Here is a 65,850-nt window from a genome sequence, read left to right as displayed (position 1 = left end):
AGTCCTCTGTAGTGTTGCTATGTGAGTATATGTGAGCATATACTGTATGTGTCTGTGATTTCAGATGCGTATATATCTATATTCCATTTTGAATCTGGTCTGTTTTTTACTCTGGACAGTGTTGTCGAGGGTTATATGAGATGGGTGTACCTTTTGTCATTTCAAGTGAGTCATCATAACAGAGAGAGTGTTAAACTGAGTTTGTGATATAAAAGACAACAAAGAATTGCTCCGGGGGTCAGGGGAAATCTCTGTGCTTTTATATTTATGTGTGTGTACTCATATGTGTGTGTGGGGTGTTGTTATATGTGCATAACATTAATGTGTGTGTGTGTGCGTGTGTGTGTGAGAGAGTGTGTGTGAAAGGAAATACATATGTTGTGCATGCATGCTTGCGTTCCTCCAAGTGTGTCATCTTGTGTCTTCAGATGTGCCCTCGGTGTCTGATCGCACGGTCTACAAGCAGGAGTCACTTCACACGAGGACGAAAGAAAGAATGCACGGCAGACAAAAGGAAAGAGGAAAAAAAGAAAATTAAAGAAATAATTCAGACATTCTCCTCGATGAATCAGTCAGGTGCAGCAATGATTCATTTAAAAGCAGAGAGTCACAAAAAAACACATTTAAAAATTCACTCCCATTACTTTTCTCCCTGTGCACTATGTTGTGATTTCCTCCCAGTTGTATCCAAGGCTGTGACAGATCTGGCCCTGATGTGGCGCAGGTCCGGTGGACTTCAGAGGGCTCGCTCCTCCAGTATTGATTTCCCCTCCCTAAAAAGCCTTAAGGAGATAACCACATGCGCCAAGTGCCACTGAATTACTGACACCTGAATGGGAAATGGAATAAAAGCCCTTTGTGGGATCCTCACTGAACTGGAACCTTCACCTGCATACAAAATACCCTTCCATGCGACATCTTACAGATTGTAATCAGGACAAAAAATATGCCGTATCACAGTACGCTTGTGTACCTTGTGTCTGCATACATGTCAGTGATGTGAGTCCATCTCTCATTCTGTTTTTTAAGAGGGTTTTTTTTAAACATTCTTTATACCTTCCTTGTGTTGCACTCTTCCATTAAATAGAAATGTGTCTCTGAGCAGACAAGAGCATTGCGGTTGTTTGATCCTCACTCATTGCTTGTTCATATTCCACACACAAAGCGCACCGGCACAGACAAATAGACCATCGGGCACCCACATGCACATCCCCGGCATTGCCGGCGTGAAAGGAAATGGCCGAGCTGAAAGCTATTGAGAATTTTGCAGCACATTGTTTGGGTTTAAAGTGTCGGTGCGCTGGAGACCTGACCGGGGTCATTGACAGGCTGGTCCAGTCAGGTCCAGAGGGAGACAGCGCTGGTCTACTGATAAGAGCTGCTCCCTGCCACAGAGGCGATCCTGCCTTTGTGTTAGCACAGCCATATTCACCATGCAGGGATAAACTAATACAACATGATAAACACTCTCTGCTCACATCAGTTACTTAGTAGGCTGGAAAGAGAACATCTTTATTTGCATATCGGCATTGATATCAACCACTACGTATTACATGACGTATGAGATAACCAGCCAGGCTACAATTGGAGTGCTAGTGAAGCAATCTGTTTGCGGAGCGTAAAACAATGTTTTAGAAGACATGGCTAATTTGTTCGAATGTGCGCGCCGCTATCATGTCGGATGTAACCAGTTTCATTGATGATATCCTGTATAGTGGAAGTTAATTGTTTCAGCATACGTTCCGCTAATGGAAAGCTTCAGTTACTGTACATACCTGTCTGTCTAGTGTAGCCAGCCCATACCGTACCTGTAAGATATACATTATACACAGATTCAGATTCAGATTTTATTTGTCACATTTATACAATGCAGTGAAATGTTACAGTCGGCTCCATGCCAAGCAAAAACACACAAACTGACACAGAACAACCTACAAAAAACAGTAACAGACAAGAAACAATACATTCAAGATGTCAGGGGGTTATTGCAGATAGGGAAGAAGTGGTATTCTCTACAGGGGAACAGTGGTATACACAATAAAAAGTGCTTAAACAGTGTCAAACTCTTTGTCTCTCAGTCCTTGCAGCCAGTGTACAATATCTGCTTCCTGAGCGAAGCAGAGAGAACAGACCATAGTCTGGGTGGCTGGGGTCTTTAAGGATTTTGGTGGTCTTGTCCTTACACCCCTTGGTATATACGTCCCCTAGGTTAGGGAGTTGCCCCCCTATGGTACGTTCAGCTGAACGCACCACTCTCTGCAGAGCCTTACGGTCCTGCATGGTGGTGTTTCCATACCAAGCGGTGATGCACCCAGTCAGGATGCTCTTAGTAAAACACTGTTTATAGCATCTTCAATTAGTAGCCTACCACATGATGATTCTTGTTCTGAATGGTTTCTTGTAAGTGACCCTGACTCAATATTCTTTTTGTTTTGAAGTTTTCATAAATGTAAATGTAGTAGACACAAAAGTAAAAGTGATACATTCTTGTCTTTATTGGTCTGAAAAACTGCAGAACACATGAATAAAAATAGGATATACCAGGTAAAGAGTGCAATAAACCCTCTGATTTCAGACCAATAAGTCTAATAAATTGTGATAATAAAACAATTACAAAAGTTATAAATAACAGATTAATCGAAATACTTCCATCAATCATTAATTTTAATCAAACAGGGTTTATTAAAGATAGGCAGTTAAAAACCAATGTTAGAACTTGTATATCTCTAACGCAGTTTGCTAAAAAGAAAAACTAGAGGTGACCCTGATGGCAGTTGATGCTGAAAAAGCATTTGACCGTTTAGAATGGAGTTACCTGTATGAAGTTTTAGCTGCATATAACTTCCCAAATGAAATTATAAAAATGATTAAAACTGTTTACAAATCTCCTGTGGCATATGTTTATTCAAATGGTACTCTATCAGAGGCAATTAAAACTAGATGTACCGCAGAGTGGTACAATTTTTTTTTTTTTGTAAGGCCCCCCATGAACGAAAGTTCACGAAACTTGGAATGCTTTCGGAGGATGTCATAATGATCCTACACTTTCAATTTTGTGCCGTTTTGACCATGTCAGCCAGAGATATTGTGATGAAAACACCTAATTTTTTGCTTTTTAATTTTTAACTAGGCGGCGCTATACATGAAAAAAGTGGTAATGGGATGGGTTGACATGGCCCCTTAAGACCAACATACAAAAAAAAGGTGGTCCTCCTAGGCCCTATGGTTCTTGAGATATTCACAGAAAACTGTCTCCGGCCACCTACAGGCCAGTTGGTGTATAGTGACATAAATTAATTTATTGTGTGGCCCCCCCATGAACGGAATTCCACGAAACTTGGCGTGCATTCAGAGGGTGTCATAATAATCCTACACTTCCAATTTCGTGCAGTTTGGACTTTGTTAGGTCACAGATACCTGCGATTACAACACCTCATTTTTACTTTTTTGTGTTTAACTAGGTGGCGCTATACATGAAATGAGTGGTTATGGAATGGGTTGACATGGCCCCTTGAGATCAACATACAAAAAAAGGTGGTCCTCCTAAACCATACGGTTCTCGAGATATTCACAGAAAACTGTGTCTGCCCTACCCTCCTTTCGGGGGGTCCAGTCCAGTGGGGGGGGGGGCTACAGATCAAAACGAAAAATGATGGTTCCATGCTATCCACGTGGGGTTACATGCCCACCAAGTTTCGTGTACCCCGGTCTTTCAGTGTCCCGAGAATCCTCGACGGAAATTTGGCCATGTGAAAAAGAAAAAAAAAAAGAAAAAAAATCTGACTAAACCTATATGACCGCCACTTCGCTGCGCTGCGGTCATAATAACTAGGGGCACAAGGCAGGGATGCCCACTATCCCCATCACTCTTTACCTTGGCTATTTGCCAAACAGACAAGATAAGTGGTATTAATATTGGAAGAGAATGTTATAAACTTAGTTTGTATGCAGACGATCTGATGCTGTATTTGACTAACACAGAAAAATGTATCCCATATCTAATGAGAATTATTGAGCAGTACTCAAAAATATCTGGTTACAAAATTAACATAGAAAAGACAGAACTTCTATCAACAACAGGACTTTTACCTAAAAAAAATCATAACTTATTAAAATGCAACTTTAAATGGCATAAGGAAAGGATTAAATATCTAGGGTGTTATATACGTTTAGATAAAGCAAAATTATATAAAGATAATTATTTACCATTAATTAATTATATGGCTTCCTAAATTCCTGTTCATCTTCCAGACAATACCAGTGATCCCTCCTAAGGTTTTTTGTAAAACCATGAATAAGTTATTTAGCTCTTTCATCTGGTTAAATAAGGCTCATCGATTTAGTAGGAAATTACTTCAGAATAAGAGAAAAGAAGGGGGGCTAAATTTTCCAAATTTTGAGTTATACTATTATTCTGCTCAGTCTTTTTATATTAACAAGATCATTAACGGATCAGAAGGAGATATGTGGGTAAACATAGGACCATCAGCTTGGGGAAAAAACATGTTTTTAGCCTTATTTACAAAGCAGAAAATTAAAAATGTCAGTTTTGTCACAAATAGCACACTAAGAACATGGGAGAGATTAAAACATGTTTTAGATATAGAAATCACTGTCCCAAAGAACACAACCTTGTGGAATAACCCATCCATCACCATACAGAAGGAGGAGCTGAAGTGGAGATCATGGTGCGACAAAGGAATAACAACTGTTGGAGATATTATTTCTCATAACAATATAAAGTCATTTGAACAATTGGTAATAAAATTCAACTTAACTAATAAGGAAGTTTTTAGATATCTTCAATTAAAGAGCTGGTTAACAGATAACTTTGATTTGAACTATAATAGGCCTACAGAACCCTCAGCTACAGTACTCAGAGGTGTGTGGGTGTGTGGGAATGAATGTGAAATATGGATGAGTGGGAATAAATGTTACATGTGGATGAGTGGAATATGGATAAATGGTATATGTGGGTGAGTGGTAGTATGGAGAGCACAGTATGTGTATGGCTGGGAAGGTGTGTATGTGAATGTATGAGTACTGTATGAGCATGCATGAGTGTGGGTTAAGATCCTGTGGAGTAAAGGAGTACTGTTACTAGTACGATTTGTATTTTGATGGTAATATGAAGTTACACAGTATATGCTGGTATATGTATTACTTCTTGATGAAAATAAGAAAAATAATTATAAAAAAAATAGGATATACTGTACAACCTCAGTTTATGTCACCATGACATAGGATAAAGCTATGCCACACAGAATTCTCTTCAAAAAAATTACATGATCAATGGCATACCATGTCTTTCTACAGAATGCCTCTTTCAGAGCTCCTAGCTCTCAATTACCGTTTCATGTAACAGTGACACATGATGAAGCCATAATGTTCATGCTGTACATCCATTATTATTATATAATATAATATACCTTTAATGTCATTTGAGGTCTCTCTGTAAGTTGTTAGCCTTGTGGCTCCGGGCTCTGGGACATGTCTTTGACCTGCCCTCTCTCCCCACCAGTCACCTTAGCTATGCTAATGAGCTAACGCTAACACTAATGACTCACAGCACCTCTCTTCCACCCCCCCCCCCCCCCCCCCCCCCCCTTGTACACTGCCTGCCTCCTCCAACCCTCCCTTTGGGCAGGCAGCTGAAACGCGAGCTGTTTACACTAAACTGGGTCTGGATTTTTCTGTGTGACGCAGACCAAACCAAATTCATCTTCTGCCCCTGAAAAATGCATTTGTGCACACAAAGAGGCTTAAACCATCTAAATTGGGATCCACTGTTGGCAGAAAAGACTTCTGGATTGAATGTAATAAACTGATCTGAAATAGGACCTTTTAATTATGTTACATAAATTCGGTTGCATAATCAACATTGCAAACAGTGAGTAGGTGTTCTTCATATGAAAAAAATGACTACCAAATGACACAAAATAGACGGTAATTAACAGACTGGATATACATAGAAAAACTGAGGAATATGTGGAGAGAGAGAGAGAAAGAGAGAGAGAGAGAGAGAGAGAGAGAGAGAGAGAGAGAGAGAGCACAATGCTGACACAGAGAGGGAGGAGGAGCGAAACAGCCCGGATTACTGATTTCCGCCTTTAATCGCGTAAGCACTGTCGCCTTACACCTCCATTCAGATGTGTCATATCAGCCCCAACCCCCAAACCCTCCACAGACCCTACCCCTCATCACAACTGACGTTAGGTGACATGAGATGGTGCAGGCAAAGCCGGTACTATTTTGCAGCACAGCACACACACCCTCTTCCAATTCTATTCTCACACTTATTTTCACAGCAGGCAAATCAGAGGCAATACTGCTCTCTCTCTCTCTCTTTCTCTCTTTCTCTCTGAGTATGTGTGTGTATGTCTCAACCTAATCAAAAGGTTTTCACGTAGGGACAGAATATTCCTGTCAAATTTTGGAACTCAGCAACTGTGTTAATGTGTGTGTGGCTGAAAGACTTAAATAAGCTGAACACACACACACACACACACACACACACACACACTCACATGCACCCATACACAATCACCCACCCACCCACACACACACACACACACACACACACACACACACACACACACACACACACACGCTGAGATGTCCTAACGGGACAAAGGAGAGTCACTAATCTCGGTCACAGAGGATGGACACCCCACTGTGAATCCACTTGATGTTCTGTTTTCTCAGGCATTTAGACGACCCCACCCAACAGACACACACACACACACACACACACACACACACACACACACACACACACACACACACACACACACACCACCCCCCGCCCCATCTCCAAAAGGAAACTCTAAAAAATCAATCAAAGTCGATGGCACATCCAAACAGGAGATCAATGTAGCCATGGCCCCCCAGTGACCACTTCAAAAACAAAGCTATTGGCACGGACACATACCTCCACGCACCCCGCACCACCCCACCGCTAATGAGAAGCAGAAAAGACAACAATCTGCTGATGATATCATGAAAGGCCTCAAGGCCTAATCCTACGCTTCGAGTCCTGACAAATCTTGCTGCCGGCACAATATCTGGCTCATTAGTCGATCAGGATGCGCACAGGAAAAAACGTTTGAGTGAAGTAAGGGAGGGTCCGCGCGTTTAGAAGAGCCTGGCACTGTGGATATCGACGCCGTGTTTGGCTGCTGTGTGACTAACAGCCGTTCTCACACACACAAACATACACACACACACACACACACACACACACACACACACACACATACACACACACGCATGCCACAACTCTATTGAGTATGCGTTGTTGAGTTTGGGCCTCTGTTCCGCTCAGACCCATCCAATCTCTGTAGAGCGTTTCGCTCGTTTTGTTCTCGTGTTGTGCACAACAGCACCGCTGCCACAGATGATTATCTTTTACATCCTTTTTATGAGTTGTTATCAAAGTGAATTTTAAATGCGGCGCCCGAGCATGGTCAACAGTTTTTCATGTTTTTGCTTGCTCCCTTTTTTTTCTCTTCGCATCTTCCCCTTCCTAGCTCATTGCGTTTGTGATGACCATTTGTTCCTCCAGGGCAGCGTTCTTTGGTGCGATGTTCCAGTGGACACCCTGGGGGGATGTGGTGTCCGAGGTCATTTGTGTCCGGTGTTTTTTCAGTCGGAAGAGAGGCGAAGGGGAGCAGAACAAAAGGAAGAAGAAAGCCCTAAAGTTCGCATCTTAGCGGAGCCTTGGTCCAGTCCTCCCCAGCTGCAGTCCTGTTCTCTCTGATCATAACAAGCCACAGAACCCACTTCAATGTTCTGATATCTGAAATCAATGCGAATGAAGCTGGCCCTGGTGCTATACCTAACCAGGACTATACATCTTAATCACTTCTGGTCATTCGAGGGGTCACACAGAGGTCTTTCAAGAGGGGTCTAAAGGCTGTATCTGTTCAACATGCACTTAGTTTATTAAGCGTTTCTTATGCGTCATGGTTTGTATATTATAGTATTTATTTATTTTCATTAGGCTATTGATTGAATTGATATTGTTGTTTATTATTGCTATTCTCCTTAATGTAGTCTTGCCAACTGTTGTTTACTGTAAATTGTTTACTGTTAAATGTAACTTTGTATTGTTGTTATTTGTATGTCGCTTTGGACAAAAGCGTCTGCTAAATACCATAACCATAACCATAACCATTCTGCTCCTCATCTTCATTTGCTCCTTCCAAGTCCGATTCTTTACAGTGATTCATTACTGTAAGAGCACTGTACATTTTCATATAAAAAACTACGGAGATAAAGACATAACAGTAATATACTGTAATATCAGACTGGCCTTTCAAATCAATGATTTAAAAATTCTGATTCATTACCATTACATCACCCTTTCTGCCTGAAAACACTTAACCTTGGAATCTTATTTGTTAATTTTTTTTTTGCAGATAATTATCAGTAGATATATTTTTGAAAGAATAATGTTCATCTTTTGGCTGGCCTCCAACAAAACATGCTGATGTATTGAAGGTGCTCTTTCAGTAATGTTCACTGTTAGGGTTGAATCTATCCATCCTTAAGCTCTTTTTGTCAGACAATACATCAATGCCCAATTAACTCAATTAAAAGTTAACAGCTGTGATCTTCACATATTATCCTTTAATTAGATATATTAATAGATGTTGGTTGGATTGGGCTTAATAAATCTGCCTTCACCTACCTTGTCTGTGGACATCGTTATTTGCCAAGTCGTTGCTGGATAAACAAATAGTGTGCATGTGACAAAGAAAAAGTGCTTTGGTGTTGCTTTAAGTGTATTTCAGTAAGATAAAAAAAAGAGTCCTGGGTCCTGATGTCAGTCAACTGACAACAAGCAAGGTAATGAGCAGTGAGCAAAGTCTGTCATGCATGAACTAAACCTAATTAAATAACCTGGCAAACATGTTCTGTGCTTTAAATGCACTTGATTTATAAACTCATAGGCTATAGATGTCTATTGTCTAGGTCTTTAATGTTCTATTCCAAGACCTGGTGTCACTCTCTCTGCATTTGCTTTCCATACCAACCTATGCTATACCAAAGCTATATGGTTTGAAGCAAACAATGCTTCTCATCTGGTTAATTGCTTTGATCACTAATATAATTTGGATTCATCATTGATTAACAGGTAAGAAATGCTGTCTTTGTGTCTGTGTAATGCATAAAATTGGACTTCTATTGAAAGATCCAAAACTATCACAGGAACGCAGAACTAGGAAACTCATTCCATCAACTGGGAACCATTGTGGAAAAAAGTCATGCATTTTACCTCCTATCGTTTATGGCTGGTCGATTAACTGCTTAATGATATCAAAAGCTGCATGGCAAGGAACTTCCTACAACTAAATGAAAATAAAACTGAAATAACCATATATGGGCCTCCTAGCTCTGTTTCAGACATACTGTAAGCAATGCACTTGTACCCCTGTCTCCACATTTTTAGTGTAGTTAAAAATTGTGGTGTTTTCTTGGATTTTCTTCGAATTTTAATAAACAAGTTAGGCGGTAGCTTTTTTCAGTTTAGAACTACAGCTAATTTAAAAATGTTTCTTATATGGAAACACTTCTTCATGGCTTTATTACGCCTAGGCTGGATTACTGTAACTCCCTAGATTTTGGATTGACACTCTCTACTGAAGCAAGACGCAGCTGTCTTAAAGCCCTAAACTGATTAGCATCACAATTAGGGATGTAAATATTACCGGTATAATGGTAAACCGCGATAAAAATGTTGATGATAACAATTACCGGTTTCTTTTGAAATATCATAATTATCACGGTTAATTACCGCGGTGTTGAAACCATGTGTTTAATCCTTCCCAGCTTCATCCGAGCCTGCTTTTGACATACAGTAGGCCTGGTACAATGAAACAAAACTGGTACCCTACTGATTCTGTTGTCTAATTGATGGTTTTAACTGCGATTCGGATTAGGCTACACCTGATTTTAAAAGGCGGAACATTTTCACCGCAAAATGTGCACTGTATCATTTAGCCACTCTGCGTCTTTTTATGTTCGCGTCCACATTAAATCCATTCCACTCACGTTATCAGGAGAACACAGTAGCCTAAAGTTTTATTTTGAACACTTACTTTGGTCTCACTCATTGGATCCAAATAACAGAAATAGCAAACTCCAAGTCATGGTAGGGTAGGTTAAGCTATGAGCACATAACCAATTAAACATGAAAAAGTGAATGGGACACTTTTTGAAACTATTTCAGCTTGTGTAGGCCTATCAGTGCTTTCTTAACATATTGAACACACTTTTAAAAATACCGTGATAATACCGAAAACCGTGATAATTTTGGTCACTATAACCGTGAGGTTAAATTTTCATACCGTTACATCCCTAATCACAATGTATCTGAAATCTGAAGTCCTAACTGTACTCCTAGATCACTTAGGTCATCTTCTCAACAGCTCCTTTCTGTTAAGCACTCTCTCCTTAAAACCAAAGGAGACCGCTGTTGCTGCTCCCAGCTCTGGAATAGTCTCCCTTCCAGCCAGATAATTTTAAATCTAATGTATAGACCATCATCAAATCCATAGACTGTATACATATATACAGTCTATGATCAAATCATTACAGCTTTCTAGAACTCTGCCGACATCACCATTTGGAATCTTTGGAGCAAAGTAACGCAAAGTAGAACATTGAGGTAGAACATTGTATCAGTTTGAACTGGCTGCACCACAGATCACATTGAGAGAGAGCTTTCTACTGGCAATTCTGCACTTGTTAATCAATCATTTATCAATCATCACGTTTCATCTGTTACTACAAAAGGACTAAAGAGGAGTCTATTTTAAACATCTTTAGACCAATTTTACTAGCTGAAGATTGAGGTAAGAGGAGAGTTAAAAGGAGAAGGTGGCTGCTTCATGGAAGCTATGAGAGCCATCTTCAACACCATCTGTGACCGGCTTAGACCAAAGAGAACATGTCAAAGGACCAAGAATTATAGGATCTGTCACAACTCCGCCATGGCCAAGATCATGCTGCTAATTCACACCCACAGCAAACCTTTTTCAAACCTTTTGTAACACGCTGGGTTGTAGCTATGATCAGATGTGGTGGGAAATGACCAAACAAGATGGTCCTGTGCTATACTGTAAGTAAATGTGTTTAGTTTTTCTGTTATTAGTTATATTTTCAATGGAGATCTTCATTGAAATTGTCTTGTAGTGTAGGACTAGGATCAATCAGTATACAGTAACCGGCACTTTTGTGATTTGCCAATGTTAGTAAATTTTGTTGTTGTTATTATGACCGCCATATAGGTTTAGTCCAATTTTTTTTCTTTTTTCTTTTTCGCATGTCCAAATTTCCATCAAGGATTCCCAGGACACTGTAAGACCGGGGTACACGAAACTTGGTGGGCATGTAACCCCACATGGATAGCATGGAACCATCGTTTTTCGTGTTGATCTGTAGCCCCCCCGCTGGACTGGACCCCCCGAAAGGAGGGTAGGGCAGACACAGTTTTCTGTGAATATCTCGAGAACCGTAGGGTTTAGGAGGACCATTTTTTTTGTATGTTGATCTCAAGGGGCTATGTCAACCCATTCCATAACCACTCATTTCATGTATAGCGCCACCTAGTTAAACACAAAAAAGTAAAAATGTGGTGTTGTAATCGCAGGTATCTGTGACCTAACATAGTCAAAACTGCACGAAATTAGAAGTGTAGGATCATTATTACACCCTCTGAATGCATGCCAAGTTTCGTGGAATTCCGCTCATGGGGGGCCACACAATAAATTAATTTATGTTACTATACACTAACTGGCCTGTAGGTGGCCGGAGACAGTTTTCTGTGAATATCTCGAGAACCGTAGGGCCTAGGAGGTCCACCATTTTTGTGTATGTTGGTCTTAAGCGCCACCTAGTTAAAAATTAAAAAGCAAAAAATTAGGTGTTTTCATCACAATATCTCTGGCTGACATGGTCAAAACTGCACGAAATTTAAAGTGTAGGATCATTATGACACCCTCCGAATGCATGCCAAGTTTTGTGAACTTTCGTTCATGGGGGGCCTTACAATAAAATAATTTATGTGTACATTTAGTGACCGTACACCAACAAGGATTCCTGGGACACTGAAAGACCGGGGTACACGAAACTTGGTGGGCATGTAACCCCACATGGATAGCATGCACCATCATTTTTCGTTTTGATCTGTAGCCCCCCCACTGGACTGGACTGGACACAGTTTTCTTGAGAACCGTAGTAATCATACGTATGACACATACTCACACAGTAGACATATGTACGCATGCATGCACATGCACAAACACAGGCACATACACAAGCACACGCACACACACACACACACACACACACACACACACACACACATGCACACAAGAATTTCTCAGAATTATGAACAGGCAAGATGGGGGTGGGGTTGTATAAAATTAATTTGACATGTGAAATCTATGAACTGATCATGTTTTGGTGTTGTCTAGCAGATACCAGTGAGAATTGAGTGTGGATAATGCAATTTAGTGAGACAGTTAGAATCATATAGGCCTTTCAGCGTGATTTATTTTTGTGGAAAAAATGTGCTGGACTGGGCGGCGGTCATATTTTGTACCGCTCTGTGGTACATCTAGTTGTTGTTGTTGTTGTTGTAGTCACAGCGGGTTCTGGTTCCAGCTGCTATTTACCGGCTAAATGGACCCTTGGCCACCTGATGGAGAAGCAGAGGTCATCAGAGAACAATGAGGGACCAGTCAGTGAGAAGGCAAACATGGCAGAGACTCAGGTCAGATCTGCAGCCTGGTGAACCAGCAAGTAAGAATGCAAATAGCATAGACCTCAAACTGCCAACTTATGTCCACAGTTTACATTTTTGGGAATACTGTACACTCTAAACCCGAACTAGTTGTCATTACTAGAAAATTGCGTGGAAACCGATTGCCTTAAACCATTCTAGTTTTTACAAAACATAAAACTAAACATGTTTAGTTGTGTCAGCTAACAACCTTATGTTGATGCTGTAGACAAATTAAGCTTACATTAGTAGTCCTTTCTAAAAATCTTTAGTTCACTTAACTTATTGTTTCAGAAGTTGCAGTTGCATAAAATAACTAGGTTAAAATGCATGTTAACAAATTCATTAAAATATGAACTAAGTTCTGTAGATAGGCCTATTGTTTTTTTATTTTAAGATTAGGGTACTGTATTAATTTAATTGTTTTATTAAAAATTGAAAAGAAATTCATCACAATGTATAGGAATGCCTTTTATTATTGATAAAACATGAACAAACAACATTTAAACTCATAAATATTCCACATCCACTGTAGATGAAGAACCTATAAAAAAGACGAAGAACCTATAAAAAAGAACATAAGAAAACAATTTTTTAGTCCATGTTCATTTACACAGTTGAAATAAAAGTTTGTTATATCACCTATGAATGCAACAAATAAGTGAATGGACATCGGCTAACATTAGCCAAAAGCTAACCAACATGTGCTGCTATGGTTAGCTAAAACTGTCTACAGACAGAAACACCTATTTCAATGATAAAGTCTGAATTAAACTTAGTAGCACCAAGACAAGTATATTTACACGAAAACATATGTGATATTGTTATAATCTGGCATACACACCCATTGGAAGGTAGCTACCATGAGCTAACTGTCCGAAAGACTACTAGCATGCTAACAACGGAGCTAATGTTACCTTACTTTTCTCAGGTTAAGTTAATCACGTAAACAAACATTTAGCTAACTATTGGTCAAACTGAACATAATTTTCGGTTATTTCATCAGAATTTTAATTTTTCAACAAGTTCATCAGAAAGTTCACCCACCATTTGATGTAGTAGCCTATTTGTCACAGCAGCACGAGGCATGGAGTCATTCATCTGGACTGAGAAGCAGGAGGAACGGTTGATGGGCAGAATTTTTATTAGACCCCTCCTCTGCCTTGCAAAAACATAACATTTATCGTTGTCTCTGCTTACTGTAACATGATCAGTGCACTGTATATTTCACTTAAATAGTACAATCAACTAATTTATTTTAGTTATGACATAGAGTTTTCACAAAACACACAAACATTAGTAGTGACCACCTAACATATTTATTACAACTAAATCTGGGTTTAGAGTGTAGCATAGATAGACCATAAACTGCTTATTCGTGTCCACAGTTAACCTTTTTCAACAAAAAAAAACAGTGTGGCGGGAAATGACCGAGCAAGATGATCCTGTGCTTTGCAGCAACATGCCCATAATACTGTAAGTTAACGTTTTTCGTTTTATCAAATACAACTACATTTTTAGTGGAGATCTTCACTGATATTATCTTGTTGTGTAGAACTAGGCTCAACCCATGTAGCCTAAGGAAACCAGCACTAGGAAACCAGCACTTTGGTCATCTGCCATTGTTATTAAATGTCCTTTAATTTCGTAAACTGATGTTGATATTGTGAAAACTAGATGTACCGCATAGCGGTACAAAATATGACCGTCGCTCAGTCCTGTACCGCGAACATAAATCCCACTAATCAAATCTTGAAACTTTTGTGTATGCTTTTTTGGCATGCCTGTGTGTGTGTGTGTGCGGGCAGCACAGCAAGAAGCCTGCTGGCGCTGCAAAGGTGAATAGATTTGTAGCACTAGCCAAAAAATTTGAAACATTGTTATAAAACATTTAAAATCTCTAAACAATCGCAAGTAGGGCAGTTAATCACAGTTCATCCATTGCAACTGGACTGATGAAAGGTCATGTACACCTGTAGGCTACATTGTATTTGGGGAAAGCAGAAGGTATCAGTTTTATATGTATTTATTTATTTATTTATTTATTTATTTATTTATTTATTAACAAACAAAACAATCCCTGTCATTTCCATGCAGTTTTCAACAGCTATCAAGAAGAGAGGTCATGCCATGGATTTTTGTGAATGTTTCTTCTTCTACATGCACGATTTTAGTCATCTTTAGTTCATATGATATTCAACTTTATTGTCAATGCACAAATTAAATACCAATAGTCTAAAACGAAATGCAGTTTTACATCTAACCAGTGGTACAAATAACATGTCTAAAAGGGCCTTCATGAAATGCGTCGCTAGACTGTTCACATTTTAACGGGCCAAGTTGAGAGCTGCGTCCGTTATTGTTCGTGGGAAAAATACTGATGGCCGCGGACCACTGGTTGGAAACACCTGGCTTACAATATCAAGCGGACTTTAGCTGCCACCTCTTGGCGAAAAGTACATTTCACCCAGCTGCATGAATCACAGAAAGCGCGAATGAAGTGGCCACTTCTAAATTGGACCCACTGTACAGTAGCTGAAGGTCTGTGGCTAAAGCAGCCATAATGAAAGTGTTATCATTGTTTGGATACTTCCCACACACACATGCTTTTTAATCGCATAGACTACAACTACCAAGCTGGAATCAAAGCACATCGACTCCCCTCTCACAGTCACACCCTACAAGCACTTCAAACAAACAAACAAGCATCTCAGTCTCACGCATTTATAGCCATAGGCAAAACTGTATCAGACATAACGTTAGTAAATCATCCACCGCACAGAATGATTTTTGTAGCACGTGCAATAGGTACAGCCCTGCCCTGGTACATCTCTCAAAGTGCGCTCTAAAACATTTGGTTTAAATGGAGATGTAGCCTAGATCATCACTGGTGCGTTAATAAATCTACATTGTGACGAGTTGACACAAATGATTCACTTTGACGAATTTGTAGTCTAGTCAATTACGTCGTCTCAGCCCTAGTTACTTTACTTTGAGCCATGCTCTTCCTTAACGTTACTTGAAACACCTTTGAAAATAGAGGATTGTTTGGGAATGAACGTTAGCTCAGATGCTTTTTTAAAACTTTTTATGGTCTTACTGTAGGCCTAATGCAACATTTTACAAAGCACTGACAGGGCCACCAAGGACTGTGAGCGAATCAACAGGAGAAAAACCTATTTAGCAAGCAAAAAATGTCCCAGCCTGTTCACAGGATGCTTCATAGACAGGTTATCTTTCTGGTAGGCTAGTTCTATATTTTCCATTAGAAAACCATCACATTAGCGAACGCGTTGTGACTAACTCACTTAGCTCCTGTAGGCTATATGGTCAGACAAGAAGATGACAGTCGAACGATACAATTACAGCGCTGATATCAATTTGCTTGGTAACCGCATTTATGGTTTTCTACAAATACACTGGTCAATAATCAAATTGGCCTCCATCACTCAACCAATGCTAACGGTAGGCCTAACATTATTTTACCTACAGTAGGTCGTAGGTATACAACTTGTATAAGATTAACGTACCTGCAGTTAAAACCAAGCATGTCCGATAAACATTATCAGATTTATTTCGGCTTCAAGAAGAAAACAGAACCAACAAAATTACGTCTCACAGCAACGATGCGCCATCTGGTGGACAAACGAATACATAACGCCAATACTGGAAATGCTGCCAAATGATGATGAACAGGGCCTGAAGTTAACTTTTTTGGCCACCAGCCACTGTGGCAGGTGAATTTTGAAATCCACCTGCCACAGTGGTTTTTTACCAGCCAAAATTATTTTGTGCCCAAAATAAAGGTGAACGGCTCAGAAAATGCATAAGAATGGTTCTTGAACTTGTACAGAATACACATTACAGTATTCAAGTAAAAGTAAAAAAGTACTTTGTTAATAAATTACTCAAGTAACTTTTTTGTAGGCCTACATTTTTATATTTTTGATGGACCTTTAAAGGGATACAAAAGTATCCTTTATGCCTATTTGCTTTTCTCCTCCTCTGTAGGCTAATCATATAGTCAAACATATTTTAAAAGCCCAATTCAAATATATTTTATTTAATATACTTTGTCATAGCCAGAATAAACATTACGTGGCTATGGATTGAAAAGCAGTCTTCCAATACATTGCAGCTGATTCTTCTGCTTTGCATTGCTAGAAGTCTGGTTATAACTTCACCATACAGACAATGTAACCTAAAAACAATGGCTATATTATGGGTAGACCTTTATTTAGGCTAATAGCCTAGGCATATCCACTCGGGTAGAGCGACAGAGCAGGCTATCTGTTTTCTCAGCCGACCGTCTCATGTCATGTCCTGCAACATTGAGGCTACATAAATGAATGCTAGGCTTTTTCTAACTTGTATGCTCGATTTCCAGTGCATTTGCTTTGCTTGTAAATTAAGTTGTAGGCCTACTTTCCTTGTCCAATGTGACTGTTGAACGATGTTGGCCAGAAATGAATATATGTGGAAGTTTCCGTGTCATGCCATACCTCTAGTCTCGTTGGCACTCTGGCAGCCTCACCAGAAGATGCAGCAACTCAGGACGTCATTGCGTTAACTGAGTTGTTAGCTATATAGAACATCTACTTCTGTGTAGTAGCCTAGGCTACATAGGCCAGCCATCACTTTTATAATTGCGGGGAAACGTAGCAATGCTTTCTGAAGCCCTGTTTCTTTTCTCCCACAACGTTGTGTACCGGGGGAGAGGTGCTCTTTTCTCCCTTGAGATAGCCTACTTTCTCCAATAATAAACTTGTTCTCGTAACGAAAGGCAATTGAAAATGTAGCGGAGTAAAGAGTACATTTCCTACGGCAATCCCGACAGTGCATCTCCTTGCTCAGTGTTGTCTTATTGGCTACCCGCCAACGTGGCAGGTAGATTGACAGTTTCACCCACCAAACACAAAAGTTACCCGCATTTGGCGTGTGGGCGGGTGCCAATTTCATGCCCTGATGATGAATATTTGGTTTTCCTTTAATCCTACTGAATTTGTAATTATGTATCGGTCGTTCTAAGTGCCGATACCGATAGTATGTGCGTGCCTGTGTGTGTGTGCGTGTGTATGTGTGTGCACCACCATCTACAGGCCAATGAGTATACAGTCACTAAATGGACACATAACTTCATTTTTTAGACCCTCCCATGGATAAAGTTCTACGAAACTTGGCATACCCCCAGAGAATGTCAGGTTAATCATACACATAACATTTGGTGCAGTTCTGAACATCTTAACTGAAGAGAGGGGCGATTAAAGCAGAATGATATTGCATTTTCATTTTTTACCGGGGGGGTGCAAGTCACAAATGAGTGATTATGGGCTAGGTTGATGTGGGCCCTTGTACGGAGCCGAGCCCCTAAGGGGACATGAACAAAACAAAATCTAAAGTTTAGTTTCGTGTGCTCACCTGAAACTTTCATGTGCTCACGTGAAACTTTTATGTGCGCACATGAAAGTTTCATGTGAAAAGGTTTTGCGTGCGCAGGTGAGCACATGAAACTAAACTTTAGATTTTTTTTTGCTCATGTCCCCTTAGGGGCTCCATACCCTTGAGACCAACATACCATAAAAATGTCTTCATCCTCCGTGCCACGGTTCAGGTAGTTATTTAGGAAAAACTGCATTTTTTGGGTTTCGGGGGGCCCAGCACAGGGAGGTGGCCCCCCCTGGGGACCAAATAAATTTTTTCCGTAAAAGTCTAGGGGGGCTACATACCCACCAAATGTCATGTGCCCCGGTGTTTCGGTGTCCCGGGTATCGTTGACCAAAAATTCAGGAAGTACAGTAGATGATGAAAAAAAAAAAAAAAAAAAAAAAAAACTTTGACAATCCCTATATGACCTGTTGCTGCCTGTTTGACTCAAGTGTTGTTGTTGTTGATGTTGTTGTTATCATTGCTGGCCCTGGCTTCAGTTTCCCGGTCGAATGGGGCTTAGACCACCTGATTGCTTGACCTGCAAATGATCATTGGAACAGCTCTAATTATAGTAAATAATTAAATAAAATAAGAATATTAAAAAAAGATATTCTTTGTCAAATGTCATCATCATTGGGTGGCCAACCATAGTATTTGATTGACACTGTATCAAGAATACAATACAAATATAAAACCAATTGGCTATAACTAAAATAATTATATATCTTGTTAATGCTCCAGGGTGGCCAGACTTTGTAAACATGGACAGGTGGGTATAGAGCATGGGAAGCAGGACAGGCCTTACATCATTGTGGACAGCCAACCAACATTTACTGTCAAGCAACATCTACTGTCCTTCAGATGCCCTTCAATTGACCTACAGTTCTCTGATGATACTGCAATTGTGGGGTGTATCAGGGATGAACAATAGGAGGAATACAGGAGCCTGGTGGAGGACTCAACCACCTTCAACTCAACACTTCGAAGACTAAGGAGATGGTGGTGGATTTCCACAGGTCTAAGCCCGCCATTGTGGAGGTGGTAAACACCTACAAATATCTGGGCTTACACCTTCACTTAAGGGTAGATGAGAGATAGACTTTTCTGCATACCCTGTCTGCCTCTCCACCCTCTTCATGTTTGTGTACAGACTGTCCACTAGCCTACTGTTACTGCTACACTGTTTACATGCTATATTAGCACATATGCATACCCCCTCCCTCCCTCCCTACCACTGCCTGGTTTGCCTGGCCGTACTTAATACTTAATACATAATACTTTATACTTAATACTTGACCAATGGCTGTAACCCTATTACTTAGTTTTTATATTACTTTGTCTATTATTCTCTTATATATGTGCATATTTATTTTATGCTGTCTCGTAGGTTAAGGTTTAAGGTTAATGTTATAGGTTGTATATGCACGTGTGTATGAGAATTTAATTGAATGAATTATTTTGAAAACACATTTTTAAAAGCCTTATTTGTCAATGACCTGTGTTTTCAAAATTATCTTTAAAAATGGACAGAATGCATTTTTCTGAAGTTGGAAGAATATGTTTAAACAAGTCTAAACAAGTCCCTGGCTGCAGAGGTTATTTCACCACCCAAAAAATGTCAGGTGACACAACCGAGAGTTTCTAAAAATGTGAATAAATACTTTACAAATTAAAAAAGTATATTGTTTAATAGAATAATTAGGTACAACACATTTTTCAACCATTCCTTCACTTTAATCTTTAAATTAGTATTTTACCTGGTTGCACCACCTGACGATGCAGTTGCGCCACTTGACTTTTGCTACTAATTTCCAATTATACAGGCATCTTCTTGGACTTATGTAACCTTTTGACTTTGCTAGCAAGTTCATCCAATTCAATTTTCCAATACAATAAAAGGTTTTATATTCAAATAACTTTTTCTTAGTTTTACATAGATTGTACCACCTGTACAAGTCCAACTATGAAGAAAAAAGTAGCTTTTTTGAATCAATATTTGAGAGAGATTTACAAACTTTTCACTCATCGGTAAAGTTCACTTGGTGTCCTCTTGATGAGGCAATATCCTGTTTACTCTTTTCCCTTTTCAATTGAAAATAAACTTTCTATGAATGCGGTTTTACCACCCTGACGTTTCAGATATGCAAATTTCCAGACAAAAGGTTTTTTTTTTTTTTTAATTTTCCAGTCGCCTGTCTATTTTAACCAAAGGCTGACAAGGATGGGCCACCGAATCTGAACACGGTGATGGGAAAGTATGAATGTACTCTTTTATGATAGTAACAGTATGATTGGAGACACAATGTGGCATTTTCTACACTTCTCAGTACTCAAAAAACAACCCCCAAAAAACAAATAATAATAATAAAAACGCTACGATTTCACTGCTATCAGGGCTATACTTGCTCAGAAGGCCCAGTGAACAAATAACAGCCTAGGCTGTCTTTGCCTGACCTGAAAGTAGACTGGCTCTGTACTTCTCTCCACTTATCTACAGTTTTAGTTAAAATATGCATATATTTGTAATGTTTGCACTATTGCCCACTAGCACAGCCAAACCTTATACACATTTATGAGAGTATTACCATAGCTCTAAAGACAGCAGAAAAAGTTGTGTGCAGCAGAATGTTCAAATAATACTCATTAACACACGCCATCAGCAGTGTGCACTTTTTTGGGGGGACTGGAAATGCTTCTTAACATTTTTTAAATGTGGAGTGATAGAAAAAGAAGCGTTTCTGCAAGTTGGAATAGTTTGATGGCCACCATTTCATATCACACCACTCACAGGAATGTGGTAGTGATACATATCAGCTCACTAATACAATTAAGTCTATGTTATTTCTTGACAAAGAAACTATATACAGTGGTTGAAAAGATATTGCTTCCAGACTGCTTTTCAATAGGTAGATAATAAATATACATTATCATAATTAGTAAACTTCATGATGCTGTAATCTAATCACTCTCATGTTGTGTTCAGAGAACTATTAAGATAAATACAAGGCCAATACCAACTGTAAGACCAACTGTAAAAATGGATATGCATTTTACTTTTCCATGAGCAATAGAGTAAAGGGCATATATTAAGAATGATGTTTTTAAGGATATGAATTTCGAATCATTTCTGAATAAAAAAAACCTGAGGAAAAGCCTTTGTTCTTTTATTTGTCTTTATTTTTTCTTTTTATTTAAAGACTAATGCAGAGAATCAGATTCTACAGGGCCATATTGTAACAAATTCAAACAGGTACAGAAGGTGAACCCACTCTACCTGACCAAAACACCTGTCCCACTTTTCCCTTTTCCTCATCTCAACTATGGACTGTATCAAAGACTAATCTCCAGGTATCAGCGGGACAGATCGGAATATGTGCTTGTTGTGTCATATGTGTATAGTTTCTCTGTCAATATGTTAGCAAATGCCCCTGGTCTGTGCATGTGTGTGCCTTTGCTTGCAGTTATGTAAAAGCTGTGTGTGTCAGTATGTGTGGCTGTGTATGCTGTACACATGTGCAAACATGTTGGCGTGCTTTCAACATTTCGGCTATGAACACAGATATCCCAATGTCCTTCATGTTTTTTCAATGCTATGTAAACACTTCTTTATTTACCAATTATCTTGTTTGATCTGCACACAATTTGTAATTAAAAATAAACAAACCAATCAATAAATAAACACATAAATAAAGATATCAAGTTTAAACCAAAAATAAATGTGCTATCAAGCATTTCCAGCTTTGAAACTGATGCCATGACCAAAACGAATAGAGCATCTCCCCTTGTCTGGGCATTTCCTAGTTTGGGTCTTTAAGAGGCGATGCTACAAAAACAGGGCTTTGAGGAAACAGGGCAGTGTTCCAGCAAACAGCCAATCCTTTTCCAAATGAATCGGGCCTCTCATCCTCCCCTCTGACAAGGAAAGGATTGAGAAATCAAAGAATCTCTTTACCTAAAATAAGGTACAGTGCTGCCTTCTGGGAATATACATTTGGGCTACTATAATACAAAAATGTCATCATCATATCATCACCAACACCATCATCATCATCTTTCTGCATTTGTTCTATGCTTAAATAAATACTTTTATAGGAGTTTCTATTCAGGTATTTTTTTTTCATTTGTTTATTTTTATTGCCATGTCACCGGTTATGTGCAATCAACATGAGAGCCATTTCCTGACCAACAGTAGTCAAACCAGACCAAATCATCCACACTGGAACAAATAAGAGAAGAGATAAGACAGTGGTCATTTGTTTACTCAGCATGAGGATGGAGAAAAGGGCAAGGAAGTGTGGTCTGTCAAAAGAGTTAAGCTTTTTACAGTAGTGTGTTCTTCTGAAGGACTATGGTCAGGAGAAAAGCTAATTAATGTGTTTTGAAGCTATTCTTGCATAGCACAAAGCTGACTACATCAATGTAAAACATGTCTAAATGTGCAAAATGCATAACAATAGGTTGGTACAAACAATATTATATAGATTTCTTTTATTTGAATCTTCATGAAATATTTATATATGTATTATGTATATTATATATATACTTATACACTTTTTTGTAGGCATGATAAGAAACATCCGTACAGTAGGTTGGAATTGAAATATCTATATGTATATTTTATACAATGTTTCAAAATAGTCTTGCTTCCAAGTAGATCCTTGTGAAGGATCTCCAAACTGCATCTGCGTATAGCTCCCTCACCCAGGGCAGGAGTGGACTCCAGGTTACTGCCCACCCTACCTCCCCTAACTGGTCTCAGCTTTTAGGACCCCCCTGGACCTCCATGTGCACACTAGACCGTATACTGTACATGCCCTCCACCCGAACCTGCAATGATATGCTATTTAAATATCACTCTCCAAAAATACATATCCATGGCACTCGTGGAAACGCAACAAAATGGCATTAAAAAAAAGGAATAAAACAAAACAAATCAAAAGGCTAAATTGGACTTTTTGTTTGAAAAATAGAGTTGGATATTTGAACAAGAAGAAACAAATGTGTTTGAACTAACAAACAAAATAAACAATGCGTTACATCCCATAAACAAAGCCAAAAGAAGTCAACCCTGTAAAAGAAGTTAACACTGAACAAAATACTGTCTTCTAAGCTACCATGGAATTCACCTTAGATAACTTGTTTAATGTTCAGATCTTCAAAAGCCCTTGCTAATCAAATATTGCTACATCAACTTAACTGGAGAATGGTACATATTGACTAGAACCTTTAACCATCATCTATGCAACCTGTCCTCATCCATCAGGTCTATGTAGGAACAAAAATAACTTGACAGCAGGTTAACGTTTGGCTTGATGAGTATAGATACTCTTTTTTTAGAGGGACTGACATCACACTACAAAAATAAACATTATCATAGCACACCAAGATGCATTGGTTTGCAGGGCACAGTGCTGGCCCATGTGATTGGCGCGTCGTAATTTTCCGTAATCTTCCAAGTCTTGTATGGACAAGCAGCAACAAAGACATCATAATAAAAAGAGACCGCCTGTCCTCGAAACGGCATGAGAAACTGAAGGCAGTGTAGCTGGTACTTTTCTGAGTGGTGCTCGAAAGGTTCAGAAACTAAACAAGCGCAATTGGACCTGAAAAGTAAGTACGATAGGTTGGAAATTTATTTTGCGCTATATAAGGTAGCCTTTCATTAGTTCAACCCTGAAAAATATAAAAGGCACTGCTCTTCACTCTCTATGCATTGACGCCAATGCAACGCTAGCTACTGGCAGCACACATAAAGACTAATGTTGCTGGAAGCCCCCAAGAAAACAAATCCCAAAATTAAGAAAGAAAGAAAAAAACGTTCTCCAATATCATTAGCATTTAGACAGAACAAAAATAGCAAAGTCCAGAAGTGTGATTTAATTTCTAAATATAAAATGCATTCCAACATTGAGTTTACAGTTTTTTTACATTCTTTCCCATCACTATCCCCATTCTTTTAGTATCACTGCTAGTGTGCACATACACACACATATCACTTATGTATATGTATGTATATATATATATATATATATATATATATATACACCCTCTGATGCCTTATTTCTGTCTGGAGTGGAACACTTAGTATTTATTTTAGTTTGTAGAAAAACAGTCACTTAAAAGTGAACCAATTGTTTTTTGTTTTTTTTTACACACAAGTCGCTCTCCAGGTCTCACATATACAGTCTCCCTGCCACTTGTGTTTGTACATTTTGCAAAGCCTTAAACTTAATGCTGACATCTCTATCACTTCAAAGTATTTACAAGAGAACTAAGTAAGTCGCATGTTTGATGGTTAACACAAGAGTCGATCGAATGTTTCTAAACTTTTAAACCCATGGCTGAAGTGACTTCACTGAGAGACATGGTTTATTGCTATTGCTGAGACCCTATCTTGTAAACAAGGAAATGCAACACAACAACCGAAAATGGAAGCATACTAACGTGTCTTGGGGGGGAGGGGGGTAACGTTATGCAACTAGGACATCTCTCTGATGTTGATTGGTTGTTGGAAAGAAATCAAAAACCCAGTTCATGCAAACATATTACTGGTAGATTATGTCAACTCAATGCAAAACAACAACCAAACAATAGAAAGTAAGTCAATAAAAGTCGATAAAATCTTTGTGGCATCCTTAGCAATTGCATTTGTAGAATAGCATTCTCGTGTGTGTGTGTGTGTGTGTGTGTGTGTGTGTGTGTGTGTGTGTGTGTGTGTTGTGTGTGTGTGTGTGTGTGTGTGTGTGTGCCTGTGTGTGTATACATATATACCATGTACTGTAATTATAATAGCATATTTCAAAAGTCACAGAATAATGTAAAAGTTGACACATTGCTCGGCTGTTCGTTATTTTCTTTTCTTCTTTTTTTTCAGATTGAGGACGTCATGTAATGTTAACACTGAAGCAATATGGTGACCCGGAGTCCAACCATCACTTGTGTGTTTTCTGAAAAGATACTTTAGAAGAAAGCAAGGAGGAAGGAAAGCAAGAAAGAAAGAAAGCAAGAAAGAAAGAAAGAGAGAAAAGAAAGGAAAGCAAGAAAGGGGAAAAGAGAGAGAGAGAGAGAGAGAGAGAGATAGAGAGAGAGGACTGGTAGGATTAGTGAGGTTGCATGCCCTGTAATTTGGGCTTCTTGTTCAAGTACGTTGCCCAGTAGACCAGGTTGAAGGTTCCGAAGAGCAAGGGGAAGGCTATTCTAGCGATCCTGTCAATCTTGCTGACGCTGTTGAAGGTCTTCTTGGCCTCTGGCGGCTTGGGCTTGGGCTCCTCCTTGGGCTCGGTGGGCGGCGGAGGGGCGCTCTTGGCGATGGTGGCCAGGCCCGGGTCCCTGGCAATGTTCGGGGCGAAGGCTGTGGCGGTGGCCGCGGCATACGACGTGTTGTTCTTCTGCAGGAGGGACTCCTTTTTCTTCTTTTGCTGAAGGAAGGACGACAAGAGAGCGTCGGGTGAGAAGAGGGACACCGACGCTAAAAGCTCTTTTTCTTTTTGGACATCTCACCTGAAGTTCTCTGAAGACTAAGCTTAGCCCATGTACCCTTACTCACCCTATGTGATACCTCACAATAGCCATTTCAAAAGGAGCAGAGATCGTGGGGGAACTGTAAATGCTGCACTGAGTGAACACCCTCTGCTTTTTTGTCCATTCTACAAAGCTCGGGGGCGATTGTTTAAAAACATGACCCCAAAAAGACCAAATAAAAAAGACTGTGAGGGGAAGGTTTAAACGTGAGCGATATACATTTCTATTCATAATACCATCAATATTACGGTCATTTCAAGGGAATGTTTTTGAGATCATATATTCACATAGTAGCTACAGCTCCTTCTGACAGCTCCTAGCCAGACACACACACGCAGAGTGTAGACTTGGTCCATACCTTCTCTGGCACCACGCTTTTTCCGTCCCAAGCATAGCCTCTCTTTGTGAAGTAGTTGACAGTGGCGAACTCGATGAGTGCTGAGAACACAAAGGCGTAGCACACAGCGATGAACCAATCCATGGCCGTGGCGTAGGCCACTTTGGGGAGGGAGTTCCTAGCGCTGATACTGAGGGTGGTCATGGTGAGTACAGTGGTCACTCCTGCAGAGAGAGAGAGAGAGGGGGAAAGAATAAAGGACATAATGAATGGTCGTAAGTTACTCCTGCATAGAGAGAGAGAGAGAGAGAAGAAAGCTAAAGGACATGTATTAAAAGTGTTACTACAGGTGCCATGGACTGCTATAACTTTTTTACAACATCTCATTTGCAGTGACATGACTATGTTGTGTTATCACTGCCGGTCGTAGTGGTCTTGAGAGCTCTCGTAACATGTTTAACATGTGAGCTTGTTACTATGTGATACAATCTGTTATGGATATTGGAAGGAATAAAAAGAGACCGCCTGTCCTCGAAACGGCATGAGAGACTGAAGGCAGTGTAGCTGGTACTTTTCTGAGTGGTGCTCGAAAGGTTCAGAAACTATTACAAGATCTGTCATTACAATTAATGATGCTAGGCTACGACATCAAGCTTGACATGCTTATTTCAGCCCGCTATGGAGCTTGGCAAGTGTCACACAGGAAATTCACACCACCCACCATCCATTTCATCTATCCATATGTTTTAGCGATCTGTCTAAAATAATACAACTCTATAAAAGGCCATTCTGTTTGCAATAAAAAGTCATGTTGGTGACATATGAGACATTATAGGCTGGAATCGGCTCCAGCCTCTTTTGGTCGTTGGGTAAAATTGCATAAATGGACAAGGCATAAGCCCTGTAGTCGGGCTGGCAGGCTAAGCATTAAATTTTGATTAACTGGTGTAATGCTTGCCAATTTTCTGGGTACCTCCCAGATCCCTCACTCCCTGCAATACATGAACAATGAGATTGGCTCCCTGTGTGGATGTGATTGGACTTTCGATGACTGAATATAATTAACCTGGTTTACAGTAACCCCACCAAAAGCATGCGCTTTAGTATTTGGGCATTGTACTATACGATGATTACAAGATGTTATTTAAAGGGAGGTGCACAACAACATTGCAAGATTATGGCGTGTCAAGACTTTAAATTTCAATACACCAGTATTTGTGTGAGAGTGATTGTGTGTGTGTGTGTGTGTGTGTGTGTGTGTGTGTGTATGTGTGTGTGTGTGTGTGTGTTTCAGGTTGGTTAATGTTTTCCTGCAGACTGAAGTGTAAATATGCCTGCAGCCAAACACGCCAGCAGAGGCAAAAACTATCTGTGACATCTGTGACACCCTGAAGCGGAGGCCGCACCACTGACTGTTCATAAATTAGTCATTAAATGGTGTGTGTGTCTGTGTGTGTGGGTGTGTGTGTGTGTGTGTGTGTGTGTGTGTGATAGTGAGAGAGAGAAAGAGAGAGAGAGAGTGTGTGTGTGTGTGTGTGTAAGCCTGCATGTGTGTGTGTGTGTGTGATAGTGAGAGAGAGAAAGAGAGTGTGTGTGTGTAAGCCTGCATGTGTGTGTGTGTGTGTGTGTGTGTGTGTGTGTGTGTGTGTGTGTGAGAGAGAGACTTCTGAGCATACATGCCAAGGTTGACCTGGTGGTAAACCTCAAAAACCAGCAAGCGCACATCGTTAAACTATTCAACTTCCCTCCAGGGGGCTTTCATAACCTCTCCTTTGTTTGAACTTCTCCTCACGGGGTCTCTTATGCACATACGCCTGCACAGTCAGACACATGGCTTCATACACACACACATGCATAAACACACAAACACAAAAGCTCACCGCTGAATTTCAAGAGAAGGCAACATTCTAATGACCCACTTCCAAAACGGTTCAGCATCTTCATACAGCTTTTGTTTTGCTCAAATACAATGAAATCCACCCACTGTACTTACTGAATGCAATGTCCCACAAGTCCTCCAGTGGATGAATTTAAATTGTAAATATTTATGTTAAATTATATAACTTGTGGTTAGCCTTCCTATTTGCACTTGAGTGGTAGGTTATTGCTGCAATTTGCGATGTTGCTGTGCTGCCAGGCAGCCAGATACTCTGCTGCCTACCCCCTGATCATCACAGTATTGTTGGGAGGCTCACAAGATGAATGACTAGACGTCAGATACTCTGAATAAGTGTTGATGATTCACTGTAAGCTTGGGACTCATGCATATTCAAAAAACTGATTCAGATGTGGCAAGTGAACTTTACAGGCCAAAAAAAAAACAGAAAAAAAACATAACGAGTTACAAAATCGCATTAAAAAATGGATGCACACACTTTTCTTCACACTGTGCTTCTCTTTAGTTAGCCTTTCCACGGGATATCTTGATCTTGCTCTTGTAAGGATCACAGCTTGTGTGAAACAGATGCTGTAAAGTCTGCAAAGTGAAGCAGACTTTCACAGCAACGCAGGCCTCAGACACATGCTTCTGTCTTCCTGCTGAGCAACACTGTGAACCAGCCTAATTGCCTCCACACAACGAGCCCAAGAGCTCCCTGTTGTCCTGTGGCTGTACTGGGCATCTGTGTGCCTTATTATGTAAAAAAGAACTGCGCACACCCCCACATCCCACCCCTCCAGCACCATCTCCCAGGTGAAATGTGTGCCTGTCATTTCACGCTGTGAACTACAGCGAACTGACGTCTATGGAAGAAGAAGAGAGAAAAAAAACTCCACCATTTTGTGAGGAGATCCAGCTGCAATCTCCTGCCCTGCAGTGATTCTTCAGTGCTTACAGAGAGACCCCAGATAAAAGGGGGGTCTTTTTCTTTCTTCTCTGTGCAGTAAATTACGTACAAAATTGTACAATCATTTCAGTTGCTGTTAAAACGTAATGAGAATAATATTGCGTGCAGTAGCCTACACCTGCATTCTCCCTCAGAATAATGATAACTCTCTTTTTTTAGTAACGAGGTTGCACACTAAACATCGACTCCCATCATTTTCCCCCTAACTAAGTAAAACACCATTATTTTTTTTTGAGGCAGTATTAAACGGCGGCTGCCTGACAAAGTGGACTAATAGACTGCACTGAATTTGAATCTTTCTAATGAATACAGTCACCCGGCTGCAAAAAAAGTTCTAAATGGATTAATCACAAGGTAACTCAATTCTCCGGAACCCCTTCCACTCAATTTAGTCTTGTGCGCACAACCACTGACACTTGATTTAGATGATCCATATCTTTTAACAAGGTTTGCCGTGACAAACACGACAGGAGGCGAAGACGAATTAAGAGATTAGGAGACATGGCAAGAGTAAGCAGATCGCCAAAATAAAGTTACCGAGTCACAGTGATGAATTGTCGAAGGTGCCATCACGCCGAGCGAGGCGACACACATCTCAGATACAACAACCCCGCAGACTATCCATCAGCACCCCCCTATGGTGTTAAGCTTAGCGGACGGTCAAGTCAAGGGCTTCGGCTCTGGTTTGGCTCTGAGCTGCATGGGTTCTGCCGTGGTCTCAACACGGTGACCTGTTCTCCATTTTCAATCAATCAAGAGCAGCCTAATGATGATAATCTACAAATCCACTTCAGGAGCGCTGTTGTCTCCAGCCAGACTTTGGCCCAAGTCTGACCAAACAAACATCTATGCATGCGCGCAAACACACACACACACACACACACACACACACACACACACACACTATGGGTGTAACGGTACACAGAAGTCACGGTTCGGTTCATACCTCGGTTCGGACATCACGGTTCGGTACGAGTTCGGTACAATGGAGGGAAAAGCAAAACAAAAATGCAGAAAGCATTTTTTTTTGTACATGTCTCAGGCTGTACCACCTAGTGTCATACAGTCTCTTCCCTGAGCTATCTGCAACAGCCTGAAGTGTGTAAGATGTAGGCTAAACAGTACAATAAGTGCCCAGACTCAATCTGTAACTTGTAAACAAAATAAGACAATCAGCTATAAAACTGAAAATAGGCCTACAGCATCTCTTATTTCTGAAAGTGCAAATTACATAGAAAATGATTTTTAAAAATCCACTTAAGCAAGACCTTCAACATCTGTGTTTAGTTGTATATGGAAGGGTCTACAATTTGCCTCAATATTTTTCATTGTGTGTAAAGTAATAATCTAGCCTACTAACTGTGAAAATATCACACTATTTTGCCTTTTTTTTTAAAAACGAAATTGCTCCTTTCATTTCATAAACAGACTACAACTAGAAGTCACGTGACTTTGCCCTTTGACATTAACTCACCGTAGCATGGTTTGTTTATTAGCCTGGTTAGCGTTGTCACTTTATTTTACTGTCTGCACTTACACTACCAGCTCCTCATGTGAGAAGTTACAAGTTACCCCAACATAAAGGTAATTACCACGCGATTTACATAGCTTTCTGTCATTACGAAATCATTTAATTTAAGCCATAGGTTTTGGCCCTATTTGTATGTGTATTCAAAGGCTGCTGAAGCGCACGGGAAGTTTCTTTCCCCTCGTTTCAGTGATTGGTAGCCTACATCATCTGGGTGATGGCTTCGAATAGGTGTAGCATTTTTTCCACTCACATACCCAATGCTGAACAACGCCGACACACAATTTCATCTTATCCACCACTCTTCCGCCTGTACTAACGTTACTGTAACTGAAGTTCTCAAACTTGCGATCTTAAAGAGACCAGCGGATCCTTTAACTCTTGTAGGTCTAATCTTAGTGCTGCTAATGACTGACGGACTCGACCGACGACCTGACAAAAAAAAACATAGGCGCCAATCAGAGCTTCAGAGCTAAGGCGAGGCTACAGATTAGCGTTAGGTGTCGCTAAAGAACTCCCGTAACTCTCGCTACTTAACAGTAATTGCGCATGACATTAATTAATCCGCACACGAGTTTTATGTATTTTTATACCGTGTATTCTCCGTGTAAATTCATGCACCGAACCGTGACGCCCGTACCGTTTCGGTTCAATACGAATACATGAACCGTTACACCCCTAACACACACACAGACATGCAAATCAATATAGAATCACATTCACCTTTGCTGTACACACACATGCTGTCACACGCAATGCCCCTCAACAAATATGCACACACACAAACACACATAGACGCGTACACACACAACAACGACACACACACACACACACACACAGAGAAACACACAAAAAACACACACATAATGCACGCAGCCCACCATACCCCTAGTGACTGGCGAGGCTTACAGAAAAAAGCAGCAGCTGCCAGTTGTGCCATTGTGCTCTAATCAGCGGTTCCATCAAGCAGGCAGTACAACACACAGGCACGCGCTGTAGGAGTGCCGTCGAAACAGAGCTAATCTTCGGAGAGCCACTGATGGCCATGACAGCCTGTCTGAGAGGACAAACTACACTAGCAGCGCAGAAGCAACGCAGCACAATGCAATACAGAAATGAATTCAATTTGCATGCTTCTCATGAGGGAAATGACATTTCGTACACCCCTACCTTCTGCACACACACATACACGTGCACACACACACACACACACATACACACACACACACACACACACACACACACACCCTCGTGACAAATAAGCTAAAAGAATGAAACGGTTCCTCAACAGTAATCAGGCTGCTTTAATTGACACACTGAGAAAAAGATAAGCAAGCTCTCCACTGCGTTTTTAAATAGTCTACTTATCAGAAAGGAAAGCCAGGCTTTGCCTACGGTGTTTTAGAATGCATGGGCCCGAATTAGAATTAAAAACACGGGACCTCAACAAGAAAGTAAAATCTCTGCCTCTGTAAACAAGTGCACTGATGTCGAACAGCGTGGATAATCGGATAACATTCAGGTAGCAAAGCCATGCCATTTGCATGTAAGTACAGAGAGAGAAATTTGTGCTCTGAGTGACATGTTTAATCACAAATGTCACGCACCAGAAGACACAGCATATGAAAAACTAGCCAATTAACAAGCTTTCAGACATGGCAATCTACAACTAGATTGTGTAGTCTCATATATTTGGGCCTACAATTTACTAGGTAGGAGCTTCAATCATGCAGCAAGTCTTGTATACATCGACTAGTAAAAAAGCTTGTCAACAACGTGAATCTTGGGTAATGACACATGAGAGCTCTTTCTACCAACAGGTACAATAACAGGAAGTGGTAATCAATAACCCACAACAAATCAACATTGGAGGGTTCTGAAGTGATGCCTTAGAGAACTTTGGGTAATGTAGTGTGAAATATAAGGCAGAGAGACTCAGAATGCTGGTTAGTGGACAAAGGTGAATTGGAGTTCTCTGAGAAGAGAGGAGGCAATGCAGGGTAATGCCAGGACAGGCCTGCACACACACACACACACACACACACAGACACAGACACACACACGGACACACGTGCCTGTGTATGCACACACACGCATGCACACACACACACACACACACACACACACACACACACACACACACACACACACAGCCGAGGAGGAAAATCTTTCCCTTTCTGGCTCGCCAGTTACATAACACTTCAGCATGAGCACGCACCCAAATACACACTCACACACCCAGAGACAGGCATGCGCATGCACACACTGATATACTCAAGACAAGCTTAAAACTTCAGAGAGTCAGGCAGACACTGTGGAGTTAAGGATTTATGAATTGACGCAGCATTCTGCTGCACCTCCTTAAAAAATGGATGGGGTTCCTCTAAATAAAACATGGCCAATATATTTGCATTTGTAAATCGAAAATGCAATAACAAGCAATAAAAGAAAAACTGTGAATTCTGCCTCTTCTCACGAAACCAGGTGCTTTATGGGGAATGGGAGCAGGACATGCATGATGTAATTGGCCTTCAGTGATAAACCATTGCAACTGTGCAAATGTTAGATGAAGAGGGGGCCAGGCGGAGAAAAGCTTAAGTGGGTATTGATTGGCTAATACCGCAGACCATCAGACGATGGGAGCTCTTACCAAACACAGTCCTGGCAGGCACGGACTCCCGATTGAGCCAGAAGGACACCTGGGACAGGATGACTGTCATGATGCACGGCAAGTAGGTCTGAATGACAAAGTAGCCGATCTTCCTCTTCAAGTGGAAGTGTGTCGTCATGACAACGTACTCTCCTGAGGCAGGTCAACAGTATGTGGCGATGGGGGAGATATGAAAAAAGAAAGAGAGAGAGAGAGAGAGAAAGAAGGAAAAAGATGTGTTAGTGATGCTGCAATGACTGAAGGCAGAGGAAAACACTTTAGTTGTCAACATTTCTTGATGTAGAGGGGGTCCAGAAGGAAGGGAGGGGATGTGAGTGCAACAGAGAGGTTAAGAGTTACATGCTCTCGCTCACACAGGGGGCTTTCACTGACCAATGTCCTCCTCTGCACACAAGCAAATCCGCACAGAAAGAGTTACACCAACTGATTCATGCCCGCCACTAGAGTGAACTGTTCCTCAGTGAACTATTATCTTCAGTGCGGCGTCTTGGGAGGATAACGTTATGAAGACAACATCTGCTTTTGGGTGTTATGCAGTCAATTGAACTGGGAGATGTTTCGCCCGCACAAAAGATGGCATGTTGTTAGTGTAATAATAGCCCTCAAAAAGCACTCAATATCAGTGGCAATGTTTCATTTTATCAATATGCTCAGAGTAAATATTATGTTTTACATTTTTGTGTGTGTTCATAACTCATACCCAACTCTATCCCTGACACTGACACCCAAAAAATTCAATGTCAGCCTATTCAATGCCACTGCACAATTAATTACATTTGCTTTGATCAATACTTATTGAACGAGTTAGTATATGCATTTGCAGATGAGTATTGACATTTTTAGCATCAGCCAATTAAGTATTTTGGTTATTATTAGCATTCCCTTCCTTGTTTACTGTGAATAAAATGCTGTATACTCTCACTTAAGTAAGTCTAAGTATAAGTATATATACTCTTGATCCCGTGAGGGAAATTTGGTCTCTGCATTTATCCCAATCCGTGAATTAGTGAATCACACAGTGAACAGAAGCACACACTAATCCTGACATAGTGAGCTGCCTGCTACTTCGGCACTCGGGGAGCAGTAAGGGGTAATCAAGGGCACTTCAGCCGTTCCTTCCTGGTTCGGACTTCGGAATCCTCCGAAGTCCGAAGCGCTAACCAGTAGGCCAAGGCTGCCCCACCACTTGTTACATGTTCAATGCCAGCATCACTGACAACTCTACAAGAAGAGAGAGAATGAACCGAGAAAATTCACTAGCGTTTCAGGTTGCGCAAACTAACCAGCTACTAACAAGGCAAAAAGTAAGCAGCTGGAATTGAGCCAAGCAGCCTGGTGGCCTATGTATTCAACAAAGACTGGTCCAGAAAGAACGGTGCTGCTCACGGCTGTCTGACATCCCAACTCACCCTACTATTTCCTTTGTTAGCTGGCTAGTCACCTAGCTTGTCACCTGTCCCATGGGCCTGAGGGCTTTGCCCTTGGGATTTGTAGTCAATGTGCTTCAGATTGAACTATAGGAGCGAACAATTCATTTAATTTCCAATCTATAAAGTATATTGGGATCTGTAGACAATGTGCTTCAGATTGAACTATAGGAATGATCTGCATTGCAATGAATTTCATTTCCACTCACTATAGTAGATCTTGATCATGCTGAATGCTGTCATCCACCCACAAGATAAATTAATGATTGTGGTTCATCCATGTATAGTGTGTCTTTCTTTTTGTTGCTTCTTCACATTAACTGGTAGTACTAATGCTAATATCTCCATGGCAACAATAATTTGTGATAACACTTCCATGTACTAGAAGAGCGTACCCAATTGTAACAAATATTTCTGATTTGGTGACACCACTTTAATTCACCTGGGGAGACAGGTTTCTGACAAAAAAGTACCAATAACAAGAAACACACAAACAAAAAGTAAACTTTGCCTCGGCTTATAGAGTTGTGTTAAACATGGTGGCAGAGGTGTAATGAAGATGTGGAGGTAAAGGGCAACTGAACTGACCAGTACTGGACTGAACCACCCCGGAGTCAACCGTCTGTCCCATCAAGTCATATTGATTGAGTCGGGATCCGTCTTCGGCCACCACCACGGACTGCATTGCTCCTCTCGTCCACACGTACACCACCTCTGAGCGGGTGTAGGCGTCTGCCGAGGGAATAACCGAACAACATGGAGGTAAATGCAGGCACTTCACACAGAGTTAGTCACTGGCTCAAGAGGCACACGGAGAGGAGAACACAAAAAAAAAGGGAAAAGAGGAGGAAAAAAAGAGACGTGGCTGCTTTCCCTGAGATCTGACGTGTTGGAGAAGTGGCGCACAGCAGCAGCTGTAGCACTGCAGAGAGGAGCGGAGAGGAGAGGAGGGGAAGGGAGAGCCTTGATGCAAAGACGGGCCTTTTTTTCCCCGTTGAAATATTTAGAGCCAGTGTCAGGAGCATGAAGTTGTGGGGCTGGTCTTTTATTCATGGGGTATTTTTTTTTTTTTTTTTGTGAGCGTGCATCACGCCGCTCATCTCTTTTCAAGGATGATTTGGGGTCGAAAGAGCTGCTGGCACTCAGCAGCCGGTGAGATAAGAGACCGGAGATAAAGGAGACGATGCCACCCGTGGCAAACGGCAAACGGCAGACGGCTGGACGCGGCGCGCCTTCGGAGCCGGCACCAGCCCAGACCCGGCATCAGCCTCTTTGCCTAGAGACGTTTTCTTGTGTTGTGTTGAGATCTCACAAACATGTTTGTTTTCGTCAGTGCGTGTTTGTTTCTAACCAAGCCCCTTGTGAATGCAGGTGTGGTGGAGGAGGATTCAGGAGGGAGATACTCACAGCTGCCAAACTTGAGTGGGCAGGCGTGGGCGTCCATGGGAAAGTCCTCAAGGTGCATGGGACACTCTGCCCTGACCGTCAGCCTGGAGGGACAGAAAGAACGAGAAAGAGAGAGAGAAAACAGAAGGAAAGGCAGAAACAAAAGAAAGGAGAGAGGGAGGGTAAAAAAAGAACAAAAGAAAGAAAAAAGAAAGAAAGAAAGAGGAAGAAAGAAAGTGTGCAAGAAAGTTAAATTCTGAACACAAAAGTAAATGCAATATTCATAGGATATAGAGGGGGGGGGGGGGGTTGCTCTTTTAATTCGTCTTAAGTGTCTTTCCAGAGAAAGGACAGGAACACGTTGCTCATGCTGTGAAACTGATTCTCTCTCCTAAAGGCCTCCTCTCTGACAAAGAGGTGGTGAAAAAAAAAGAAATGTCAACACTACCAGGACCTGTCCTCAATTCATCACTTACCTGACACAGCGATGGCCTCCCGGCCTCCCCCTCAGTCTGCTAATAAATGTGTTAAAGGATGCTTTACGGTGATTTGGCATGACCCGCACATTAGGGCGCGCGGAGGCGTAGCACAAGTTAGCGTCAGTGAGTTTATTTATGGCGCCACAACTCAAACGCAGACTGACAGTGGCAGAATGCTAGCATGCTAGCTGCTTCTCCACACAGGAGAGGCCGGCTCTGGCACAGATCTGGCCCAGAATAGGCCAGAGACAGAAAGAGACCAATCACCATCCTCTTGTCATCCTCCAACCCGCTATCCATCTCTTACATCGTACAGAGAAATCTCTGGTATTTGATCTTTGATCTCATCCGCTAACCTATGTCCATGGAGGCACACATGACATGCAGGCTATCTGCTAGCTGCATCTCCAGAAAGGACCAGCAGGAGCACAAGGCCCAGCCCCACACCAGAGCCACTGTGTAGATCCTCAGTCTGGCAGTGCATCACCTTCATGCTACCGCTCTCTTTATGGAGTCCTTCTCCCACAAACGACACTATAAATAGACTTAATACTGTCATAAAAATGACAGGGAGATGCGCTAATCATGACCTGGGACACTGTGGTTACCTATGCCTGTCATGCATTTGACACATTTATGGAGGCAGAAGGAGGTTAAGTGGAATGTTGACATGATTTTTAGAGAAAAAAAGAAAATGAATGCTAGCAATACAATGAAATCAAATATCATCTAATAAGATGTGGGTTATAGACAGATTAAAGGGCCAATAACAGTAACCCATCCTACCTCATTGTGTAAAGCAGTGTGCCCTCCTCTGTAATTCGAAGGAGCTTGTTGGGCATGGTCATATTGTGAGCAACAGACTTCTTTCCGTTGTGAAAGAACGTGTCTGGTGTCCAGATTTTGCTGGCCATCAGGTTGTTGAGACGGAGCACAGCCATGGGCCCCTTGAACTTTAGCCTCTCATCCTTCCAGCTTTGTCGGAAAAACACATCAATGGTGTACTCCTGAAAAGACGGAAATTATGGCAAGCACTTTAGAGAGGATGTCCTTCCGCATTACCAAGCGGAGGAACTTGTGTCCGCGGTGGCTTCCCTTAGTGCTGAGCGCTGCTTTCTCTCATTTGTTCCCCCACGTGTCACTTTGGCATTCATACCCTGGCTATGGCCTATTTTTCCTGCTGGTGACTGTCCTTTGCAATTTAATTATTTCCTGTCAAGGTGAGCGGATTTGATTGGTGGAAGTGAAGAGCTGCTCTTCCTATCTCTCTCTTTCTCTCTCTCTCTCTCACACACACATACAACACACACACACATACACACACACACGTACACACACATTTGCATATCCTTTGCTAACTCTCACGCTTCTGCACTCGTGAGAGAGATATGTTCAGTAGATGGAAACTTACAAGAAAATAAACAAACGTGTATAATAGAGGGGAGAGGCCTTCCTTCTTTCCCTCAACGGCCAGCGATCCATGTGCTAAGGTTACAAGCTGCTTTTCATCATCACCATGCCTGACAGAGCGGGCTACAGTTATCATTTTAAGCCTCTCGTTCCTGTACACCCACTTAAACTGGCAGAGACAGTGATGAGACTGTGGGACGGAGGAACAGAGTGGGACAGAGCCTTAGATCTCCTCTGCAGTCCATAGGACGTGTGGGCTGACCTGGCGCAGCAGTAGGGAGATGCAGTCCCATATGCTGAGGAGATATATTTAACTCAAATTATGCCAAATGCACAGCATCCAAGAATAAAAGAATAGCTCTGTAGTGATTGGTCAGCAGAGGACAACCAACACTTATTTTTTTCCTCCAGATGTCTCTCTCTCTCTGTTTGTATGTACAGTATATATATATATATATATGTGTGTGTGTGTGTGTGTGTGTGTGTGTGTGTGTGTTTGTGGATTGTGTGCATGTGTGTGTGTATATGTGTTTGTCTGTGTGTGCGGCTGCCAACAATGCTATCTCATGTTAGTATCTTGTGTCTATATAGTTTACCAAGATTCTATCTGCATTTTGAGACAGTCTGGGTTAATATTAAATCACTTACGCAGACATTTCACATCTGCTCTCATTACCTCCTCCGTGTACAGTACATGCAACATAGGAGGCTTTGATATCACAATTCATCTCAGAGACAGTAACTCTGAAGTTTCAGATTCGCTAGATCCTAATGACCTTAAGAAAACATTTTTTTGCAGTGACATTTCAAATGTGTTATGTCTCTGCTGAATGTTAACAGACTGAGAGGCTAAGAGTCCTGTGACAGTTTCTTTTTTATGTCCAGGGCACATGTCACTGTAGGAATGGGCACGGAGCAGGTGGCATTTAAAATGGGGGTTAGGTGAGGTGGACGTACCATGTCGTGGTCAGAGACAGGCCCGATACTCGTCACGAAAATGTCAGTCTTGACTTCGGTTACACGCTCTGTTGAAGCAAGAAATTAGGAGAACTGAGAGCCGATCGGCTATCCTCATTAACCCCTCCCACAGCTTTTGTTTTCTTTTTTCATTTTTTTCTCTATCTGGAGAGAGATTCCCAGTCCGTCATATAATCAATCCCCAATTTCCTAAGAACACACAGCACAATGACATATTCCAGTGGAATCCCTCTACCAAAACCGATCCTGCTAGCCAGAAGCCGGAGATTTTGAAATATTTAAAGTGAATTCATAGGAAAATATTAATGTCATGCACCTCCATTCAAAGCCTACAGCTGCGTCCTTCTGACAAAAAAACATACATTTAAGGTTTATGGGTTCTGTCTCTCTAATTCTATGACTTCAAAACCATCAAAAGAACCCCATTTTTGTCTCAGTTTGTTACAAAAGGGCTTCTCTGGATTCAGTCAAAGATCTTTGATTAGAATGATCTTTGTGAGCATTGGAAGCACAGTAAACCTTCACTAGTCTAAAGAGGTCGTGTCTGAAGCATTTCTTTGGAAAATGAGAAGGAAAATATCGTTTTTTGATGAAAAGCCAACATGGGAGCATTAAAATTATTCAACAAAGGTGGTTGCTGGGTCTCCTGCAGTGAACCAGAATGATAATAAAGATGGATGTGCTCCTTGCCAACTATTTTATATAAATATAATAACAAAATACTCTTTGTTTTTATGTCCTAGTGTACTTCCTTTGCCCCTGTTACCGACCTCCGAGCCCTGGCCTTAGACGGTTGTCGTATCCGTCCAGAAGGCTGTCCAGGATCCTCGTGAACACTGTGGTGTTGTCCTTCTGTTCATCTGTAACACCATTCGTTCCCGAGCTAACAACAACAACGACAACAAAAACAACAACAAAAGCAAAGCAGAAAGGTTGAGGATTTGCAAAGAATTCGGGAAATTGTCAGAACAGATATACGTTGGTGAAAATGCGCCGCTGATGAACTTTAAAATCCTCCGGCATAAAATAGCTACACTGGGGCATGAAAGAGAATTTTTAAAGCGTGGCAGCATGTAAATGAGTCAAGTGTGTATCCTCTTGTTCTTGAGAGGCTGGAAACAGAACACAGATGTATATACTGCATTATTAATTAGAGAATACACTCTTAACAGTAAAGGGCTTGATGAATTTACAGTACTTCCACAGGGGCCTGGAAGTAAAATGATAAACAAAAATCCCTACAATTGGTGTAATCGTGGGTTAACAGTATCACTCATAAATATTTTAGCACAATGATTATGGGCAAAAAAGGACAATATTTAATCAGGTCCTTCTTTTATCAATGAGAGAGGATGTGCGAGTTACCCGCCGCCGGCTTAGCTAAAAGCTTTAACTTGTCTTAGAAATTACAAACATGTAATTTTCTTTCCAAAATAGCAGACCACACAAGTCTGATTGTCTACTGAATAAACAGTAGTCTGTGGTGTTGTGAAAACAAGCGCTTCACAGAAAGCTGCTCCAAGGACATCAAGATTATTTAGCATTGACTGCGAGTGGGTGAACGCGAAACTGCAGGCAGAAATGGAGCTGCAGAAGGCACATGTACACAGGCTAAAGGAAACTGAGAGAGAGGGAGAAAGAGAGGAGAGAAGAGTGGGGAGAGGATAGGATAGGAGAGGAGAGAGGCAGAGCAAGGAAAGCAGAGAGGGGGAGAGAGAGAGGGAGATCACACGGCTTTCAATGTGAGCTGCTTCACGATTCATGATGCACTTAATGAGGGCATTCCTTACGTCAGTGCCGGATTTACATGGTTAATATGGATCTGGTATCAGCGTGCTGGTGTTCTATATACTGTATGTACAAGCAACTGTCCAATGAAATAAATAAATATCCCTCTTCCTCATGATGAACAACAGTACATCTGGGAAATGCAGTTCAGCTAGTGAGACCATCGGACCTGACAGTAGCCTACTGCAGAGAGAGAGAACCCAAAAAGAAAGAGTCTAAAATGTGCTGTTGTATGTGACACAATTAGATGATGTTTACTGCACCAACTCCAACAACTACTCTGCCAGCTGGGATATGGAGCACCAGAGGGGGAAACGAGAAGAGGCAGATCCAAATGAGAAAGACACACACACACACACATACACACACACACATACAGCACATGGAGGGCCAGGCGTAAGACTTGCCTGGAAAACAGAAAACCGGCATGCAGACTATCTGTTTGCGGAATACAAAGAATACATTCTCTCTCTCTCTCTCTCTCTCTCTCTCTCTCTCTGTCTGTGTGTGTCTGTGTGTGTGTTTGAATCTCACCAAAAATCGCGATTCAGCTGAATTCATTTTTATACCGCAATGGTGAAAAATAAATAATGCAACTGGGTTAAAGGAGTCCCCGAGCAAACTCGGTCTGGATAGACCAACCTGAGATGCAGGAGATAAAGAAACTTCTCCTTTTTTAGCATAGGGACTGTATTTGTGTGCAGAAACACATTAGCCAGTGCCACGGGAGAGCATCCCCATGTCTGTCAGCTGAGGCCACTGGCTCATAAAAGATTGCACACCACCCCCATCTACAGGTCATCTGAACAGCAACACATGAACATAGCTACTACATACTGGAGATCATACTTTACCCCATGCACACATCTCCCACACACACTGTATGAGTTTATCATTGTGTGTCTGTTTCTGGGTCTGTGAGAGTGTGTGTGTGTGTGTGTGTGAATGTGTGTGTGTGTGTGTGTGTGAAAGAGAGGGGGGGGTCTGCAGATGTGTATGCACAAGCTTGTAAGAGCATACGTGTAAATATGTATAGTATATGTGTATTCCTCCGCTACTAATTCACTCAAATGCCACCTTACCATACAAACGGTCTCCATTTGAACTCAATATTGCTCAGCCTAAATCTCGCCTTGATAATTACATGGAGCTGTAAAGCAGACACCAAAGCCAAACTAATCAGGAACTTTGTTAGCCCTCTAAATGGTCCAGCCTTTTGAAGATGGACCCACACATTCCCAGCAGCTTCATTAGAACAAGTGAAATTGCAATGGCAAAAGAGAGCCGCTTAAATATATTTAATTTGATATCAATTCATGTACGACCGAAGATAATTTTCTCAGCATAATGAGAATAAAGCAAACATGGTTGTGGAAAATGGGTGATACGAAAGGCCAAGATATTCCACTAAAATGACATGGGAGTCTTATTAGGACTTGTTTAACCATGTGAAATCCAAAGACCTACTAAATGATTGTTAATTACTCCAATTGCTTGACTTATATGTCTGAATCATAATAGACAAACTCACCACTCATTCTGCAGCTGCTGAAACTAGCTTAAGGGTCTTTGTTTACTTATTTTGCTTCCACAAGAAAGGCATCTTGAACTGTCAGTATCACACTTCAATTCCATTAAAAAAAAATATATAAGGATGATCTCAACACAGAAATACTAATCAACTATGCCATTTTTGAATCAACACTATCAAATGATTAATGAAGATTAGTCATTTCAGAACATTGACCCAAGAATGGCTATTAACCTCAACATGCACAACTACACTTCTTCACCAATATTGCCCTTAGTAACAGGATCTCGACCTACCTTTTCCCTCCGAACACGTTTGCCACAAGTAAGCAGGCCCATATACACAAGTAGTGGGTTCGATGCTGGGCGAACATCATTCCAGCAAGCACAGGTGTCCCTGCAAGTGGGAAAACATAAATGAACATGAGGTCTTCAGAGCAGAGACTGTAGCCACGAAGTAACAAGCTGACATAACAGCGACGACATAATAAAAGCCTCTCTACAACAACTTCACGTTCAGCATCCTCATCTAGTGCACTGCATCGCTGCCCGGCTCTGCTCTACCTTCTTGCGTGCCAGCTGCGTGCCATGGGAAACCTGTTCTGCACTAAACGCGGTGAAATCCATGAGGTTTGACATCCGTGGCAATTCCAAAATAAACCGCTATTTAATGCAACAGCAAACATAAGGAATCATACCTTTTCCCGTTCTTCTCCCTTCACTACAGGTTAATATTCGGTTGCAGATTGCACGAGCAAATTATTCGCTGTCCGTAGCTCGCGCTTACTATGCAACTGTTCCACCAGCTGCGGACTCACATGTTCATATCACGAGATATTAGGGAGCCTATTTTGCACGCAGCTTGACAGAGACACAGCTCGTGTTTGGTTAAGTCGGGCATATACACACACATCACGAGCGACCCCCTAGATGTTTCAATCGATGTGCTTTTGAAATGAATCCTAAATTTGAAACAAATAGCTGCACAGGGGAATTCTAAGATTCTAAGCCATGACACTAACAAGTGCAACTGTGCATTTCAAATGATACATCGTTTGATACCGTGGAATTTGTATGCAGACCTCGACCATTTAAAACGCGACGAGACTGCCATTTCTAAATAGATCTCAACCGCTTTCGCTCTCAGAACGGAGCATCCTTGTCATTTCATCATACTTTCATAGGCTGTAAACTGAGGCGGTAATGCGTTGTCGATGGGCAATTGTCATTCTCTTGACGTTTGACTACCGTTACTGGGATTATAACAATGTCCGCACCACTACAGTCAGTCATTTGTCGTGAAAACAACGTTATGGTGTTTCTAAAAATATGCCACACACGACTACAACAATGAGGATTCACGAGTCCATGGTTTTATACAAGGCAAAACTGTATAGAGGCTGATCGCTTGAATCCAACCGAGGCTGAAACTGAAGCAGTGCATAGGCTCTACAGTTCGGTTAAAATTCCGTTACTTGTCAGGATTTAGGAAAACAGTAATAACGCAGCCTAGAACACACCACTGCATAATCTTACTTTTATAAGTTATGTTATAGGAAAGCGTCTGAAATATGGCTGAAGTCTTCAGCAGCATTTGGTATGCAATGGGGGTTCTTCGTCGATGTTCTTAAAACATCCTCAGTAATTCAGCCTGTATGCGTAAAGCAATTAAGTAACTGTGTGCAGTAGTGCCCAAAACGCATCCAAAAACACGAGATAAGTAAGACGCGAACATAACAAGGTTTGCCATTACCATCCAAAGTCGACATTGCTATTCGTCTATTCAACTCCAATGCGATTCATTTTCGGCAGGCAACAGAACTCAGTGCAGTTTTAACTGCTGCGATTATCCACAAGCCACGTCTCACACCAATAAAAGCCAAGCCAAATGCAAAATCTTGAAATCACTTACAGCAATGCACCTCAGATATGCGACCGTTCCGTGTCCTTCAACTTTTATGGATACCCTTTGAACACGGATACGATGACAAAAATCCTCAAAGATCTCCGATCAGCCGAATTTTAGCTTGAGGCTCAAGGAGCTGCTGCTGACGACGCTGAGTTTGCGCAGGTCTCGCGCACTATTCATTGGTGTGGGGAGTTAAACTCTTCCGAGTCCCCAGCAAATTAGTGATCTGAGTGCAAAATCTTTACGAAATACGGTGATTTCGCACAAATAAATATTTACTTTATCAGGACAATGGTAGTTTGTCCTTGAGTAAACCGGATGTGAAATAGTCAGTGACTTCATGCCAGGGTGATTTTATTTTAGAATGGAAGGTGGTACCAATCTCTCATCGGAAGACCAATCCGCCCATTTTTTATATGCAGCACAATTTAACTTCCACTGCTGTCGACTTAATCTCTTTTCAGTGGCTGGAAAATCAAATCCTCTTACATTTTCAACTGGGCCCCTTGTTTTTCTCTCTCGTTTTCCCCCACAGGAGCAATTTATGATGCTTTACAACAATGATATATTAAAAAGAAACCTGCAACATATTCTAAACTAAAACCGCAGCCAAATATGGAATGGCGAAAGTCATTTGAAGGAAAGTCATTTGACCATGTATACCACGTTTCAAATGGAATATTTTTCAGTCTGGTTTACTTTTTTGAACGAGCTCCACGTCTATTACGCGTTACAGAGACCAGTCAGATGGACTTGGCTCTACTGGTTCTACTGTGCGCGTGAGCTGATGAGAACGTTGGCTCCGAAAACCACTGTGGGTTTGGTTTTCATCATCGGTTTAAACAGGGTCTATAGTATATTAAGTCGTAGACAGTGTTGTCAACCGAATGTTATGTTTTATCATCGACTGTATAGCACAGATAGGGGTTTCAGCAATAAGCCTAGCCAAAAAGGGAATTCTCTCCGTGCGCATCACTTTGAAGTGATTCGCGCGTTAGAGATTACACTGCGACCCGAATGACATTTACTCGGGAAAAAAACACAGGACCGAGCAGTGTGCTTTATCGAAGTAACTTCACTTGTCAGTCACAGTCGAGGCTGTTTTCAAATGACTGTTCCTTCTCTGGCACCGGTGTTGTTCACATTAACAATTGATATTTTCTTTACTGCCGTATATGAGTGACACTGATCACACCTGTGATAGGTCCAGAATTGAGGAGGATAATTTCGTCCATGCAGTGCAGTGCATGCAGCGAGACCACGGCAGAGATGCCTTCTGCTTAATGTGGTAAGAGACACACACCGGTATTATGTGAGATTATTGGTCATCTTTCTCTCTCTCTCTCTCTCTCTCTCTCTCTCTGTCTCTCTCTCTCTCTCTCCACCCCCACCCCCTTCCACACACACACACACTCTCTCTATCCCTTTCTCCCTGACACCGACTAACGGTGTCCCGCGGTTCCAACCTCAACCTGATGCAGCGAGTGCGTCAGCTACGCTTACACTTACCATACACACTACAATAGCGCCTCAGTATTGTTGGTGAGTTTTGTGTCTGTGCTCCGCGCGTGCGTGTGTGTCTGGGTTGGGAGGGGGTGCGCTTCCTCGTGCTATTCGCACGTGTCAATGCTGAAATAGTGAGAATTTTAAGATTTTCATCGGAAAGACATGCTAGTCGATGCTATATAGAATCCAGTGGTTTCTTAAAGGAAGATATACATTACCAGCCATAGTTTTCCCCCACTATAGCCTACTACAAAATTATACCTTGCTTTAAATTGTAAAATAAATGTTGGTATCTGGTTTGTGACAGAATCACAACGATAAAAAAAAAAATCTAAATCTATCTCCCATTAGCCCTGCGAATAGTCGGCAGAGTCTGGTACCAAGACCAGTTCATTTCAGCACCACGGACAGCTACAGCCCACTCTAGTGACGATTGCGCCTGTGCATGTCGAATTGGGGGTATGGTGAAAATAAAAACCACGGCAAAGAAAGCTGCATACTAAATATATGTGCTTGTTGCGGCGTTCATGAGCAATGCCGTAAAACCATTGAAGTGATAGCTCTGAAATCCGACTGAGCGAATTTACCGGCAAACACACAACACAGCGCAGCACATAGTTAAACACCATAGTGGTGAGAGATGCTTGTCTTGTGGAACGTCTTGTTAGACATAACTGATCATACCATCTCTGATTTGTCCTGTTGGTAACAGTGTTCTGTGCAAAAATCTTCACTAGAGTATTTACTAATGGTCCACTGGCACCACAGCACCTCTCAGTAATTCACGCCTTGGTAAATACAATAATGAGCTGTGAAAACTCATAACCACAGGAGGCTCCTGTGGTTTTTGCTTACTGAAAGCATTCCAGTCTGAAACAATGTAGCCAAAATATCTCAGTGCTTATGACACTGAAGGCTAACATTTCATCCTATCTAAATCACACTCTTGTCAAGGTCTGGAGACACCACGGGGCAATGAACAGGTCTGGATAACCCTGCCAGTTCTTTCATTTAGAAATAAGAGTATGTAAGCAGTGCTCAGTGCACACAAATATCCAATGTTTCATTCGTATCCTCTCATCTTTATTAAAGTGGCAATCTGGTGTCATAGTTAATAGTTTACCGTAAATTATAACATACTGTAGCAAAGGGGACAATAATCCTCAAAGTATTCATGGACAGGAGACCTGAAATATGCCTTGTAGTAAATATTACATTTATTGAGATTTAGATTAGATATAAATTGATATTTGGATTAAAGAGATAAAGATTCTCTACCCTTCCGTCACGTATATATGGACATACACATTATGCTCTTTTATGGCCCATGTACATGGATTTAGTGTAAATACATATATTATTTTACCTTGTGGATAGTTTTTGAATATTCAACAGGGCATTTGACTTAAGCACCATGTTCAAGTATAATCTTGCAAAGGTTGTTGTAGACTGTTAGTTGAGTGTGTTGCAGAGACAGAGGAGCACTTATTTCTACATTGTGAAAAGTATAAAATATATGACGGCATTCTTCCCCAAATTCCAAATAGGTATCCAAAATTTTCAAGATTGTGATAACAATAAAAAGGGCCCTTTAGCAGCACACTGTACCTTGAAATGCGAGGATCTGAGGGACTTTTATTACTCTATACCCACCCCCACACTGATGTATCACCCCCCCCCCGTTTTATTTATTTATTTATTTATTTATTTATTTTGAATGCTCTTATTAAACACTGTTCCCATACAGTCATGCTAATAAAGCAACTTGAAATTGAATTTGAATTTATGTCTGTGAGAGAGAAAGAGGATGTGCGTATGTGTGTGTGTGTGTGTGAGAGAGAGAGAGAGAGAGAAGGAAGATGTGTGTATGTGTATGTGTGTGTGTGCATGAGAGAGAGAGAGAGAAAGAGAGAGAGGGATTATTGTTTAAGGACGTTGATTCCATCCGATATGGAAAGGCTTTCTGCTTTCATGCATTCTGCCTGATAAATATCACATGAAAAAATAGGTCAAATGAATTTATCAGTAAAAAATAGTTAATTCTTGACTAATTCTTTATTTAAAGTTTATACCTTAAATGTCCTATATCTGTTGATTATGTCACATGGGTGGCTTCACATGCTAAACAAGGCCGTTGAGATTTATTGTTTTTGTATTGATGGGGGTCTTGGAAAGGTAAAGGTTAACATAATATATCACAGTGCTTCAGATTCCATCGATTGAACAGTGGCGCATCTGAAACGAAGCAGCCTCGATCCTGAATATAACGATTTTTTTGTTGTTCGGCAGCAGAAAGTAAATACATGGCTCTCGCCCTCCAGCATTCAAGGCAGAATAGAATCCTCTGACAAATACATTGAGCGCTGTTGGTCATATGGATTACACATAAGAAGTTCAATAGTTCATTCCACACCCAGCAGAATGGGCGCATCACAAAACTGAGGATTAATCACCATGGAGATAGTTTAGACACCTGATTCCTTTTTCTTCAAGCTTCACATTGGTATTTGAAAGTGTCTTGGAATGCCATTATGATATTTGTTTCATGTGGCCTCCATTTACAATATGATATAAAAGTGTTATTAGCTGAGGTGTATGTGATTAGTTGTATACAATATCAAATTCTGGGAGGTATTGCAATGCAAAGCAAAGCAATGCATTGTATTGTAGACATGTCATCTACTCAACAAGCTCAGTATTCATGCTGGATGAGAAAACAGTATCCTCCCGAGCACATCAAAAATTCCAAGCATATCCAATAATGTTCCACACTGCTGTCAACATAATAAACCCTTATAGAGAGGGCCACACAGCAAATACACAAGCAGACTGCAAATGACAGCTACACTCTGTGGGGGATTTACCTCTTCGTTCTCTCTCTCTCTCTCTCTCTACATGTTTTTTTCTATGTGAGGCTGGAAGTGTTGGAAAAGCTAAGGAGAGGTCCACAGAATGGTCTCTCTCTCTCTCTCTCTCTCTCTCTCTGTCTCTCTTTTCTTTCCTCTTTCCCTCTCTCACTCACTCACTCCCCCATCTCTCTCCCTCTAGTCCCCCCCCCCCTCTTTCCAAGTTTTCTCTATGTAAAGCTGAAGGTGCTGGAAAAGCCAAAGAGAGGTCCACAGTGTGGAGCTCAGGGGTGTGGAGGCAGACGGCGAAGGCACACACACACACCCACGCACATGCACATGCACACACACACACACACGTTCTCTCTGAGTCCACAGTTTACATAACACTGATTACAACCCCCGAGATTTACCAAACCAACAGCACTTGGGCTTGTGCGCATTAAAAAACCCCACTGACCATCTGTTTCTGCCACCATTCTCCATCTCTCAAAGAGGCTTGCTTCCTCCGCAGCCAGTGCCCTCTCTCACACACACAGAGACATGTGTGTTAGTATCTGAGCAGGAGGAGAAGGAGGGAAATGCGGGAACCTTGTGGCCTCTCATTATGGACTGCACGGAAACAGCATCCCTGCTTTCTTTGCCTCTCACGGTCTTAAAACGAGCATCCGTGCTTAATTCAGAGTTTAGTAGTGCACACATGTTGAAGTTGAAGTCTCTTCATTTCCATTTACTACTCCGTGTGCATACAAAAAAAATGTATACAGAGAACTCAGACAGTTAAATGTTGAGTGAGAGTAAGAGTGTAAAAGAGTTCAGAAGTTTTTTTTTAATGATTTTTTATTTCTACTGCACCATTAAAATGGGGAGGCCGTGGGGAATGACAGCTGTCAGACGCCTGCCTGAAATAGAGACGGAGAGAGTAGCAGCTCAGGTTGTTAGCGCCTAGTAATGAAACACTGGGAAAAATGACATAATCAACACCCTAACCTTTCACCACCGTCAGGCAAAAAGTGCCAGAGAGCAGCTACTTTTTCCACTCTGGTATGTGGATCTGGCCAGATCACAGCCGAATCAGGGACAGATCAGTGCCCTCGGAGCCTGTCCGGGCTGCCAGCCTTGTCACTATTCTGGGCTTGGTGGTGAGGACAAGCTCACAATGCACAGCATGGTACATCACAGCATTCCCCCCCCCCCCTCTCTCTGTCACTCTCTCTCTCTCTGTCTTACGTCTCTCTCCCCAATGGCTGCTTGTTACATCGCTCGTTTGGGAAGTGCCAACAGGTATTGTGTAGGATCCACTTCCACAGGCCTGTTTTTGGTGTCATCCGCTGCGACACCCACACACTCAGCACAATATGTGGACAGCCAAGGGAGTCGAGAGGAAACTGAACAATCAGGCCGGAAACCAGGCTTATTTCTGGGCTGCATTAACAGTGGGAGCCTATAGAATAAGCCAGGGGAGATAATCCTCAGGGTGTATGGTTACAGTAAACACAAGTTTCCTCAAAACATTACTGTTTGGGGAATATCATTAAAACTGAGGAGCTACAGTGTGTGGACTTGTGATGTGTGCACTGTTTTGACAATTCTTTGCAGTACACATACAGTTATGAATACAATTATTCAGTGAGGGATAATGCACATGACTGTCATGGGACAGTTGTCTAGTTTTGCAGCTCCTGATGTGATTATTGATGTTGATTATTCATCTTTCCAACAAAAATACAGATGGCAGGGTGACCAACAATGCTCATAAACTAGATGTACCGCAGAGCGGTACAAAATATGACCGCCGCCCAGTCCAGCACATTTTTTCCACAAAAATAAATCACGCTGAAAGGCCTATATGATTCTAACTGTCTCACTAAATTGCATTAGTCACACTCAATTCTCACTGGTATCTGCTAGACAACAAGTACCAAAACATGATTAGTTCATAGATTTCACATGTAAAATTAATTTTATACAACCCCACCCCCATCTTGCCTGTTCATAATTCTGAGAAATTCTTGAATTGTGTGCATGTGTGCGTGTACACATTTATGTTTATGTGTGTGGGTGTATGTGTGTGTGTGTGTGTGTGTGTGTGTGTGTGTGTGTGTGTGCGTGCTTGTGTGTTTGCCTGCGTATGTGTGTTTGTGCATGTGCATGTATACGTACATATGTCTACTGTGTGAGTATGTGTCATACGTAGGATTACTGTGAATGTATGTGTGTGCGTGTGTATCTGTTTATGCACATGTGTGCACATGGAATGGGTTAACATGATCCCTGGAGGCAAACATACGGAAAAAATTGGTCATCCTAGGCCCTACGGTTCTCAAGATATTCACAGAAAACTGTGTCTGCCCTACCCTCCTTTCGGGGGGTCCAGTACAGCGGGGGGGGCTACAGATCAAAACGAAAAACTACGGTTCCATGCTATCCATGTGGGGTTACATGCCCACCAAGTTTCGTGTACCCCGGTCTTTCAGTGTCCCGGGAATCCTTGTTGGTGTACGGTCACTAAATGTACACATAAATTATTTTATTGTAAGGCCCCCCATGAACGAAAGTTCACAAAACTTGGCATGCATTTGGAGGGTGTCATAATGATCCTACACTTTCAATTTCGTGCAGTTTTGACCATGTCAGCCAGAGATATTGTGATGAAAACACTTAATTTTTTGCTTTTTAATTTTTAACTAGGTGGCGTTATACATGAAATAAGTGGTAATGGGATGGGTTGACATGCCCCCTTAAGACCAACATACAAAAAAAGGTGGACCTCCTAGGCCCTAAGGTTCTCGAGATATTCACAGAAAACTGTCTCCGGCCACCTACAGGCCAGTTGGTGTATAGTAACATAAATGAATTTATTGTGTGGCCCCCCATGAACGGAATTCCACGAAACTTGGCGTGCATTCAGAGGGTGTCATAATGATCCTACACTTCCAATTTCGTGCAGTTTTGACTATGTTAGGTCACAGATACCTGTGATTACAACACCTCATTTTTACTTTTTTGTGTTCGTCTAGGTGGCGCTATACATGAAATGAGTGGTTATGGAATGGGTTGACATGGCCCCTTGAGATCAACATACAAAAAAAAAATGGTCCTCCTAAACCTTACGGTTCTCGAGATATTCACAGAAAACTGTGTCTGCCCTACCCTCCTTTCGGGGGGTGCAGTCCAGCGGGGGGGCTACAGATCAAAACGAAAAACGATGGTTCCATGCTATCCATATGGGGTTACATGCCCACCAAGTTTCGTCTACCCCGGTCTTTCAGTGTCCCGGGAATCATTGACGGAAATTTGGACATGCGAAAAAAAAAAAAAAAAAAAAATCTGACTAAACCTATATGACCGCCGCTTCGCTGTGCGGCGGTCATAATTATGTTGAGATAAAAACATTTGGATAAAAATAGTTAAAGAAAAGTTAAAGAAAAAAAAGATTAATCTGCTCAAATCAGCCTTTGCCGTTTCTACTATCTCTGAGACATCATCCTTTAATTAAAGAGATGGAATGTATGAATACTGTATATTCCAGATATTAAATTGGTCTTTCACATATCTGATAAGGTGTAAAAAAAGAAGATATTGGGTCCTCTCCTGACATTCCACACAAAACTATTTAGTTTGACCTTGTTTTAAATCATTTTGCTTCGTCAGAACTCTCTATGGTCCTGAACTTTCTCTGAACTGAGTTCAGCAGAAACTTCTCCAAACTGCATCTCCTCTGATTGGCCGCGAGCATGGTCCTATCCTGAGGAAAGAGCGGGAGTGAGAGGGGTCAGCGAGAGGGGTCAGTGTAGTGGGCGGCCCGGCCCACTTTACCTCCTCAACAGGGTCTGCTTCACCATCAGTCTGGCCCTGGTCAGAGAGCTCTGACAGACATGCAATTACCCAGGAGAAATGATGCCCACGGCGTGGGCTGACCATTCAGGCCGCTATTTCAGTCTTTTTTTCCATTTTAGCCATTGTCACCTTCAAAAAGACGGAGCTGCTGCTCTCTTATGTTGTGGATAATAGCATCTAAATAGCCACCGTCCACCAGGTAAATTGCTCCAGGAGGGGTGTACCACAGGTGTGTGTGTGTGTTGGGGGGGGGGGGGGGGGGGGGATTGTTTAGCATTGACTGAAAATGCACAAGGCTTTTGTCACATCATATTTTTTATTCATCTAGGAGCCTAAATGTAAAATCGCAATTCCCAAATGCATTAGAGTTCTTTAATCAGTCTGTGCGGTTGATGCGTTTTTTCTTAGCTTATGTGGTAGTTTGGGAGGAAATTTAAGCCTAAAAATACAACTGGCAGACAGACTGAGAGACCACTCCCTCCCTCGCTCCCTCTCCCCTCGGCCGGCTGTCTGGTTCATATCACTTTCATATCAATCCTCATCAAGCACGTCTGACCTTCAGATGACCATCACAGCCACCTGGCTGGGAGCCACCAGCCCTATTTTGCGTGGCCTGGACTAGACCTTCGCTTGCTGCCTTGTGCTGGGAGACCGTGTCCTTCATAAGCACACACATGTGCGTGTACACACACACAGAGACACACACACACGCACGCACACACACACACACACACATACAGTACACACACACACACACAAAGAGACCACCTCTCTCTCTCTCCATACCTTGTTTAAGAAGATAAATGGGAAGGGTGTTAGAGCGGAAGGGTGAACATGTGAGAGTGCCAAGGGCCCATGGGAAGCTGAGGTGCAGCAGAGGGAGGCAGAACCGGAGGATGTCTGAGACGGAGGGAGCAGAGACACGACAAGAGAGAGAGAGAGAGAGAGAGAGAGAGAGAGAGAGAGAGAGAGAGGAGGTCAGGCAGGAAGCCAATGATTCCGGTGCTGGGCCTCTTATGTGCCAGATCTGCCAAAGCAGCCGGCATTCTTTATTACAGATTACAGTAAATCCGTCAGGATGGGAGTTTTGAACATTCTCATAAAATAATGTGTTCATCAACAATGTAATGTTAAAAAAAATGCTATCTCCGATTAACCCCACTCAGACAGTCTTCAGAACTTTCATTCTACATTCAACATTCTACTGATGTTACGGTAGTGGCTGAAGGGTCCAAAAGGGTTGAAATTGGTTAGCTAGCTCACTAGCTAGTTCTAAGAGTACACAAGTACACTCTCTCTCTCTCTCTCTCTCTCTCAAAGGAAGCAGACTCAGTCCTGCTGTTCACTCTTAGATCCATAATCCATTCCAGAGTGCTCAAGCACCAGAAATGCGTCATCATGTGCTTTGCATAAACGCGCAGCTGAACCCGCCTCTCAAATAATCTCAAAGTGCACTTAATGAACACTTGCTCCACACTTGTGCTAAGATTACAGCCTCGGATAAGTGCATAGAGCCTAGAGCCAGCCTCATTAGATACGTCCCCAAAATGTGCTAAAGTGCATTACCTATGGTGTGTGTGATCGGACGAAACATTTAATTGGTCTACACTTAATGAAATACACGTGTGTGCTTCCCTTGTCTCATTAATAAAGCTGAAAGAGGCCTACATCATATTCTGCATATTGATTTCAATTATGTTTATTCTTTACATAATCTCTCAATTAGTTGTAATGAATTGTTTTATGAATTTACCAATAGTTCCACGCCTTTGCCACTATATTTAGCAACTTCTTATTAAGGCAGGGGTTTAGTTATCAAAAATGGTGTAAATCCAGAGATGCAAATGATCATATTAACTCTATCAGTTGTTGCTATCTAGCTCCACAGCTACACTTGCTTAAAAGGCCTTCCACCAGAGAGAAGTTGAGAGGTTGAAAGAAGTTGAGAAGTTGAAAGGCCTTCCACCAGAGAGAAGTTGAGAGCGCTACTTTCAAGTCTCTTAATCCTCCACCACCAACATCAACTACTTCTATGTTTGCAGATGACTTTGCAACATTTTTTACTGAAAAAGTTTCTAAGATTAGTGCCCCATTCAATGAGCCTTTAAAAACGGCATTACCCCGTATAGACATGGTAATGTTGGATTTTTCTCTCCTCTTAATGAGGAAGAAGTTTCTTAACTTATTCAGCAATGTCGTCCAAAACATGCCCTCAGTGTGTCTTGAACTAGGTATCAACGTTTCACAACCTCACCACAGGTGTACCTCAGAGATCAGTACTTGAGCCCCTTTTGTTCTCCATTCATACCACTTCCTTCGGTGAGATCATTTACTCCAATGGATTTGCCTATCACTGTTATGCGGATGCAACTCGACTGTATCTGTCTTTCCCACCTGATGACGCTACTATTTCTGCTTGGATTTCTGCATGCTTCAGGGATATTTCTCTCATTGTCTGAATGAAAGATCGACACCCTCAGCTCAATCTCTCCAAAAATGAGCCTCTGGTTTTCTGAGTTAATACAGCTATTCCCCAACAGGTAAGCATCCAGCTTGGTTCATCTTCACTGACCCCAGCTGAAACCGCACATAACTTGGGTGTCACAGATGATGACTGATTTAATTGCTCTGAGCATGTAGCCTCAGTCACAGAGGCATGTCGATTTAATACAATATTTGGAAAATCAGATCTTTTCTATCACAATATGCCACACAACTTCTTGTGCAGGCCATGGCTCTTTCCAAACTGGACTACTGTAATGCATTTTTGGCTGGCCTACCTGCTTGTCATTATTCTGTATATATATTTAGGCTACATGACTTCACTTGAAACTTAATTTGAATGTTAATGTAATGTTTATTGATGTCATTGTAAGTCTCTTCGGACAAAAGCATCCACCAAGAACCATAAACATAATTTGGTGATGAATTCTCTCCTTTTAGGATCCTGACTTCTGTGCCTTTTTGATTCATCACTTTAGTAGTAGCTTGGAGGCCTTTATAGAGTACCTGAGTTCCTACTTGTGTCAATCTGTATCTCTGTTTGCATAGCTGCCATCATACAATTATCACATAGCCATTGGAAAAGTTGGGAAGTATCTGTGGTATAACTCATGCTCCGGTACAGGCCCTCAGTACCGTCTGAGGAATAGGAATGAAATGCATGTGAGTCATTTCTAAATTGGAAGGTCATTTAATGGCATTTGATGTCATTGTAAATCGCCAGCATAACAACTATAAGCATAAACATAAGGTAAACATAAAACTGGAGGACATTATGTGGAACCACATTAGTGTTTTGTCTCCTGTTGCCTTTTCTCAGTATTGTTGAGTATGGTTCGTCAACATCAATAGTGCCTCTATTGTATGCTGCATTCAGCTAGTGTGCTTAGCAACCACATTGCCATTTCAGCTCTGATGACGTTCATCTACTTATTGATTTGAAATAAAATGTTCTATGTGCAGGCAGAATTTATGTAAAATACACATAAAAACATATATAAGGTATGTCTTCTACATGGTATACTAACAGGATCTATTTATATTGCGTTGACTTATGTGGGTTATGTATAACAAACAAACTACTGAACTGATATATAAAAATGATTTGGTATACTGTAGCACAGAAATAAACTGTACTGGATCTCCTCCCAAAACCCAGTGACAGTTTGTTTCCAGAATACACTTCCTGTCCTCCCACATCCACATACAGCCGCTATGCAACAACAAACAACAACAACAAACAAGCAAAGTGATCATGTCTTTGACAAAGCCACCGTCACCGTAGGCATTTGCTCAAAAGATTCCCCTCAACCACACCAAAATGTCCTTATGAAGACACTGTGTCCCCTGGAATAATTAAAATGCCAATGTCTAATTCATTTACCATCCGGGAGCCCATTGTGTGGTGGTGATTATGTTAGATTAACTTGACTGTCTTGATGAAAAGGGTCAAATCCTGGAACAAAGACTGGACCAGGTTGTCAGGCCATTTATTCCCTCCTAAAAAGGCTTGTAGGGAGTCACATGCACATTAGGCATTTGAATGATGAGGCGGTCCGCTTGAGCGGGCAGGTAAGGCCTAAGAATCTGCATTAGCCGATGCCTGCGCAGATATTTTATGGATCGTTCCCGCGCCATTCCTCATCGGGGCAGTGAGAGCCACTGAACCAGCCTGGCCATTCCTCTCCTGTATGAGGGATGTGTATCTCCCAGCCCACCTCATAGCCACCTCCCAACACCACCACCACCACCATCACTCATTGACACAAAAGCCACTGGCTTTGTCTAGCTCTCTCTCTCTCCCTCTCTCTCTCTCCCACAGTTGTCACTTGGAAACTTCTGAGCTGCACAATTTTAAGAACTTGTCGGGGGCTGGGGCTTGATAAGTCACTCTTTTTGACAGTGCCACATGGCGTTGATGGTTCTAGGTTGCCTCCTTTCTACCGCACTCTTTTTAAAATCTGGGGCATGTTTAATGTTCAAATGCAGGGGGCAACAACTTCCTTACACTGGCTTCTACAAGAACCTGTGGTTGGCGGCGCAAGAATGGACATTTCCTCATCCGATTTCCCTTCACTCCAGAGGAGGTTTCTTGATTCGAAGATTGTGGCATTAAAGGGCAGGGTCAGACTTTCGGAACGTTAGGAGGTATGCTGCCTCCATTGGACTAAGGTCTCTTCGTGTGGCCACACAACTCCTGGATAAGTGGTGCACTACATGCAATGCGGATGACCGTACATTACTTGGGGATTATTGCTCAGGAATGGTGCGGCCTGATGTGTTTGATGACTTTCCTGCATCGGTACTTTCACCTATTCTGGATGAGGGTGCTGGCCTGCTCTTGTCAGGCATAACCACTGTTGGGTTGAGTGTTGCCACGGGGAAACAGTTTTATCTTGCTTGTGTGAAAGTGTTTAATAAGAAGTGTTTAATGAGCAGGGTTGACACACCCTGATGAGCTGTTTTTTTAATGAGTTCTCCCCAGAGACTTTCATTCTTGGTTTCAGATATCAAAAAAGAAGACAAAATGAATGTAAACTGTTGAATTTTATTCTGGGTGAATTCCTGCTCTTGTCAAGGCCAGAGTCTTAATTGATTTCCGGTTTTACAAACTCATGCAGAATCTTGAATCTTTTGAGGCTGTGTGGTGCTGCAGACAGGCACTGTGTTCCATCATTGATTTTGTATAGGATAAAAATGATGTTAAAAGAATTAAAAGGACTACAGATTGTGACTAAAGTGCAAATTGTCACTTTAGTCACAATCTGTAGTCCTTTTAATTCTTTTAACATCATTTTTATCCTATACAAAAGTTCAATTGTGTGAATCAATGTTTTTGTAAACCAATAAAGAATGAGTTAAAATCTCTCTCTCTCTCTCTCTCTCTCTATATATATATATATATATATATATATACACAGTATATATATATATATATATCCCTACCATCACCACTTGTCGACACCAAAGACACTCTCTCGGCCTAGCTCTCTCTTTCGCTCTCTGTCTCTCTCTCTATTGCACACTCTCTCTCTACTCCCCCCCACGAGTCATCGTCACCAAAGACACTCTCTCTCTACTCCCCCCCACGACTAATCATCACCAAAGACACTCTCTCGGCCTTGTGTTCTCTTTCACTCTCTCTCTCTCTATCATTCACTCTTTCTCTATACCCCCACCACCACGACTAATCATCACCAAAGACATTCTCATGGCCGAGCTCACTCTTTCACTCTATCTTCCACCATCGTCACCAAAGCCACTCGGACTAACCCTCACATTCTCTATCAATCTCTCTCTCTACCCCCCCCACCCACTGTCATCAAAGCCAATCCCCATCTCTCTCTCTCTCTCTGTCCTTAATAATAATGCTAAACACACATTTAGAGATGGGAATGGAGGACATCTGTATAGTCTCTGCAGACACACTGCACCCCCATGCCACCACTTCCACTCTCTCCCTCCCTCTCTCTCTCCCTCTCTCTCTCTCTCTCTCTCTATCTCTCCCTCTCGTTCTCTCTCTCTCATTCTCATCCTCTTTCCCTCCATCTCCCCCTTCTCCTTTCAATAAAACTAAACACATTCAGTTATGACAGAAGTGGAGACATCTCTATAGTCTCTGAAGACGTGCTCTCTCTCACTCTCACATTCTCTCTCTTTCAAACACATACTCACACACATACACTTTTCTTCTATCCATCTCTTCAAACTCCTTTTAACAAAGCTATCCACATCTTTAGTGAATGAGGATGAGCGACATCTATCACCGATCCTCACCATCTCACCTTTCTCCATTTTATAAAGCTACACACACACACACACAAACACACACGCACACACACACACACACACACACACACACACACACACACACACGGCAGAAGAGGAGGACATCTCATGGTACTATAGAGTAAGGCTTGATGCTGGGAGCAGCAGTGGAGGCTTTTTGGCTTTTTCACACCCAGCCGAGTCCATGGTCAGCCAGTCACTCAGCTCCAGAGGGGCAGAGGAGAGACAAGAGAGACCCATACATAAGCAGACCAGTACCGTCCAACTGCAGAGATGAGAGGACCAGAGTGAAAACAAGGAGAAGAGAGGAGAGGATGACTGTAGAGAAGTGGACAGAGGGAATGAAATGAGAAAAGGAGAGAGAAAGGAAAGGAGTGGAGGATAGTGGAGAAGAGGATAGAAGAGAAGAGAAGAGAGAAGGAGAGAGGAGAGGAAGCTTATTTTAGAGAGATTACCTCTACACACATTGAATTGGCACACAAGCCCCCAAACACTTGTGCCAAAAGAAGTGTGACTACTATGGGTTTGTGTCCATGGGGAGGCTCAGTTCCTCTTAATTGTCTGTGTGTTTGTGTGTGTACATGTATGTGTGTGTGTGTGTAAATCTGTAAGAATGTGAGTGTGTGTGGGTGTGTATCTGTGTGTGCAAGTGTGTGTATCTGTGCTTGTGTAAGGTTGTGTCCTTGTGAGTGAGTGAGTGAGTGTGTGTGCGCGACTCAGTGGAAGAGGGACTGTGTGGTGGAGTGATTGTCAGTGTTTTTTATATATCTAAAAGAGAAAGAGGCAGAGCGAACAGCTGGGAGAGGTGTTAGAATTCCAATTCCAAACTTATCTCAGGCAGATGGAGTCGCGCGCCCGCGGCGCTTTGTTTCCATGGTAATGCGGAGTTGACCTTATTTATGTCTAATGTGAGCGCACCTCTCCTCCTCCTCCTTCTCTTCCTCCTCCTTCTCTTCCTCCTCCTCCCTCTTATGTGTCTCCATGTTGGCCATTAAGAAAAGATTACCATCCATGCTGTGACCTCACACCTGGTCACAATTCAAAAAGAAACGGCTTAAGAAAGACTAAAGGAAAACACACTGCACTCAAGCACGTTATGGCTTTTCATGGATATTCTCACTTCACCCATATACTCTCAGCAAAAATCCTAACACTTTTCTTCACAAAAAATGTTCAATACTAAGAATACAGTATGTGAATGTTTTTTTTAATATATATATTATTATCACACCTCCACCGTATGAGGAATTGTTGCTAAACGCAAGAGTTGTACTCTGCTTGTGCAATTCAAGAGAAAATCAATACAACGGTCCCGTTTTAATGAGGCTTTCTGTACATGGGCACCAGACACGGCAGCACTCATAGCAATGAGGGGGGCTGGCAGCCAAGGTAACCAGCTTGGCACCGACTTAGCTGTGCCAATCCAGGCTAACGTCGGCATTCGCTAGTACCGCCACGCTCTCACAACCAGACTGCCAGCGGCTGTCTATAGCTGCCCTTGTCTAACCCAGAGGGGTGTGTGTGTCTGTGTGTGTGTGTGCATGTTTGTGTGTATGTGTGTGCTTGTTTGAGTGTGTGTGTATGTCTGTGTGTGTGCGCGTGCACATGTTTGTGTGTACTCTATATGTGTGTTTGTGAGTTTGTTTAAGTGTGTGTGTGTGTGTAATGAGAGAGAGAGAGAGAGAGCATGTGTGTGTGTGTGTAATGAGAGAGAGAGAGAGAGCATGTGTGTGTGTGTGTAATGAGAGAGAGAGAGAGAGCATGTGTGTGTGTAATGAGAGAGAGAGAGAGAGCATGTGTGTGTGTGTGTAATGAGAGAGAGAGAGAGCATGTGTGTGTGTGTGTGTGTAATGAGAGAGAGAGAGAGAGCATGTGTGTGTGTGTGTAATGAGAGAGAGAGAGAGCATGTGTGTGTGTTTCAATGTGTTTGTTTTTGTATTTGTTTTTGTTTTTGTCTCTGTGTGTATGTGTTGTCTTCTTTGTGTTTGTGTCTGAGTGTGTGTATTTTTGTCTTTGTGTGTGTGTGTGTGTGACCGTGTGAGTGAGTGTGGGGACTGCATTAAGCACCACAGGCCCCATAAAGCCAGCGGCGTGGGATCGTTAGCGGCCCCCGGCGCAGGTTCTGATGCTCCATCACAGCTCTTAACGGACCTCGCAGCTCTCCGCCGTCTCTCTGTGGCTCTGTGCTGGTGGCCGACACTGGAGCACGAGAGTTTCTAATCACCTGTTAGGCGGCGCAGTTCTCCTCTCCAGGGTCCTCCTTAACAAGCCTCTAATGGCAGCCAGCACCACAACAGACTGCCAGCCACCGTCATCGCGCAGCATGCCAGCGATAGCAACAGACCCTGGCACGGACCCGGGCCTGGCGTGGCCCTGATGTGGCAGAGATCTGCAGGGTATGTGCCAGAGGATGAAAGCTGTTCTCTGAGGTGCCACATTACAACTGCCCCCCTCTACAGCCAAGCAACACAAACAGTATAAAATACTCTATGGCATGTTCTCTACCCACAGAACTGCTACATCTAACAATCTGAACTCTTCACTATAAATTGATTGAATCATTGAATGTAAATATCCAATTGTTACCATATTAGTTCTCAGCATCAATGTTGGTTACCATAATGCAACTACATGTATTACTAATCCACTGCTATAAATTAAAGGATCTTCCTGACATAACATACACTAATGTATGATAGTAATGTTGAAAATAAATGATATTTAAAAGATATCTAAAATAAAATGACATAAATAAATTGACCTGTGACTGGCATTTGAGAGAGAAGGGGGCAGGGGAATGTGGAGCCTGTCAGCTCAGTGGAGGTGTCGGTGTGACCTCATTCAAACACAAGTGTGATATTTATATCTTAGAACACAAAAGCCTTGACAATCAGTGCATAACCTCCCCACAATAGGCCACCCTCCCTGTTTACCCCAAACAGTATTTTTGGAGCTCACTTGATTCTTGTTGTCACAAGTCCAGACTGTGTTCTGTAGCAACACTTTTCCTTGTGGTCAGGGAAGATGATACTGGGTCAGCGGTGAGATTAAGTTTTTTTTTTTTTTTCTTTCACCGACTTCTTATTGCCACCGGGATTCCTAGTTGTTGTTGTCACAGGAAGGCAATATTGAAAATGAGGGGTGAAATTGAACGAGGTCACCAGTCAGTGATTTGGAGGTTATTTATAAACTTGAATCTCATGAGGAATTCTAATTAGAACATGATGTTCCACATCAAATTGAGAAAGAGTGATGTGGCCTGTTAAACAGACTGGAAACACGCTGGGAAGTGTTCTCGTATGAAATGGTTCTCATGGTCCTGGAACCACGCTGGGAAGTGTTCTCGTATGAAATGGTCCTCATGGATCTTAGGGGAGTTGTGAATTTGTTATTCGTATTTTCAGAATAATAGATACATAAAAGAGGACTCCTGGAAAGCTCCTGTCTGGAAAGCTCTAAGATGATAGATAGTATGTAGGGCAGCTGTTTGGGCCACAGGGTAATGTTAATAAGACATTATTATTAATTTTATTAATTATTATTATTATTATTATTATTATTTGGCTTTGTTACGGCAGCAGCAACATAAATCTTTACGATGTGTGTGAACCAGATTTGCAGATGCATTTCCACAGGCATTCAACCATCCAGGCACATCAAGCAGCGCTTTGGCCTCCCTGCTTATGTCATTTATTTATGTTTGCTTCCTTGTCATACTTGCACGTCGGTGGGTGAGTCAGATAGCATATGACAGCGCAGAAATGTCAGTCTGTAAGCACGGGCTTGCCAGAGCAGATAGTGGCTAGATAAGGGCTGGGGTGCGGCCCCGAGCCTAACACTCATCTGTGCCAGATCAGAGCCGGATCAGTCCCTCACCATCTGGATGGAGCGAGCAATCAGTCACACACAGGAGGCCGTGATGATGGGATGGGATGGGGGGGGGGGGGGGGGTTAAGACAGAGGAACACCTTCTGCTTTACTGTGAATATAAAGAAGTTAGACAAACCATTTTCTTTAATTTTGAAAAGTTCAGAACCCTTGGCAAATGTGAATGAAATTGCCTTCTCTTAGGAGAGGACCTTCAGCTGCTTTGGCAGCGAATACATCTCACTGTGTCATCACCTGAGGGACTATAGACAAATATACTTTTATATGAATATGTATATTCTATTGATCTACTGATCTAAAGAGAGTATATCATATTATTCAGTACAATATATTTTCTTTGGTTTTCTTTCTTTGATTGTTCTATTGTGATATGCTATGTTCATGTAGACAAAGACACTTAGATTTCTTATTTACTGTCCCTCATACTCTTTATGACTGCTGTGACAAATATGAATGTCTTGTTTGTCATGCCATTAAATTATCTTGAATTTGAGAAAGAGAGAGAGAAAGAGAAAGATTTGTCACACAAAACACACAAAGGGCTCACACAGAGAGAATGCTTGAAAGAAATGCTCTCTTTGATTTCCTTACAGCACAATGAAAAAAAGTTGAGAGCTGACGTCAAGAGGGAGAGAGATAGAGAGATAGAGAGAGAGAAAGAGAGAGAGCTTTTAGCACTCTGAAAACATATTTGGATATCTCGCCCGCTAAAATCTGGGCCGTCTGACACTGGGGGTTGCAGCAATGGTAGCGGCAGCCACAGACAGGCAGACGTGAGGCAGAGAGAAAGAGTATAGCAGAGAGAATGGGAGGAGGTTGCAGGCTGCCCACCAATAGGTGGCACTCTACCCTTTTGACAGGCGATGGTGACCCGGGCCACTGGAGCCAGTGAGCGGGGCAGCCAAGCGCTCCACAGGACAATCACACTTTGGACAAAACCTCTCTACCCTGCCCTGTCAGTCTATCTTTGGGGAGGGACAGGGACAAATGCACTGATAGGACCCTCTGAATATGTCAGTCCTGACATGAAGAACAGTATATTAATGGGTGTATATGTATGTAAAATATACTGCATGTGTTTGTATGTAAATATATGTTCAGAGTATGACAGGCGTCATCTTTCCAGCTGAGCTTCTGCTTATGATTTAGTTTTCTGCTTGAAATTCTGCCCTAAATCCTGTAAACCACGCAAGAAGAAAGAGAGATGATAGGCTATAGTATGTCAAAGAAGCTTTTTCTCACTGCTGAAATATTCTGACGCATCACTTGTACCCGATATGCCTACTTCCATAACAAAAATACTCTCTGCCTTCAACCGCACATTCTAGATATTGCTTGTGTTGTGTTCTTCTCAGCTTATCCTCTGTGTTTATTACCATGAGGTATTGACAACTCTATTGCCTTAGGGGAAGGGAAGAATGGTTATTTTAAAAGCATCGTATATCTGTATATTGGTTGCAGCCTGGTATATTTCAGTTGGACTGTATCAGCCGTGTCTATGGCAATTCAGATGTTTGCGTTTTCTGTGTCATTATGGACTTACCAGTTCCACAGTGGTGGCAGTTGGTCCTCATTCCACTCAATGAGATTGGAGAGAAGGCAATAAATGGGTATGTAACCACATAAAGACTCAAAAACCCTTTTCTTTATTCTCAATTTGAGTACAATGTAAGAGTTATTGCTTCTACTGAATAACATCAAGCAAGATTACAGAACAGTCATTGGGAAGTCAGTGAGCTCTGTGAGATCTTACAGAATCATGTTTGGCATAGCTGTGAATATCTTCCCCGATGCTGACAAAATGGCCTCCGTCAAAATCAGCACATTAGTTTTACATCTAGGAACATGTGAGTTCTGTATAAGCAATACAAAGATTATATTTATGTACATATCGAAATAGACTATTCTATAATTTGTCAAATCTGCTCATTTGAGTGTTACTACACTTCTTTTGTATATGATTTGCTTGTATTCTTTACAAGAAAAAAACATACTGTTGTCTGTTTCCCAAAAGCATAGCTGCTAACTATGATAGCAACTACCTTGGTAGTGTCAGTGCCAAATGTGAGTCCGTAGATTTGAGTTACGCATATACACTTACCAACACTTAAGCTTCATATTGTCACATATCACATTTTTCAATTTCAAATTATTTTAAAATTAAAATAATTAATTTGGTTTTAAAATATGACCAAAATACAACCAAACTCTGAAATACACCGTAACTCTGTATCGTTAACATATCTGTAACATGTGACTCAAATACTGTCAACTCAGATTTGGCAGTGACGCTACCACGGACGATGCATTGTAGTTAGCAAGTATGCTTTTGGGAAACGCACCCCTGGTTGTGTACAAAGGTATTCACTTATTGTATTGAAGTCACACTTTTCATGAATCATGCTTTCGATCATAAGCAACATACAGTACATGTTGTCAGTATGATCTTACCTGAGTATCAGTAAAATGAGCATACAAATGTTAAAGCAACACCAAAGAGTTTTTTGTACCTTAAAATAATGTTTCCAAAATCGTTTCAGTGGTTCATCAACTTGTAACAGGGTGAACGGCACTTCTGCATTCGCTTCGCAGCCCTCTATCGGCTATAACTGCACTATGTAAATTTGCCAGATCGGGTAGCGGATCTGTAGTTTGATGGAATGAGACATAAGAAACTACAAATTTGACTTGCGTTTAATGTCGCAATACATCGTATTTTCATAAATCATGCAACATATTCTACCTTGTCTGTGGACATTGTTATTTGCAAAGCCGATGCTGGATAAAGTAGCATGCGTGCGACAGAGGGAAATTTCTTTGGTGTTGCTTTATTGCTTTAAGAATTATTTTGATTCTTGACAACAAAGCGATACATCTGAACACATATCTGCTCTCTCCACTGTGTCTTCTGTATACTGTATATGAACAAGATGAACATCTCAACACCTCTCTAGGTGATAACAGACTTAGCAGTAGAGTAGACAGGTGTAACTTCATCACACAGTATATGACAATTTTAGCTTAATTATCAGGGGGTGGAACTGCACACGATGACGGTACCTCAGTGAGAACACTTCCATGGTACAAAGCCTTCGCTGAACCTTTCAACACAGTTCAGATGAGAGGAGAGTTACATATGTAGATTCTGATAAAGGATTTTAATACGGGTGCTCTTACATAACCAGACACAGATAAGGGTTTGATGCGAATACTGCAGTAAATATCATTTAGTCACTCGTTATGTGCATGGTAAACAACAGATAAAAGCATACCAGTGCATATGTAAATATATAAAAAAGGATACATTTGGCTGTGCTTTTTGTATTCTCATTGAATCCTTTACCACCTCTGTTTTAATTGGAAATTGTGTAATCATATGCAAATCCAACCAGAAGCCAATTAATGACTGAATTTGGCATATGCATCGATGCCCATGAAAGCTCCAGCTCCGG

The 65,850-nt window shown here is 41.6% G+C and overlaps 1 protein-coding gene and 1 long non-coding RNA gene across 3 annotated transcripts; both read right to left on the bottom strand.

The window, feature by feature from the left end:
* Positions 1–13,248: 13,248 nt before the first annotated feature.
* LOC143112275 (uncharacterized) lies at positions 13,249–13,975 on the bottom strand. Its single transcript, XR_012984699.1, has 2 exons — positions 13,838–13,975; positions 13,249–13,334 (listed from the first exon to the last, which is right to left on the bottom strand). It is a non-coding gene; the product is annotated as an uncharacterized LOC143112275 (long non-coding RNA).
* Positions 13,976–24,276: 10,301 nt separating this feature from the next.
* On the bottom strand, positions 24,277–44,159 carry gabra1 (gamma-aminobutyric acid type A receptor subunit alpha1). 2 transcript variants are annotated; one of them, XM_076274563.1, is made up of 10 exons: positions 44,031–44,159; positions 42,416–42,515; positions 39,571–39,683; positions 38,780–38,847; positions 37,199–37,419; positions 35,955–36,037; positions 35,136–35,279; positions 33,100–33,252; positions 26,097–26,299; positions 24,277–25,635 (listed from the first exon to the last, which is right to left on the bottom strand). In XM_076274563.1, the coding sequence occupies exons 2-10, from the start codon at positions 42,493–42,495 to the stop codon at positions 25,318–25,320; spliced, it is 1,383 nt and encodes a 460-aa protein (XP_076130678.1). In that variant the 5' UTR covers positions 42,496–42,515; positions 44,031–44,159; the 3' UTR covers positions 24,277–25,317. The 2 variants fall into 2 exon arrangements, with proteins under 2 accessions (XP_076130678.1, XP_076130679.1); XM_076274564.1 differs by lacking the exon at positions 33,100–33,252.
* Positions 44,160–65,850: the final 21,691 nt, after the last annotated feature.

The sequence above is a fragment of the Alosa pseudoharengus genome, unplaced genomic scaffold (assembly GCF_046254945.1).
Source record: "Alosa pseudoharengus isolate Yale_2024_CS ecotype anadromous, Long Island Sound unplaced genomic scaffold, YU_APseudo_1.1 YU_APseudo_1.1_scf_8, whole genome shotgun sequence".
NCBI classification, from domain to species: domain Eukaryota; kingdom Metazoa; phylum Chordata; class Actinopteri; order Clupeiformes; family Clupeidae; genus Alosa; species Alosa pseudoharengus.
The sequence above is the reverse complement of the archived record's forward strand: the minus strand, read 5'-3'. Positions and strand labels throughout refer to the sequence as shown.

Excerpts from the sequence above, each read along its gene's own strand:
- gabra1 (XM_076274563.1), bottom strand. The coding sequence starts at position 42,495 with ATGATGTTCGCCCAGCATCGAACCCACTACTTGTGTATATGGGCCTGC. Across the intron at positions 39,684-42,415 it reads AACGTGTTCGGAGGGAAAAG|CTCGGGAACGAATGGTGTTA; the intron begins GTAGGTCGAGAT and ends TGTTGTTGTTAG. Across the intron at positions 33,253-35,135 it reads GGTGGTTCAGTCCAGTACTG|GAGAGTACGTTGTCATGACG; the intron begins GTCAGTTCAGTT and ends GACCTGCCTCAG.